General features: G+C 41.3%; 1 protein-coding gene and 1 non-coding gene across 2 annotated transcripts; both read left to right on the plus strand.

The window, feature by feature from the left end:
• The first annotated feature begins 225 nt into the window (after nucleotides 1-225).
• RP2 (RP2 activator of ARL3 GTPase) lies at nucleotides 226-48,678 on the plus strand. Its single transcript, XM_042974184.1, has 5 exons — nucleotides 226-540; nucleotides 22,057-22,722; nucleotides 28,208-28,322; nucleotides 44,695-44,780; nucleotides 46,965-48,678. The coding sequence occupies exons 1-5, from the start codon at nucleotides 439-441 to the stop codon at nucleotides 47,046-47,048; spliced, it is 1,053 nt and encodes a 350-aa protein (XP_042830118.1). The 5' UTR covers nucleotides 226-438; the 3' UTR covers nucleotides 47,049-48,678.
• A 500-nt stretch (nucleotides 48,679-49,178) lies between these two features.
• Nucleotides 49,179-49,282, plus strand: LOC122235630. Its single transcript, XR_006213670.1, has one exon. It is a non-coding gene; the product is annotated as a small nucleolar RNA U13 (small nucleolar RNA).
• The last annotated feature ends 7,114 nt before the right edge of the window (nucleotides 49,283-56,396 follow it).

Here is a 56,396-nt window from a genome sequence, read left to right on the forward strand (position 1 = left end):
CACTCCCAGCGGCTAGAGAGCCCCAGGGAGTCCTCGGAGGGGCGGGGCCGGGCTGGGGGCGGGGTCGGCTTTGCGTGCGCCAGAGCCGGCCAGGCCCGCCACTGGGGGCCGGAGCAGGAGCGGGGCGCGGATTGGTTGTATGGGTCCGTCGACCTCTCTTCATAGGCCGCGCAGGGCCGCTCGCGGGGCTTTGATTGGCTCACGGGGCGCCGAGTGGTCATTGGCTGCGATGGGTCGTCTGGGCGACTAGGAGGAAAAAGAGAAGGGGTGTTGGGCCTGGCGGGCTAACCCGGATTGGGGACAGCTGGCGGTTCGGCGGGGCGGTGTCCGGAGAGCTGCGGGGCCCGGGAGCCCGGGGTCCACGCCACACTCCCAGGAGGTGCCCGAACCAGCGGGCCGGCGAGGAGTAGCGGCCAGCGAGACCCGCAAGCCGGGACCATGGGCTGCTTCTTCTCGAAGAGGCGGAAGGCTGAGAAGGAGTCGCAGCCCGAGGGCGAGGAGGAGCGGCCGAAGCAGTACAGCTGGGACCAGCGCGAGAAGGTAACCGAAGTCCCTCGGCCATTGGTTTCGGCCGTCCCGAGCTGCTCAGCCGGGGTCCCTGGCGGCCCCGGAGGGCTGAGGGGGGCCGACCCAGCGGATGCAGTTCGCGCGCGCGCGTTCTCCTCTCTCTCACGCGAGTAGTTGGAAGTCGGGGGGGGGGATGACTTTTGGTGGGGGGGGGGAGCGGTGAAATAACAGCGCCGCGGAGGACTGTGAAAGCGCTGGAAGGCGCCTTCGAACTCATTGTCAGAGTCCTGGGGGCTTTCCCTCCGGTCCGAGGGCGGACTGTAGGGAAGGAAGCAGAGCCTCGAATGCTCCTAATCTCAGATCTGTTCATTTCACCCGCTGCGCGGAGCGGGGTTTTGTCCAGTCGTCGAGTTACACGTGGGACCGATTCTCATCTCTTTCGCCGCTCACGTTCGTTCTGTGGCTGTTTTCTCTTTTGTCTACCCCAGCGGGTAAATCTCTTTAGTGCCTAGTGGTATATTCTACTGCTGAATTTTCTGTTACCGAGTGGACTGTTGATTTTGCTTTCCCTCCTCCCTCTTCCAGTTCCCCTAAAGGAATCATGAAAAGCGGACCAGTCTTGGAATGTGTGTTAAGACTGTATGGTGAAAATAACCAGCATAAACCGGGCAGTACTTTACTATTGTTTTCAATGAATGAAAACGCCCTTCTTTTTACTTCGGTCTATAAGCCAGAAATGAGAAAGCTTTGAAATGTCCACTGGTGTTGCACAAAACACACTTAGTCATAAATTTCATAATGTTTCCTCTTTCTACATAGTTCTGCATTTGTGCTTAGTAAATTACTTTGATAGACTTCTCAATTATTTTTCTTTTCCAGAAAAAGATTTTTTAATAAGCGTTACGAACAGTTAACTCCTTGCTTAATGCAACTTATCTTTACCCGTGAATACTTTAAAGTTGGTATTCATGTTATGATTTCAGAGACCTTCCCACATGGTTTTCAATCGCCAGAATAATTTATTCATGTAAACTCAGTTCTCCAAGTGTCAGCTTTAAGAAACTGGAAGCTTTTTGCAGAATTTTGAGTCGCAGCTCTCTGTCCCATTTTTCACATCCTTCTTAGATTGCATGGTATATTTATTCTCTTATCTATACTTGATAGTATCATTTTATTGCCTAGGAATGGAAGGTGCTGTGATATCACACACAAATATTGCACCTATGATTTAGGGCACCTGGTTAAGTGTTAGGGTTTCCTGGTTTCTGAGTTGGAGCCCCACATCGGGCTCTGTGCTGACAGTTCAAAGCCTGGAGCCTGCTTCAGATCCTCTCTGTCTCTCTGCCCCTCCCCTGCTCGCATTCTGTCTCTCTCTCCCCAAAATAAATAAACACTAAAAAAATTAAAGTTATTTGCTGGACAGTTTTTTAAAAGATTCATTTCCTCAGTCTTACTATTTCTATAATTTTTTTTTAACGTTTATTTATTTTTGAGACAGAGAGAGACAGCATGAACGGGGGAGGGTCACAGAGAGAGGGAGACACAGAAGCTGAAACGGGCTCCAGGCTCTGAGCTGTCAGCTCAGAGCCCGACGCGGGGCTCGAACTCACGGAGTGTGAGATTGTGACCTGAGCCGAAGTCGGCTGCTCAACCGACTGAGCCACCCAGGCGCCCTTCAGTCTTACTATTTCTAACAATGCTCTTTAACCTTGAACTGTCTGCTATAGAGAAGCTTGTGTATTTGATTTTTATTTCAGCTTTTTGTTTTGAAGTCATAGGCTAAAACTAAAGTGCTTTTATTTTATTTAGAGTAGTCATGGTTGCCCTTTTGATTCATTCATTACTTCATAATAAATTGTCTTAAAGTTAACCTTTATTAATATAATGTTCAGGTTAGTTAGAATCTCATGTTAATTATTCTCCTTTTAGATACATGGATGTGTTCTGTGATTTTTTTTCTTTTGCTTTTTGGCTAAGTAAATGCATCGAAAAATACAGTAGTGGACCCCAACACCTAAGCTTTCTGCCCCATATGAGCATGTAATAAACTTTCAATTGTAGACACTATTTTGTGATCACAGGGAACATTTTGGGGGAACACTACTAGGTACTGTAGTTGTAGAGGTGGAAGACCTATTACTGGGTATGTAAAATAAGCTCATGCCTCTGGATATGTGCATAATAAAAGTTAAAATCTTGATCAAGTCATCTAATCAGAATTTTCTAACTAAATGAGCATTATATTATGAAAACAGTCCAGTTTTAAAATCTGTTGGGGGCACCTGGGTGACTCAGTCCATGAAGCTTCTGACTCGTGGTTTCAGCTCAGGTCATGATCTCATGGTTCATGGGTTCAAGCCCTGCATCAGGCTCTGCACTGATAATACAGAGCCTGCTTGAGATCTGTCTCTCTGCCCCTTCCCTGCTTGCTCGCTCTCTCTCTCCCTCTCTCTCTCTCTCTCAGAATAAATAAACATAAAAAAATTTGTTGGACTTGGGGTGCCTGAGTAGCTCAGTTGGTTGAGCGTCCAACTTCGACTCAGGTCATGATCTCACAGTTCGTGAGTTTGAGCCCTGCATTGGGTTCTCTGCTGTCAGGAGGAACCCACTTCAGATCCTCTGTCCCCCTCTCTCTCTGCACCTCCCCTGCTCATGCTTGCTGTCTCTCTCTCTCTCTCTCTCTCTCTCTCAAAAATAAATAAACATTAAAAAATCTGTTGGACTGTTCGAGAAAGAGAATTACCAGCTTACATTTTGAGACAGTGGAGGTACCACATTTCCCAACATTACTTTTTTCTTTTTGGGATTTTTCTTTTTCTTTTGGAATTATTAGGAGTTCACTCTACGGTGCCTCACTTATGGTAGCCTACTAAATTTTATATGATTTTAAAGATTTTTTTTCTAGTTCCTTATCTCTCGTGAGGCCAGTTTGGGCTAGTGTACAAATGTTCTGGATTAGTCCAATGATACTTTTACTGAGTTTAGCATGGTCTTGCTTGCTCCTAGAAGACTTTAATTGTACCTTATAAGGAACAGAATGCAAATACATCCCAGAGAACATAAGCGAGATAAGTTTTAAAGTTACATCAGACAATTACCATTCAATTATAGATGTAAAAACAAAATGCATTGCCTGAAAAATTTCCTTGCAACGTGGAAAAGTGGTGTCTAAATTTTTCCTTAGGTTGTGTAATCAGAGTATCTTTATTGAGAGGCGCCCTCTGGGTTTTGGGTTTTAACTTGTGTGATTGGGTTGGTCTTAGGGGACTGAAGCTAGGAGAAATTGTCTCAGGATGTTTGGAGACTAGGTGTTGTCATGGCAACTGATTTACTGTAATCAACAGTGTATGAAGCTTATTTTCTATTGCTGCTAACTTTGAAAAAGTAAAAAAGTTACTGTACAATTACTACATTGGCATGAGAAATATTTTCGGATTGTAACATCAGTTTTTTAAATCATTTGGAAAGAGGGGTGCCTGGGTGGCTCAGTCGGTTAGGCGGCCGACTTCGGCTCAGGTCATGATCTTGCGGTCCGTGAGTTCGAGCCCCGCATTGGGCTCTGTGCTGACAGCTCAGAGCCTAGAGCCTGTTTCAGATTCTGTGTCTCCCTCTCTCTGACCCTCCCCCGTTCATGCTCTGTCTCTGTCTCAAAAATAAATAAACGTTAAAAAAATTTTTTTTAATCATTTGGAAAGAAATGCTTTTACCCTTGTTATCTGTGTGCTGCCTCTCACAGTTAGACAAATTATTCTATATATATATATACACACACATATATATATCCATATATGTGTGTATACATGTGTGTGTATATATGTGTGTGTGTGTGTGTGTGTGTGTGTATATATATGCACTCCAACACCAAGGAAGACTCAAAATTCTAAGAATTATCCCTGCCCTTAATGAGCAGGCTGGCTTTATTGAGTTAAAATAGGAAATAATTTAAGTATAAACAAAGAAAAGAGGAGTGGTACAGAAAAGAAGTTTTCATTTTCTGGTTACTCATACCAATACTCTCCCTAGATGATAGAAATGAGGATTAGTCCTCTAAACAATGCTGGCCTAAGTATGAAATTTGTGAATTTGAGTATGAGCAACACATCTTGTATCCATTACACTTGTCTCATGTTTGGTAGAAATAAAACTAAACAAAAGCCTTCTACCAGGGATTCGAGTAACTGCGTTTTATTTGGTGTCTGTGTCGTGACCTATCCAATAAAGCAGTCAATTTGTGTATTTCAGGTTCTTTGGCTATAAAATGGGACAGTGATAAAGAATTTTTTACTATTTAATAAGGTAAAGCCCTGGCCTGAGGGGTTAGACAACAGTGGTCACCTCTGAGGATAGAACTCAGACCAGAGATTGCCAGGGAGGAGGGGGACAGTGGGGGGGGGGGAAGCAGAACTGGTCTTATTATAAAGCAGATCATAATTCCTAGGGTTGTTCATCAGCAGAAGGAATGGCTTTGTGAGGAACTGATGTGCATATTAATCAAAAGATTCAGACAGTGCCTGGATGGCCACCTACTAGAAAGAAGCGTCTGCATTGAGGAGGGGGCTAGATGCTGTTTTTAGCGTTTTAAGTATGAACAGTGCATATTCTAGGTATCCATTGCTGCATACCAAACCACTGTAAAACTTAAGGGCTTAGAACAATGGCAAGTACTTATTTTGTTCACAACTCTGCAATTTGTGTAGGGCTTAGCAAGGTTGACTCTCCCCTCTGTATGGCATCAGATGCAGCAGCTTGACTGAGGACTGGAAGATCTGCTTTCAAATATGGCTTAATAACAGAGCTGGCTGGCAAGTTGATCTGGCTTTCGGCTAGGAGCTCAGCTAGGGCTGAGGGCCAGGGGCCTCTTATAGTTGCGGCTTCCTTGCAGCGTGATGGCTGGGTTCTAAGGGCAAGTGTCCTAAGAGGGACTGGCAGAAGCTGCATGACGTTTTCTTTTCTCTTTTCTTTTCTTTTCTTTTCTTTTCTTTTCTTTTCTTTTCTTTCTTGACTCTGAATTCTCTTTATTTTTTTTAATTTGTATTTTCCTTTTTTTTTTTTAATATAATTGTCAAGCTGGCTAACATACAGCATGTACAGGGTGCTCTTGGTTTCGGGGGTTGATTCCCGTGATTCATCGCTTCCGTACGACACCCAGTGCTCATCCCAACAGGCACCCTCCTCAATGACCGTCACCCATTTCCCCTCTCTCCCCTGCTGCCCCATCCACCCTCAGTTTGTTCTCTGTATTTAAGAGTCTCTCATGATTTGTCTCCCTCTCTGTTGGAAACTATTTTTTCCCCCTTCCTTTCCCCCTGCATGGCGTTTTCTAACTAGCCTCTTAAGTGATGTAGCATTACTTCTGCCACATTCTGTTCATGTTCAAGGGGAGGGGACCTCTTGGTGGGAGGAGTGTTAAAGAATTTGTCTACGTGTTTTACAAGACCAGTGCTCTAATCCCTGAGCTATGGAGCCAACCATTGTCTATGTGTTTTAAATCTTTTTTTTTTTAATATTTATTTATATTTGACAGAAAGAGAGCACGCCCGTGAGCAGGCGAGGAGCAGAGGGAGAGGGAGACAGGATCGAAATGGGCTCTGCCTTGACAGCGGGGAGCTGGATTTGGGGCTCAAACTCATGAACTGTGAGATCATGACCTGAGCCAGAGTTGGATGCTTAACCGACTGAACCTCCCAGCCACCCCCACATGTTTTAAATCTTTTACATGAAGTTGTTGTTACTGCTTTTAAGCGATAACTAGCTTTTTGTTTATTTGTTTTCAAAATAGCTTTATCAGTAATCAGGAAAATTAAAATTAAAATCGCAGCGAGATACCACCTTACACCTGTCAGAATGGCTAAAAGCAGAAACTCCAGAAACACCCAAGTGTTGGTGCGGATGTGGAGAAAAAAGAATCCTCTTGCACTGTTGCTGTTGGTGGGAATGCAAACTGGTGTGGAATACAGTATGGAGGTTCCTCAAAAAGATAAAAAATAGAACTACCCTATGATCCAGTAACCACACCCAAAATATACAAAAACACTAATTTGAAGGGATATATATACCCCTGGGTTTATTGCAGCATTATTTACAATAGCCAAATTATGGAAGCAGCCCAAGTGTCCTTCAGTAGATGAATAGACAAGACGTGGTGTACATATATATCAGCATATTATTCAGCCATAAAAAGAATGAAATCTTGCCATTTGCAGCAACATGGATGGAGCTAGAAAGTATAAGCTAAGCGAAATAAGCCAGTCGAAGAAAGACAGATACCATATGATTTCACCCATGTGTGGAATTTGAGAAACAAATGAACAAAGGAAGAAAACAGAGAGAGACAAACCAAAAAACAGACTCTTAACTATAAAGAACAAACAGATGGTTATCAGAGGGGAGGGGAGTGGGGATATGGGTGAAATAGGTAAAGGGGATCAAGAGTACACTTATCTTGGGGCACCTGGGTGGCTCAGTCAGTTATACGTCTGACTTTGGCTCAGGTCACGATCTCATGGTTTGTGAGATCGAGCCCCGCATTGGGCTCTGTGCTGACAGCTCAGAGTCTAGAGCCTGCTTCGGTTCTGTGTCTCCCTCTCTCTCTCTCTGCCCCTCCCCTGCTCATGCTCTGTCCCTTTTTCTCTCAAAAATAAATAAACATTTAAAAAATTTTTTTAAAGTACACGTATCTTGATGAACACTGAGTAATATACGGAGCTGTTGAATCACTATATGTACTACTGAAATTAATATAACACTGTATGTTAACTACACTGGAATTAAAATTTTAAAAAAAAATTAAAAATGTGTTTAGTCCTGAAAAGGACTAGAAATAAATGTCTAAATTTTCTAAAGTTTGTATAATAAGCACACCTTATTTTTTTTTTTGAGGGAGAGAGAGAGAGAGAGCACGTGTGTGCGAGAGCACCCATGAGAGAGGGGCAGAGGGAAAGGGAGAAAGAGAATCCTAAGCAGGCTCCAAACCCAGTGCAAGCCCTACATGGAGCTCGATCACAAGACCATGAGATCATGATCCGAGCCAAAATCAAGAATTGGTCGCTTAACTGACTGAGCCACCCAGGCACCCCAGGCACACCTTATTTCTATAATCAGATATATATGCAATGTATATAAATAGAAATATTAATAAAAATGTGATCTCTGGGACCAAATATATAATTAATGGATACCTTAAAAAACTAATATAGATTTCTACTTGACTATTGATTATAATTCTGTTCAAATCCGTACAAACATAAAACTAGGCATAAATCCCTTACGGTTATACCATTCTAAAATGATAAAATAAAAAGAAAAATTTTAAGCACATGTAAGTATAAAGCTAATTAAATTAAAAAAACAACTTTAATATTAAAAAGTAACTTTAATGAGATAGAATTCATCTACCATACAACTTATTCGAATTGTACAGTTCAGTAGTTTTAATAACTTCACAGGGTTATGGTACCATCGCTATGATCTAATTCTAGAACACATTCATCTCCCACAAGATATCCATACCTATTAGTAGTTATTCCCACTTCTCCCTGCCCCCCCCCCACCGGAAACCACAATTTTACTTTCTATCTCTATAGATTTGTCAAATAACGCAGTATTTAGTCTTTTGTTACTGGCTTCTTTCATTTAGCATGTTTTTGAGATTCACCCATATTGTAGCATGTATCAGTACTTTATTCCTTTTTATTGGTGAATAATATTCCACACAATAGATATTCACTTATAAATTTTATTTGTCCAGGGATGCCTGGGTGGCTCAGTTGGTTGAGCATCCGACTGTGGCTCAGGTCATGATCTCACAGTTTGTGGGTTTGAGCCCCGCATCAGGCTCTGTGCTGACAGCTTGCTCAGAGCCTGCAGCCTGCTTCAGATTCTGTGTCTCCTTCTCTCTCTCTGCCCCTCCCCTGCTCATGCTCTGTCTCTCTGTCTCTCAAAAATAAATAAATGTTAAAAAATTTTAAATAAAATGAAATAAATTTTATTTGTCCAGTTTATGTATCCATTCATCAGCTGATGGACGTTTGGGTTGTTTTCACTTTTGGGCCATTACAAATAATGCCGCTGTGAATATTCATGTACAAATTTTTGTGTGGGCATATATTTTTATTTCTCTTGGGGTCATCCCTAGGAGTGGAATTCCTGAGTCATATAGTAACTTCTGTGTTTAACTTTTTGAAGCTCTGCCAAGCTTTTTAAAAGTGTACCATTTTATTTTATTTTTCATGTTTATTTTTGAGAGAGAGAGCACGAGTGAGGGAGGGGCAGAGAGAGAGGGAGACACAGAATCCGAAGCAGGCTCGAGGCTCTGAGCTGTCAGCACAGAGCCAGACGTGGGGCTCGAACCCACAAATCATGAGATTGTGACCTGAGCCGAAGTCCGACACTCAACCGACTGAGCTGCCCAGGCACCCCGCACCATTTTCTATTTCTACCAGCAGTATATGAGGGTTCTAATTTCTTCACTCACATAAAATTTTGATAAAGAAGAAAAGCGCAAAGAGTGAAAAATGCATGGGACTGGGTTTTTAATTTGCATTCTACACACCAATATACCTCCTTGGTAGAGGCATTTAGCTTTTCCAGCTCTCAATTTCCTAGGATCCCTTCCAGTTGTCTGATTCTTTGAGCATCTCGGGAGGGGAGAGGTAAGCATTGCTAGAAGCATTCAGGCAAATCTGGGTGAACAAAACCAATGTGATAGGCTGTAAGATTAGATTAGGTGATATGGAAAATCCTTTTCTTTTTTTAATTTTTTTTACTTACTTTGAAAGAGCGCTGAGAGTATGAATGGGCAAGGGGCAGAGAGAGAGGGAGAGAATCCCAAGCAGGCTCTGCACTGTCAGCGCAGAGCCTGATGCAGGGCTCAATCTCACGACCATGAGACCATCACCTGAGCCGTAATCAAGAGTTGGACGCTCAACCAATGGAGCCACCCAGGTGCCCCTTCTCTTTTTCCTTAAAGTTTTTTTTATTTATTTCATAATCTCTACACCCCACGTGGGGCTTGAACTTGTGACCCTGAGATCAAGAGCCACATGCTTTTCCAACTGAGCCAGCCAGGCACCCCAGAAAATCCTTTTCAATCCTAAAATTTCATAATTCTATTTTGTGGTTATATGTTTAGCAACATGGTGAGCTAATATAAATATAATGCTTCACCTTTGTCTTCATTGTACTTAAGATCAAAGTACTGGTATTTGTTATTTCTATAATTACATGGCACTACCATTTTCATTTAGGAAATAACCTTTCAGCTGTATAGCTATGTAGTCCTGAAATTGATTTAACAATGTTTAAATTTTAAGTAATTTTAGTTTAATTAAAGTATAATTTACATACAGTAAAATTTACCCTTTTGAAGTGTACAGTTCTGAGTTTTGGCAAATGAATACAGTCACATAACTGATCACTACAATGGAGATATAGTACAGTTACATCAACCCCCCAAATTTCCTCATGTTCCTTTGCAGTCAAGTCTGCCCCTAGCCTCTGATCAGTTTTTTATCCCTGTAGTTTTGTCTTTTTGAGAATGTCGTATAAATAGAATCCGACAGTAACCTTTTGAGTCTGCCTTCTTTCACTTAGCATGATACATCTATTTATTTATTTTTTATTAAATTTTTTTTAACGTTTATTTATTTTTGAGACAGAAACAGAGCATGAACGGGGGAGGGGCAGGAGAGAGGGAATTACAGAATCCGAAGCAGGCTCCAAGCTCTGAGCTGTCAGCACAGAGCCCAACGCGGGGCTCGAACTCACGGACCGCGTGATCATGACCTGAGCCGAAGTCGGACACTTAACCGACAGAGCCACCCAGGCGCCCCAGCACGATACGTTTAAAATTCATCCATGTTGTTGCGTGTATCAGGAGTTCCTTTTTATTGTTGAGTAGTATTCCGTTATTTGGGTGTACCATGTTAGTTTATCCATTCCCCAGTCGAGGAACATTTGGGTTGTTTTCAGTTTGGGTAATTATGAATAAATCTATTATAAACATTTGCAGACAGGTTTTTGAGTGAACGTAATTTTTCATTTCCTTTGGGTGAATATTTAGGAGTGGGATTACTGACTCATATGGAAATTGTATATTAAACTTCATAAGAAACTGCCAAACTGTTTTTCCAAAGTGGCTGTCCCAGTTTGCATTCTTACGGGCAATGTATGAGAGATCCAGTTGCTATGCCACCAGCACTTGTTATGTTCAGTTTTTCTTTTTTTTTAAATCTAATTTTAGCCATTCTAATAGGCATGCATTGGTGTTTCATTGTGGTTTAATTTGCATATCCTTGATGAGTAATGATGTTGAGCATTTTTCCATGTACTTATTTGCTGTCCATGTATTTTTGCTGAAGCGTTTATTAAAATCTTTTGCCCATTTTTTAAAATGTTTGTTTGTTTATTTATTTATTTAGAGGCAGCAAGCATGAGCGGGGGAAGGGCAGAGAGAGAGGGAGACAGAGAATCCCAGCCCATCTCCTCACTGTCAGCACGGACCCCAACTCGGGACTCTATCTCACGAACCGTGAGATCGTGACCTGAGCCGAAATCAAGAGTTGGATGACCGACCAACTGAGCCACTCAAGCACCCCTTTGGCCCATTTTTTACAGGATTGTTTTCTTAATTGTGTTTTAAGACTTTTTTTTATATAACTTGGATACAAGTCCCTTGTCATATGGTGTGTTTTACAGATTTTTTTTCCCGCAATTAATGATTTGTCTGCTCTTAACGGTGTCTTTTGAAGAACAGAAATTTTCTATTTTGATAAAAGTCCCAATTTTTAATTTTTTCTTTTACGGATTTGTGTTTTTGGTTTCACATCTAGAAAATGTTTGCCTAACCAGGATTACAAAGATTTTTTTTCCCTCCGTTTTATTCTAGAAGTTGTAGGGATTTTGGTGTTATAGTTAGGTTCTATGATCTATTTTGAGTTGTTTTATATGGTGCAAGATAAGGGAATTCTTTTACTTTTTTTACATATAGATTTCCAATTGTTCTGGCACCATTTGTTGAAAAGACTATGCTTTATTGAATTGCCTTTGCACCTTTGTCAATGTATACACAAGTCTATTTTTGAACTCTCTATTCTGTTCCATTGGTTTATGCACCTAGTAAACATTGGTTTCTGTTTGAATCTGGTTAACTATGAAGAAGCAGCCAAGAGAATGTTTTAGGAGCCAGATTGCCTGGGTCTCAGACTCAGCTCAAGCACTTACTAACTGTGTGAATTTGGGTAAGTTATTTAGACTCTCGGTGCCTAAATTTTCTCATCTGTAAAACAGAGATAATAGTACACAACCCTCATAGGGGTTTTTACGAGTTTTGAGTGAATGACCGTAAAGCACTGAGCATGGTGACTTGTTCCTGTACATAGCTTCTTATACTCCTGAGCCTTATTTTGGACTTCTGTGCAGATGGGCTTTCCACTAAAATTAACAGATTCCGGGGCGCCGGGGGGACTGAGTTGGTTGAGCGTCTGACTCTTGGTGTTGGCTCAGGTCGTGATCTCACAGTTCATGGTTTGGAGCCCCGTGTCAGGCTCCATAATGACAGCATGGGGCCCCCTTGGGATTCTCTCTCCCTCTCTCTGCCCCTCCCCTGCTCATGCTCACTTGCTTGTGCTCTCTCTCTAAATAAATAAATAAACTTAAATAAAACTTAAATTAACACATTCCATTATTTCATCTCAGATTATCATTATGGAAATTTAACTGCAGAGATGAATTTTAATGGAAAATTTCATTGCTTTCATTTTTTCATTTTTTCATTTCAGTAAGAAAAAATAAGATGTTCACTTTTGTTTTCTGTTAGGAAAATAATGCTTAACTTAGTTTAGTAGCTGTATCGGGTGAACTCCAACTGTTGAAATAGTTTCTTTGATTTCAAAAGTATATCCACTACCTTTTGTGGATTGTAGTAAGAAATACAGCCCAAACTACGCTCACTTCATAAGTGGCTCTTGTGAACAGGTAGCTTGAAATATGACGTTTCCATGTTTGTTTTTTTAGGCACTTTATTTGAAAACTAGTAACTTGCAAAATTCCTGTGGTACTAAGCTTCAGGTTATTTATGATTACTTTTTGTTTTGAAGAACTTCCAAGATTTGTTGAGGAAGTATCCTAAGTTTCTCCTTCGTGGACCATATTGACAATCTGAATAATTTTATACTATACAACTCTTTAGCTAGAGGGTTAGTTTCTCCCCGTAACTATGAGAACTGAGGTATCCAGATAAAGTACTTAGACAAATAGTAAATTACATTTAACTCCTCAGCATTAACGTTTGTTATGGACTAAATATCCGTGTCCCTTCAAAATTCGTGTGTTGAAGCCCTAACTCCCATTGTGGCTGTGTTTGGAGATGGGGCCTCAAAGGAAGTAATTAAAGGTTAAACGGGATCATAAAGGTAGGGCCCTGATCTGATAGGATTAGGTTCCTTATAAGAAGAGACCTCAGAGAACTTGTTGCGTACTCACTCGGGAAGGCCATGTGAGGATATAGTGAGAAGGCAGACGTTGTCTGCAAGCCAGGGAGAGAGGTCTCACCAGAAACCAACCAACTGTGATGGCACCTTAATCTTGGACTTCCCAGCCTCCAGAACTGTGAGACATAAATTTCTGCTGTTTAAAAGCCACCTGATCTGTTATTTTGTTATGGCAACCAGTCTCAGTCTCCTCAGGCTGCCATCACAAAATAGCATGGGCTAGGTAGCTTTAAAGAGAAATTTATGTCTTAGATGGTTCTGGAGACTGGAAGTCCCAAGATCAAGGTGCCGGCAGATCAAGTGTCTGGTGTCACAGGTCAGTATTGCTGGACATGAGTTAAAGCGTCAAAACCAGATTTTATTCAGTAACTACTGGCAGTGGGGGACAGAGCTGAGCTCCTTTCCAATTTGTGCGGAAGTGATTTCAGCGATTTTATCGAGAAAATGAGGGAGCAGGGAGAGCAGGGGCTTCGTAGAGTCAGAGAAGTGAAAATTGCAAAGTTGGTCAGTGTGAATGTGATTAGACGAGCTGTGTTCATTAACTCAGTTATCAAAGTGTGGATTCTATCCTCCCACAGAGACTGGTAGACAGAGGCCCTATCCTTTCTGACATTTATATTTCAAAGGAGTGGCTGTCAGGTCCTTGAGAAAGAGATTTCTGAATTTTCAGACTTACATACTCACAGCGGTGAGTTCTTTTTAGTAAATGCTGTAAGAAAGGGAGGTCAGGGGCCCATTATCAGGTATTGGCTAGAACAAACAGTAAATTTTCCTGGCAGAAACATTTTCCAGGCAGGAATTATAATGGGGGGGAGGGGGGTTGAAGGGTCCTTCTAGAGACAGGGCTTTGTGCTGCTAGAAGCCATGCTTGAATTTGGTCAAGTCTGTTACTCCAGGGATTGGGCCAGAGTTGTAGTGTGCCAGAAGTTTCCCGGTTCTCACTGGTGAGGGCCTGCGTCCTGGCTCCTATTCAGTTACCTTCTTGCTATGTACTCATGGCCTTTCCTCTAGTGTGTACACAAGGAGAGAGGGAGAGAGAGGGAAGATCTTTTCTTTTCCCTTCTTCCTTCCTTCTTTCCTTCTAAGAGCACTAATCCCATCATGAGGCCCTGCCCTCAGGACCTCCTCTAAACCTAAAGAGCCCAACTCCAAATACCATCACCTTGGGGGTTAGGGCTTCAACAGATGAGTTTTGAGATGACACAGGTATTCAGTCCTCAGTCCATATGGCTTCCTGCGCAGACTACCATAGCAGCTCAATCATTTCAAAGTTAAGAGTGGATGTTGTTTGTGCATTTGCAACAAGTCTTAACTACAACTACTGATATTGTACTAATTATAACTAACGTAGTTGAAATTTCTCCGTTAAATATCGTGCATCTTATGTATCACTTGCATGCAAAACACATTAGCTAAATTCCTTTAAGTCATAGGTATTAACTGTTCTGTTTTGTTATTTTTATCCAAACACTGGTTTGTTACATACTTAATTCTTAGATAAACGTGCTTGCAAATGTTTGAACTTGCTATCCATATCTCAGACAAAGATAACTTGGCCAGAACCTTGAACCCCAAATTAATTCCCCAGGAAAATACACGCAGAGTGTCACATCAAAGTTTTAAGGAGTTTCTGGTACAGTGAGATAAACCATAAACCGATAAACTGAAGCTTGAAGATTCCACTTGCCCATTGAACTTGAGGCCTTGGTAGAGCCAGGCCAACTCCTGGGCTCCTTTTCCCATACTCATGGCTTTCTTGCTCTTCTCACTCCCCACTGTGGGAGGTGGATCAGTGCCAAGGTGACAGGCTGAAGAAGACCAGAGAATTGTTTTGTACCCTCCTTAAAGCCTAAAGCAGAACTGGCTGAAACCACTCTTGCATGTTCCTTTTTTCCACTTTAAGGCCTGGACTAGATCCAGATCCTGGTAGCCTGCGCCATGACCACATTCCCATTCCCATTCCCATCTTCCAAGTGGAAGGTAGCCTCACCTTCCTTTTACCCCAGGTATGGGAGGGAAGAGAATGTAAAAAGGAGAAACCCAGGACTGATATTAGGAGTGCCTCTGCCTGGCTTTGTGTATAATTATCTTCCTACTCAAGTTGGCCAACTCGAACGGTGACCTAACTAAATGCCCCTAAGAACATCATTTTTGTTCTTGATCCTTATCAGGGTCTCTCTTCTTTGGAGATAGACTGGAGAATGGGGTGTGAAGTGTATGATTACCAAACTTAGTTACCCTTCACGTTTGTTTATTAAAGAGAAACCGAGGGGCTGCCTCCCTCAGGTTACACTCCGAGGTAACAAAGATTAAGTAGTTTAAATGGATTCAGCAAGGATGTGTGGAGCGCCTCTGTGGTGCCAGGCACTGTGCTAGGTACGGGGGGAAAACAAGGGGGAGCAAAACAGATAATCCCTTCCCTCATGGAGCTTATGTCGTAATAGAGGACCAGTAGAATACAGATAATAAATATAATTCACACATAGTGCCTTAAAAGGAAGCTAAGTGCTTCGGAGAAAAATAAAGAAGGGTAAAGAGGTAGTACTGGAGGTGGTGTTTCAGTTTTAAATAGATTGGTTTAAATAAATAGATTGGATTCCAGCCCAAAGATCACTGCACAGGAAGGGACAGAGACTGGTATTTAATGTAATGTAGATACTCCGAAAAGGGAGAGCAGGCTTCCGGTTGAGGAAACTGGAAAGCTTCACAGAAAAAGTTTGACAGGTGGACAAGCAGACCTAGGAGAAGGCTGTCTGGGCAAAGGAGAATCAGAGGACATAGACAAGTCACAGAAAGTGACTTCAGATCTACTGAGGAAGAAAGGTCCCATACGAGAGCAATAAGAATTAGGAGTAAAATGTAAGTTGTTATTACATAGTAGTGACTTACATTGAAAGATCTTCCAATATTGAACCATTTTCACGCAACTCGGGATGAATCCAGCTTGGTTGTGGTGCTTCCTCTTTTTATGGGATTGATTTAATTGGTAGTTGTTGTCCCCACCTCCACCCCCCGCCCCCCCGCCCCCCCGCCCCGATCTATAGGCATGAGTGAAATGAACCTAAATTTTCTTCTTTTGCTGTGTCTTTGTTTTTCTTCTTAGGATCTCACTGGGAAGGCTAGTAGCACGAGTTAGGACTATTCCTTTGTTTTATATTGTCTTTTAAGGTTTGCATAAACCTGGGATAAATAAAATCTGAATCTGCTTATAAAACCATCAGGGCCTGGTGTTTTCTTTGTGGGAACACTTAGCTAGCCCACTGCTTCTATTTCTGTAGTAGTAATAGCATTTTATTTAGGCTTTTAACTTCTTCTGGAGTCAGTTGTGATAAGTTATTTTTCAAGAGATGTGTTCATTTCATAGACAAAATTTCTTAAAGCTTGTTGGTATACAGTTGTTGATGCTGTTCTCTTTTTAACCTCTACTTTATTTAGGGTGATATCCCCCTTTTCATTCATACTATTTGTGTTTTGTTTTTATTTCCTTGATCATTCTTTCCAGAAGTTTGCCTATTTTTTCCCTTTTTTTTCCGCCCACCCCCCCCCCCCAGCAAAACATATTTTTGGTTTTGCTGATGTTTTCTATTACATATTTAATACCTCAATCATTAACCTCTGATATTATTTTTTATCTTTTTTCTCCTACTTTCTGTAAGTTTATTGTGTATTATCTAATTTCTTAAGAAGGGCATTTAACTCCTTAATTTTGAGTATTTTTATTACAGCTATTTAAGGTTATAGCTTTCTGTCAAAGCACCATTTTTGCTGCATCCCAAATGTGGTGTCTTAACATTTAATTCTGAGTATTTTTAGATTTGATTATGATTTCTTCTTTAACCCATGGTTTATTTAGCAGTATGCTTTTTAAATTTTCAAGTAGGCGTCTATTCATGTTTTCTGCCCAAAGCATGAATAGACACTTCTCTAAAGAAGACATCCAGATGGCCAACAGGCACATGAAAAGATGCTCAACGTCGCTCCTCATCAGGGAATTACAAATCAAAACCACACTCAGATATCACCTCACGCCAGTCAGAGTGGCCAAAATGAACAAATCAGGAGACTATAGGTGCTGGAGAGGATGTGGAGAAACGGGAACCCTCTTGCACTGTTGGTGGGAATGCAAACTGGTGCAGCCACTCTGGAAAACAGTGTGGCGGTTCCTCAAAAAATTAAAAATAGACCTACCCTATGACCCAGCAGTAGCACTGCTAGGAATTTACCCAAGGGATACAGGAGTACTGATGCATTGGGGCACTTGTACCCCAATGTTTATAGCAGCACTCTCAACAATAGCCAGATTATGGAAAGAGCCTAAATGTCCATCAACTGATGAATGGATAAAGAAATTGTGGTTTATATACACAATGGAATACTACTCGGCAATGAGAAAGAATGAAATATGGCCTTTTGTAGCAACATGGATGGAACTGGAGAGTGTGATGCTAAGTGAAATAAGTCACACAGAGAAAGACAGATACCATATGGTTTCACTCTTATGTGGATCCTGAGAAACGTAACAGAAGACCATGGGGGAGGGGAAGGGGAAAAAAAAAGAGAGGGAGGGAGCCAAACCATAAGGGACTCTTAAAAACAGAATAAACTGAGGGTTGATGGGGTGGTGGGAGGGAAGAGAGGGTGGGTGATGGGCATTGAGGAGGGCACCTTTTGGGATGAGCACTGGGTGTTGTATGGAACCAATTTGACAATAAATTTCATATAAAAAAATAAATTTTCAAGTAGGCAAGAATTTTTTTTTAATTGTTTTATGTTTATTTCTGAGAGAGAGAGAGAGAGAGACAGAGCATGAGTGGGGGAGGGGCAGAGAGAGAGGGAGACTCAGAATCAGAAGCAGGCTCCAGGCTCTGAGCTGTCAGCACAAGAGCCTGACACGGGGCTCGAACTCACAAACCGTGAGGTCATGACCTGAGCTGAAGTCGGTCGCTCAACTGACTGAGCCACCCAGGCGCCCCAGTAGGCAAGAATTTTTAAAATTATCTTTTGTTACTAACTTTTTAAGTTTATTTATTTATTTTGAGAGAGCAGGGGAGGGACAGAGAGAGAGGGAGAGGGAGAGAATCCCAAGCAAGCTCCTCACTGTAAGCACAGAGCCCAATGTGGGGCTTGAACCCAGGACTGTGGGATCATGACCTGAGCTGAAGTCAAGAGTCAGATGCTCAACCGACTGAGCCACCCAGGCACCCCTTGTTATTAACTTTTAACTTAATTACATGTTGGTCCCATGTCATAGTCTGTAAGTTATCTATTATTTAAAATTTATTTAGGCTTTATGATCTAGTACATGATTTATTTAAAAAGCGTTCATATGTCCTTAAGAAAACTGTGAGTGTACTGTATTTATTGGATGCAGAACTCAGGCTTATTCTCATGGTATGGTTCAGATCTTATATATTATTGTTGATTTCATTTTTTTGGTCTGCTTGACTAATCAGTAGTTGAGAGAAGCAGCATTATTGAGGAGGGCACTTGGAATGAGCACTGGGTTGTTGTATGTAAGCAATGAATCATGGGAATCTACTCCCAGAGCCAAGAGCACACTGTATACACTGTATGTTTTACATATAAATTTTATTTTATTTTATTTTATTTTAATTTTAATGTTTTTATTTATTTTTGAGACAGAGAGAGAGCATGAGCAGGGGAGGGGCAGAGAGAGAGGGAGACGCAGAATCAGAAGCAGGCTTCAGGCTCTGAGCTGTCAGCACAGAGCCTGACATGGGGCTCGAACTCACAGACTGTGAGATCATGACCTGAGCTTAAGTCAGACGCTTAACCGACTAAGCCACCCAGGCACCCCAATAAATTATATTTTTAAAAAATAAATAAAAGCCAGGAAACTGAAGGGGAAAAAAGACACTCCTTAGATTTTAATCTGCCAATTATGAGGGTTTGGAGAAGTCCTGGGCAATTGTCATAGTTAGTCCCTACCTATTTTTTTATTATTTATTTTGAGAAGGGAAGAGAGAGGGAGAGAGAGAGAGAGAGCGCGTGAGCGAGAGCGAGTGCCAGCATGCATGAGCCAGGGAGGGGCAGAGGGAGAGGGAGAATCCCAAGCAGGCTCCACACTGTCAGCACAGAGCCTGACTCGCTCAAACCCATGAACTGTGAGATCATGACCTGAGCCAAAATCAAGAGTCAGATGCTTAACTGAGTGAGCCACCCAGGTGCCCCCCACCCCCACCTATTTTTTCCCAGCTCTTCACCAGCACAGGGTTTCTGCCCTGCCCTAAATTCACTCTGCCCTGCTCTGAAGTCTTGACCAGAGATCTGAGTCCCAGCAAGTGTGGGAGAAATACTGTTGTCTCAAGATTTAGGGGAGGAAGAAGCAAGAGCAGAAACCCTAGAGGTTCCTTTTCTATTTTATCCTCCCACACTGTACCACAGGGATTTCTCATAGTTTCCCCTTTCCTTGGTGTTTTCCTTACTCAGTCCCTTTGGGGTTGCCCAAAGGGCCCCTTTTAGGCAATAGGGGAGCCAGAAGCTATGCTAGTTGAGTTTCTTGGTAGAGACCAAACTGGAGTATTGCACCTTGATATACGTGCGTCACCTGTAACGTCCTAGAAATAGAACTGCTTGAACACTTCTTTCCACATTAAACCTGTGTTGCCTCTATATTTTTTCTTTTCTTTCTCTCTCTCTCTCTGTTTTTTGTTTGTTTGTTTGTTTGTTTTGTGTGTGTATGACACTACCAACATCTAAGAACATAAACCAGAGCAGTGTTTTTTCAAACCTAGAGGTGGGATAATAGAAAATATTCGGGGTTTACCACAAAATTAGGGTAAATATTATTTGTGACGCTTTTACTTCCTCGGTATGTGTACATGCACAAACACTCACAAGTATGTGTGCTGGGCTGTGCTGGAGAATCTACTAATGTGGATTATAGTCAGAAAAGTCAAAAATCACCGACTAGAGAACTAGGCATCATTTTGGACCCGTCCCTCTGCCTTCCCTCCTACAGATATTGAATTACCAACTCGGTCGATTATACTTCCTCAATAGTTCTCAAATGTATCCCGTCTTCCTCTTCCCTCCCAACTACCACTCTGCTTCCAGCACTTTCTGGATGACTGCAACAATCTTCAGATCCATGCTCCACCTCCTTATTCCGATCAGAGTCATCTTTCCGAAATGTACATTTTCCTTACGTAAATCCTCCTGTGGCACCCTGTTGCCCACGGATGACTTCCAGGCTTTATAACATGGCCCCTGCCTACCTCTCTAGCTTCATCGGCTAGCCTTCTAGTATCACAGCTAAACACCAAACCGCTTTCGGTTTTCCTCACGTTCTCGGATGAGTTTTATTTTGTTCATTCTTTCACTTTTGCCTGGTGTGGGAAGGGAGGGTCCTTTACTCCCACCCCTTTTGTGGGGGTGAACTCCAGCTCGTGTACTCTGACTTCGTATGTGAAGTCTTACACCCCTACCTCCCCCACCCCTGGAGTCCCTCCTCTATGTTTCCAGAATATTCTAGGCATCATGCATTGCACAGCCAAGTTGTTTTTAAATCATCTGTTTAGGTGAGTGTTTACTTTTTTTTATGGGAAGTAACTAAACATCATACTCATGTTAGTGCCTAAAAGAATATCTAGCTCATTTTGGGTGTTGGTCAGATGTTGGCTGAATGACTGAAGATCTGGAAAGTTCAAGCACCTTTTCCAAATCATGTTGCTTATAGGTGACAGAATTAAGACTCGGAAACAAAGGGCCTCTTTTATTGTTTCATGCTACAGACGAGTACTCCTTCTAGTACGTAATGTAAAACTGAAAAAGTACATTGATTGTGCAATACCGAATAAATCACTTTAAGCTAGTTTGGTAACAATCAAGATGATTAAGTTAACCTTTGTGAATAATCCAATTTTTGCCTACTGTAAGGGAGTCTATTTCTGGCACATGAACAGTTTTGGCGTGAAATCTAATATTTGCAAAGAGGTAAAATAGTGCAAGTAGACTCAAAAGTAATTTGGAAAAATCAAAGTGACCTTTTTGTGACTCTATTTTGAGTGGTCAGTTAGAACTTTAAAATATGTAATGTGATGGATTCCAGGCATACTGTTTAAAACGTGATGTGAGCTTTAGTTTAGAATATGTAAAAGATGGGAATGGTGGCATTTGAAGAATTACACTGTAGGAAAAGCTCAAGATATGTTTGAATCACATTTACAGATGCAAGTTATGACATAGAATGATTCTTGTGCCTTCAGGTTCTTCCAGTTTCTGTAGCGTATGCAGAAATCAGTCGGGGTTTAGAAACTAAGACCCATCCATCAGTTTATTGAAGGATAGAGAAACACATTTCAATCTGGGCCTATCTCCAATTTCAGAAGTTTTTAGAGAAGCAGAAGCTGTTTCAAATTTCCACTTGTGGAATTTGAGAAGCAAAAACAAATGAATAAAGAAAAAAAAAGAGACCAACAAAAACCCAGCCTCTTAAATATGGAGAACAAACTGGAAGCTGCCGGGGGCGGGGGGTGATGGGTGAAATAGATAAAGGGGATGAAGAGCACATTTATCCTGATATAATGTATAGAATTGTTGAATCATATTGTACACCTGAAACTAATATGATGCTATGTGTTAACTATACTTGAATTAAAAAAATAAAAACCAAAAAAGCGAAGCATCAGAAACAGAAAAAGGGTCAGAGCTGAAATATCCCTTAATAACATCCAAAGTGCTGTGTGTATGAGGATTTCCCCAATCGTTTCCAAAAGGTATTGTTACAGTTAGTATGTTGAAACAGGATCCAAACAGTGTCCCCACATTGGTTGGCTGATGTGTCCTTGAATCTTCCTTTATCATGGTCTCCTCTCCCTTCTGCCCCCTCCCATTCCTTTTATTTATTGAAAAAAAATAATTTGCGCTCTTCATTTTCTTACTATGTTGCAAAGTCGAGGAGAGTAGGAACTTAAGATTTTAGCACTTAAGAATTGTGCCTGGGATCCAGTAGACACTTGACTATCGGACTATAGTCTATCGGACTATTATTTGTCCGATGCTGTTGATAATACTCAAGGCCTGTGTTTTGTCCCGGCAGGTTGATCCAAAAGACTACATGTTCAGCGGACTGAAGGATGAAACAGTAGGTCGCTTGCCTGGCCAAGTGGCAGGACAACAGTTCCTCATTCAAGACTGTGAGAACTGTAACATCTATATTTTTGATCACTCGGCTACAATCACTATCGATGACTGTGCTAACTGCGTGATTTTCCTGGGACCTGTGAAAGGCAGCGTGTTTTTCCGGAATTGCAGAGATTGCAAATGCACGTTAGCCTGCCAGCAGTTCCGTGTGAGGGACTGTAGGAAGCTGGAAGTCTTTCTGTGCTGTGCCACTCAGCCCATCATTGAGTCTTCCACAAACATCAGGTTTGGCTGTTTCCAGTGGTACTACCCTGAGCTAGCGTTGCAGTTCAAAGACGCAGGGCTAAGTATCTTCAACAACACCTGGAGCAACATTCATGACTTCACGCCTGTGTCAGGAGAACTCAACTGGAGCCTTCTTCCAGAAGGTGCCGTGGTTCAAGACCATGTTCCTCTCCCTGCCACCGAAGAGCTCAAAGCTGTCCGCATTTCCACAGAAGCCAACAGAAGTATCGTTCCAGTGTCTCGGGGTCAGAGGCCGAAGAACAGTGATGAATCCTGCTTGGTGGTATTATTTGCTGGCGATTATACAATCGCAAATGCCAGAAAACTAATTGATGAGGTAAGGAGAGAGACCAGAGAAACAGACACACACCTAGGTAGAAGCACACCACTTTCTGGAGAACTTTCTTTTCAAATTGGCTGGTAGAAATACAGGCAGTCCTTGGGGCCCCTGAGTGGCTCAGTCAGTTGGGTGTCTGACTTCAGCTCAGGAACTCGAACTTCGGGAGTTGGAGCCCCACAGTGCAGCGCAGAGCCCACTTCGGATCCTCTCTCTCCCTCTCTCTGCCCTGCCTCCACTTACTTGCCCTCAAAAATAGATAAAACGTTTAAAAAAAGAAAAATACAGGCAGCTCTTAAGTTATAGTCCTCTGGGCCTCAAAATACTTTCCCAAAGAAACTTTTAAAAATACAGTCCAATTCAGTAAGCATTTATTAAGCACTTACTGTGTGAAGAGTTACTCTGTTACCGTATTTCATTGATTATAGGATGCACATTTGTTTTCCACGTTTTTGCTTATCTGAAATGCATCTTGCAATCGACGGCAACTTAAAGCTGATGAAATATGGCATGTGCCGGAGATGGAGATACATAGGCGAAATTCTCTGCCCCCAGAGAACTTCCATTCTTTATAATAAATGATTGCCGTGGAAGCTTACAAAGGTAGTACTGCAGAGTAAAGCCTGGCCTCATTTATTAGGAGTTTGGCTAGGGAAGGTGGGAAAGACATTTCAGAGTACAGCTTTTGGCCCCTGACGGGACTGTGGGAACGAGCCCCACACCACTCGCCTTTTCCCTGTTGCTATGTGAAGGGGCAGCTGGTGTGTCAGAATGAGGGTGGGGGCTGGGATAGCAGCTTGTGGGCTCAGGATCAGGGACTTGGTGAATTTGGGACTAGAGAGGAGTTCTATCGGGAGCAGCTCCCACTTGCAGAATACCTGGGGACGGAGAGATGAGGGGCTCCAGGAAGCAGCAGTTCCTGCGTTGGCGGGTACTCCAGTGGGGAGACAGCAGAAGGCTGTATTAATTATCCAGTAATCAGGTATCCTTCAGAAGGAGTCTTTGAATTTAAAAATCAGACTTCCAGAAATGAAGCAGCGGATGGAAAACTTACCAAGTCTCTTTTTGATTGGATTTTTAAAAATATTTATTTATTTTTGGGAGAGTGTAAGTGGGGGAGGGGCAGAGAGAGGGGGACAGGGAATCCGAAGCGGGGTCTGCACTGACAGGCTGACAGCAGTGAGCCCGATGTGGGGCTCGAACCCACGAACCGCGAGATGATGACGTGAGCCGAAGTCGGATGCTCAACTGACTGAGCTACCCGGGCGCCCCATGGATTTTCTAGAAATTGTAACAGTTCTGTCGAAAGGAAGATTATAAGGGAAAAAAGCCCACCAAAGATGACCTCCTCTCTGTGGCTACACATCCTACAGTCTAGAAAACCCGTGTCTGAAATCCATAAAGCATATCTGAAATCTAGTTTTCAAAACAACAGAAGCCAAAGTGCACATTTAAGACTGTGGTATTTTCTTTTTTGTTCATGCCAATCTGATAAAAACTTGCTGTGAATCTGGTAAGATATAGAAAAGTACTTCTGGCCTTCGAGCTATCTAGTCACATATGTTAATCCAACATCTGAGAAGTCAGTATTTGCTTTATCCTGTATGGTGATTTTTTTTTTTAAATCTACATACAGTTTGCAGAAGATATCATTATTCAGGTTAAACTCCTTTTTGGTGGGTAACAAGGAGTGGATAGCACACTTATTTTTTAAAAAGCCATCAGAACAAACACCATCTTTCCTCATGAGTCATCATATGTTCTTTACCTTTTCACTTGCGGTATCTGATGTGTGAAATGACAGTGTCGTGTGCACTTGAAAACAACACGACCAGGAAGAATGATGTTCTTTAGATGTCCTTCTGGATTACAGAAGAGTTTGAAACAAAAGCACAACGGCAGCAATAATAATGGCTAACACTTAGGTAGTGTTCACCATATGCCAGGCATCGTTATAAGGGGTTCAAATGAAGTAACTCACTTGACTTAGAGTAACCTATGAAATAGGTGCCGTTTATTTCCCTTTTTGCAGATAAGGAAAATGAGCCACAGAGAGGGTAAGTACCTGGCAAAAGGCCCCTCAGCCAGGAAACGGCAGAGCCATGATTTAAATCCAGGCAGCCTGGCTTTGTAGACCACAGTCTCAGCCCTTAAGTCCGATGCTACTCTGCTGCCTCAGCAGTAGAGGAGAGTTGACAGGTGCCTGGTGGAGCAGGAATGTGAGGGAAGTACGGGGAGTCAAGGCAGATACCACCCTTCAGCCTAGAAGGAAAATCCCTGGGACTTTCGGGTTGGACTTACCCTCTCTAGTTCTGAAAGCACAGAATTAGGGACTAAAAAGAACAAAACGAAGAAGACACCGAGTACGTGTGAAGAGGGTATCAAAACATGCTAAAAGATCACCAATTTACATGTTAAGAGAGAGATTACATATTTTTTTTAATTTTTTAATGTTTATTATTTTTGGGAGAGACAGAGACAGACAGGGAAGGGGCAGGGAGAGAGGGAGACACAGAATCGGAAGCAGGCTTCAGGCTCTGAGCCGTCAGCACAGAGCCCGACACGGGGCTTGAACTCACAGACCACGAGATCATGACCTGAGCTGAAGCTGGCCACCCAACCGACTGAAACACCCAGGCACCCCCTTTTTTAAAAAAAAAATTCTTTTCAATTTCTATTTTTGAGAGAGCGAGAGAGAGGCAGAACATGAGCAGGGGAGGGGCAGAGAGAGGGAAAGGGAGAGGGAGACACAGAATCTGAAGCAGATTCCAGGCTCCAAGCTGCCAGCCCAGAGCCTGACGTGGGGCTGGAACCTGAGAACTGTGAGATCATGACCTGAACAGAAGTCGGATGCTCAACCGACTGAGCCACCCAGGCCCCCTGAGAGATTACATTTTTTTTTTCAATGAAGCTCGAGTTCCCAGGAAAATATGTGTAGGAGCTACTTAATTCTGAGATGGAAAAAACAAGCAAACAACCCTTGAGTCTTTCTCATACCATAACCTAAATACCTTAAGACAGCCTCAACTGGAACTGTGATTGCTGACTCTGGTTGGTTATGTTCAACCCTAGGACCAGCACAGAATTTTGATTCACATTATTTTTATAAATTGAATGTATCCTAAGAGGTTTTTTAATCTAGGAAGTCCAGAGAAGCTGGATAAAGCAGAAAACACATTCCAGAGTGAATCAAGAGAAGTTACTGGGCCTCAATTTTCTCACCTAAAAAGTCAGATTTCTTGCTTCCTCTTGGCTACATCACAGATACGCACAGGACAAACTAATGTAAAAGTGGTCTGAAATGTTGGGAAGTAACGTATTGCGTAATTTAAAGTTGGGTAGTTAAGCACTATTTTCAAGTCTTTAAGAGTAGAAGAGTTTCCATGAAAAAGGAGTCTCCGGATATCTGCAGTGAGATATCGAAATAGATCAAGTTTCATAATCTGTTATTTGTTTTTAGGTAACAGTATTTTGAGTTAATCATCTTTTGTCAGTTTATGTGTCTGAGTATGAAATGAGAGGTAGTGAGCTCTCTAGAAAATTAGAAACAGAGGTAGGATTATTCCTGCGATTTTAAGTAACTTTGCAGTCATCACCTGGCAGTGATGCCCATGCACATTTCTGCTACTTTTTTTATGTATGTTTTTTTTTTCTGAGGCAGCATTGAAGGCTCTGAAAAAGGATTTGAGTTTGAATCCAATTTGATGGAATAGTGTGGAATAACGTAGCCATAGGGTGAAATATGATGAGCCATTAAAACTGACTTTATAGTGGAATAGCTGGGAAGTATTCACAGTCAAGTAAGGGAAGATTTGTAGAATATCATATAAGTATCTGAATTATTATTATTATTATTATTTTTAGAGATCTCAGTCTGCGAAGTTATATATACTAAAATGTTAGCAGTTGTGGTTATTCTTAGGAAGTGGATTCAGAACAGGACTTTCTTCTCTTTTTTGCAGTTATATGGGTTTTGCAATGAACAGGTGTTATTTCTGTAATGGGGGGAAAACGAACACTGGGAGGATAAAAGGAAGTATACCTATATGGCAGGGGCATCTTTGAGTGATAGCACCTTGGTTCATATTTGTTTCTATTTTTTATTTTTCAAGTGTTCTGTATTGAGCATACATGTTACTTAAAATTTTTTTTAATGTTTATTTTTGAGAGAGGGGGAGGGGCAGAGACAGAGGGAGACACAGAACCCGAAGCAGCTCCAGGCTCCGAGCTGTCAGCACAGAGCCTGACGCGGGGCTCGAACCCATGAACCGCGAGATCATGACCTGAGCTGAAGTCAGACGCTTAACTGACTGAGCCACCCAGGCGCCCCCATGCATGCTACTTTTATACTTAAAAATCCAAGAGGCGGGGCCCCTGGGTGGCTCAGTCGGTTAAGCGTCTGACTTCGGCTCAGGTCATGATCTCATGGTCTGTGAGTTCAAGCCCCGTGTCGGGCTCTGTGCTGACAGCTCAGAGCCTGGAGCCTGCTTCAGATTCTGTGTCTCCCTCTCTCTCTCTGCTCCTCCCCCGTTCATGCTCTGTCTCTCTCTGTCTCGAAAATAAATAAACATTTAAAAAAAAAATCCAAGAGGCTTTGCTAAAAAAACTAAGTGGTTGAATTCTGTGCAAGTTTTAAAAACTTTCATAGTTATTTCAAAAATCAACGTGTACTTATGGCTTCAGATCCTGTGTCTCCCTCCCTCTCCTTCCCTGCTCACGCTCTCTGTCTCTCAAAAATGAATAAACGTTAAAAAAAATCAATGTGTACTCACTGTACAGTATTGTAGCAATGAAGAAGAGTAGAAATAAACTTAAAAACCATCCATAATGTACTCTATCTTGAATAGTTTTTTTGGGAATAATCTTTAATTTATTTAGTCTATAAGCAGATTAACTGGGTTCGAATCACAGTTCTCTTACTTTATAGCTGTGTGACCTTGGGTAAATTTCTTGGCCACTCTGTGCCTTAGTTTCCTCACCTGTAGAATGAGGGTAATAATAGCACCTACCACACGAGAGGATTAAATGTGTTACACATACATAAAGTGCATAAAATTGCCTGGCACACAGTAAGTGCTCCATAAATGTAGTCTATTATTACTGTGTTATACCGTATACATCTGTATCATGCTTTTCAAAATTATTACTTAAGCTCTTCCCCCTTTTGTCGTATATTTCATGAACTGTGCTATTTCATCATGTGACGAATGCACCCTAGTTTACTTAACCATTCTCACTGGACGTTTGCATGTGTCACCAAACTCCTTACGCACCACACACTAATTCTTAACCAGAAGCACCCATCTGGAAAAATCTTGCGTATGTGAAAACTTGTTAGAGCAAACACCCTGAATCAGAGTGCTGATTCAAACAAACATCAGCCTGCTGTGTCACGGTTTTATGTCGAAAAATGCTAGAATAGGAAAATACTGTTTTAATCTCAGAAGTTCATTTTAAAATCCAAACGAAACTTTATTTTCCACAGATGGTTGGTAAAGGATTCTTCCTAGTTCAAACCAAGGAAGTGTCAATGAAAGCTGAAGATGCTCAGAGAGTTTTTGGGGAGAAAGCACCTGACTTCCTTCCTCTGCTGAGTAAAGGTACCTTCTGGATGATTGGTGTACTTGTGTGGTTATCCTCCTGATGCATGATTAGAACTACTCTTGCCCTTAGCATTTCTCTTACATTGCCTTCTTTTTCTTGTTTATGTTTTTTTTCCTGTTACTGTTCACAACTGGCAAAAATTTGGGGGCACCTGGGTGACCCAGTCGGTTAAGCGTCCGACTTCAGCTCACGTCATGATCTCGTAGTCCTTGGGTTCAAGCCCCACGTTGGGCTCTGTGCTGACAGCTCAGAACTTGGAGCCTGCTTCGGATTCTGTGTCTCCCCCCACTCTCTCTCTCTGCCCCTCCCCTGCTCTCACTGCGTGTGTGTCTCTCTCTCAAACATAAACATTAAAAAAAAAAAGTCAGAATTTCACATCATTCAAAAATCCCTGTATAACTAACTAGAAATTAGGCAGTAGGTCTTTCCCCCCTATTCTGTCATGTTAGTACTTGAATGTCACATTTCATTATTATATATTTTGTTATTTCTAATTCTTATTGTATTGTACTACAGTGAGTGACTGTTTTGTTCTCCCTGCCCAGAGTTACAAAGCACTTTATAAGGATTCTTTCTGCTTTAGTGTGCTTTGACCCTACTGGAAAGGAAATAAGAAATATAAACAAAATGGTATATTATTTTATGTGTTTAATATGATTAACTTTCCATGTATAATTAGGATTGTTTTCCCCAGTGGACAAATGCCACCAATAAATTTCAGATACTGAAAACATGTCTGCAGACAGAGGAACTGGAATTTGTGTGCCCTCCTGAAGGGTTATATCTGCCTACATGTATTTGAAGGTATACCGATTCTAAAGGACAGAGTTCTGTTTGTCCGTCAGAGCAGGGACATGGTTTGCTCAAGATTCATCAGGCTTTTCTTGACTGGCTGGAGCCAATATGTGTAGTAATATGCCGTGCTGATGGAATATACCCTAAAAAGATGGCATGTCTGCATTTACATGCTTTTTATGTGTAAATTGTAATAACCGTGAAACCTATATGAAAATGTTGGAGGATTGTTGGGAGAATTTTAATAACTAATGCTGGGTATGACTCAGCCATTAATACAGTACTTCATACACCTTTGTGGTTATTGTAGCAATATGAAGGATTTGCTCTAACCCAGTGCCTGCATCTACTAAAGAGTATATATATCAGAAATTATGACCTGGCTCCTTTTTTTTTTTTTTTAAGTATAATTAACATACAGTGTTATGTTAGTTTCAAGTGTACAGCATAACGATTCAACAATTCTGTTTATTTCTCAGTGCTCATCATGATAAGTGTACTCTTAATCTCCTTTATCTATATCACTCCTTTTCCCACTCCCCCTCCCCTTTGGCAACCACCAGTGTTCTGTATTTAAGAGGCCGGGTTTTTTTTTTTGTCTTTTTTCTTTTTGTTTTCTTAAATGCCACATATAAGTAAAATCATAGGGTAGTTATCTTTCTCTGGCTGACTTATTTCACTTAGTATTATACCCTCTAGCTCCATCCATGTTGCAAATGGCAAGATTTCATTCTTTTTATGGTTGAGTAATATTCCATGTTATATGTGCGTATGTATGCATACACACACACACACACACACACACACACACACACCCCACATCTCCTTTATTCATGCATCTATTGATGGACACTTGGGCCGCTTCCATAATTTGGCTATCATAAATAATGTTGCTATAAATAATGTATACATAGAGGTGTATGTATGAATTATAGGGTTTTTGTGTTTTTCGGGTAAACACGCAGAAGTGCAGTTACGGGATCATAGGGAAGTTCTATTTTTAACTTTTTGAGGAACCTCCACATGGTCTTCCACAGTGGCTATACCAGTTTGCTTTCCACCAACAGTGCCTGAGGGTTCCTTTTTCCCCACATCCTCACCAATGCTTATTTCTTGTGCTTTCGATTTTAGCCATTCTGACAGGTGTAAGGTGATATCTCATTGTGGTTTTAATTTGCGTTTTCCTGATGATCAGTGATATTGAGCATCTTTTCATGTGTCTGTTGGTCATCTGTATGTCCTCTTTGGAAAAATGTCTGTTCAGGTCCTCTGTACATTTTTAATTGGGTTATTTCACTTTTTGCTGTTGAGTTGCATAGGAACTTTATATATTTTGGATATTAGCCCCTTATCAGATATTCATCTGCAAACATCTCCTCTCATTCAGTAGGCTGTCTTTTTACTTTGTTGCTTTTGTTTTTCTTGCCTGAGGAAACACACCTAGAAAAATGTTTCTATGGCTGATGTCAAAGAAATGACTGCCTATGTCTTCTACTAGTTTTATAGTTTCAGGTCTCACATTTAGGTCTTTAATCCACTTTGAGTTTATTTTTGTGTATGGTGTAAGAAAGTGGTCCAGTTTCTGGGGCGCCTGGGTGGCTCAGTCGGTTAAGCATCCAACTTCGGCTCAGGTCATGATCTCACGGTTTGTGAGTTGGAGCCCCGCATCTGGTTCTGTGCTGACAGCTTAGAGCCTGGAGCCTGCTTCGAATTCTGTGTCTCCCTCTCTCTCTCTCTGCCTCCCCTGCTCATGCTCTGTCTCTCTCTCTCTCTCCTTCAAAAATAAATAAAACATTTCAAAAAAATTAAAAAAAAAGAAAGTGGTCCAGTTTCATTCTTTTGCATGTAGCTGTCCGCTTTTCCCAACACTATTTGAAGAGACTGTCTTTTCCCCATTGTATATTCTTGCTTTCTTTGTCATAGATTAATTGACTATATAAGCATGGGTTTATTTCTGGACTCTATTCCATTGATCTGTGTGTCTATTTTTGTGCCAGTACCATACTGTTTTGATTATCTATAGCTTTGTAGTATATCTTGAAATCTGAGATTGAGATACCTCCAGCTGTATTCACCTTTTTCTTTTTTTTAAGTTTTATTTATTTAAGTCATCTCTACATCCCACATGGGGCTTGAACTCATGACCCCGAGATCAAGAGTCGCATGCTCCTCTGACTGAACCAGCTAGGTGCCACTCTTCTTCTTTTTCAGGATTGCTTTGGCCATTCAGGGTCTTTTGTGGTTTCATACACATTTTAAGATTAATCTAGTTTCTGTGAAAAATGTTGTTAGTGTTTAATAGGGATTGTATTAAATCTGTAGATTTCTTTGAGTAGTATGGACATTTTAACAATATTATATTGGTTATTCCAGTTCATGAGCATGGCATATTTCTCCATTTCTTTGTTTCATCTTCAATTTCTTTCATCAGTGTTTTATAGCTTTCAGAGTACAGATGTCCTAGTTCCTTTGATGCAACTATTTTGACATGGGAGCATTCTGATGGAACCTTGAAAACAAGCCTTTAAACTCTCAGCAGGTTTCAGAAATTGAATCAGCAGGGGCACCTGGGTGGCTCAGTCGGTTGAGCATCTGACTTCGGCTTAGGTCATGATCTCATGGTTCGTGAGCTCGAGCCCCACATCAGGCCTGCTGCTGTCAATGCAGAGCCTGCTTCGGATCCTGTCTCCTTCTCTCTCTGCCCGTCCCCTGCTCATGTTCACTCGCTCTCTGTCAAAAATAAATAAACATTAAAAAAGAAATTGAGCCAATAATTGTAATGGACATCCTAAAGTGTGAGATTAGGGATGAAGTGAGTATATGGGCAGGTCTACATTAACGATTTATGTGCTCATGAGATGTTAGTGGAGTGATTTAATAGAAATGCTCCAACCCCGAGTGTAATATTTGTGCTTAAGTAACACAACATTCCACATGGAAGAAATAAAAGGACTAAACAAAAGAACTAAAACCAATGGGCAGATGTTACAGGAATTTCAGCAAATAAACATCATATAAATAACTTTTAAAACCAGAGATACCCATAGGAAGTACTCACAGACTAACGAGGTCATGCCAGGTCACGGGAGCCAACTTAAATCCCTTTCCACTGGCCAAACTTGGTATAATTTGGGCATCACAAAGGATAATGAACGGAATTGATTTAACAACAGAAATCCATGTATCCTGGGGCGCCTGGGTGGCTCAGTCGGTTGAGCATCCAACTTTGGCTCAGGTCATGATCTCGCGGTTTGTGAGTTCGAGCCCGCATCGGGCTCTGTGCGGACAGCTCAGAGCCTGGAGCCTGCTTCGGATTCTGTGTCTCCTCTCTCTTTTCTTCCCCTGCTCATGCTCTATCTCTCCATCGCTCAATAATAAATAAACATTAAAAAAAAAAAGAAATCCATGTATCCATAGTGATGATGAAAAAGGGGGGAGGAGGAAATAAAAGGAAACCTCTTCTCCACTTTACAGAATACTATGAACTAATAAATGTAGAAGGAGTGATAAACTTTCAAAATCACCATCATCCAATCCCCAAGGTAATAATTAATTCAGATAAAGATTATCAGTGGGTGCTAAAACTGTTGGGGTAAAAGTTGCTAATAAATAGGATATTTATACATTCTCATTCAAAAGGGAAATGTACTATTACAGCAGAGATTTGGTAATCACTCCCATCAAACTTAGCATCACTGAGGGCAGGACAGCCTGACATTGTGTTTCTTCTGATGCGATGCAATAAGAAAGTCACAGCATCACCTGTGATGAGCTCATCCCAAAAATAACTTCAACCCAATCAAGACTTAATTGCTAGTTTATCTGAAAGGACGGAAATCTAGGGACATGTTAAATGACACTATGAGAAAATAATGATTCAAATCTTAAAAAGAAGACATTCTACAGGACGACTGGTTAGCGCTCTTCAGATAATGTCCTGGGAAACAAAAATGATGGGGGACCATTGTGGATTAAAAGGAACATAACAACTAAATACAATGAATAAAACTTAATTGGAACTTGGATTGGGATGGGGTGAACTATAAAGCTATAAAAGACATCTTGGGGAAACCTCAGGAAGTTTGGAGATAATATTATGGAATTACTGTTAGTATTCTTAAGTATGGTAATGATATTGTAGTCATGTGGGAGATTTGTGCTGAAGTGTCATGACGTCCTGTCATCATGTCCACTCTTCAAATGGCTGCAAAACAAAAACAGCGTGGGTGTAGCGTGTGAGAAAGCAAATGGGGCCAAATGTTAACATTTGATGGGTGTTAACATTTGAAGAGCAAATGGATGTTTTATATTATTCTTCCAACTTTTCTATATTGTTTGGAATTTTTCAAAATAAAATACTGGGGGAAAATTTTTGGCTGCCCAATATTGCATTGACTGATATGGAACAGGGAGCAGGCTTGTCAGTGGAAATATTCCAGCAGGACTTGGGTGGATTGGGTCCTTATCTAAAAGTGACCATCAATCATCCTAAGGAGGGTTTCTCAACCTCAGCATTACTGACATTTTAGGACGGATAACTGGGTGGGGGGCTGTCCTGTGCATTATGCGGTGTTTAACAGCACCCCAGGCCTCTACCCCCCAGATGCCAGGAGCACACACCCCCAGTTGTGGCAACCAAAAATGTTTCTAGATATCACCAAATGCCCCTTGGGGGGTAAAATCTCTCCCAGTTGCAAACCACTCTTCTGAGCCAAGGGCAAACTTTTTTTTTTCCCAGAAAATTCACTTTTATTTCAAGTACCTTGCACCTCAGAGTCTCTAAATCTTCCTCTCCAGTTAAAGCAGTTACTCACTTTCTTTCTTTTTTTTTTTTTAATGTTTATTTATTTTGAGAGAGACAGTGAGCAAGCAAGCAGAGGAGGGGCAGGGAGAGAGAGAATCCCAAGCAGGCTCTGCACTGTCAGCGCAGAGCCCAACACTGGTCTCGAACTCATGAACCTGAGATCATGCCCTGAGCCGAAATCAAGAGTCGGACGCCTAACCGATTGAGCCAGCCAGGTGCCCCACAAATTATTTACTTTCAATCAATAAAGCTTTTTGACTGCTAATTGAGAAAATTCATTGTGTTTTCCATCTTGAAAATCTAAACCTGCCGAATCCTCAGAACCATCTAGGGTGCTTTTAAAAACATAAGAAAGACTGATTCGAAAATTTCTGAGACATAGTCTTAGAATCTGCATTTTAAAAAGTGTCCCCGATGGCTCTAATGATTAGTCAGACTTGGGTTCCTTTGTTTGAGAGGGTCATTCGTTCATTCATTTATTCAATAAACACAAGATGAAGTCTGAGAAGTAGTAAAAGAGTCCGATGATAGAGGGCCTTCTAGGCCATTGTAGGGACTTTGGCTCCTAGTCTGAGCTGAGAAACTTCGAGCTGTGTTTTTGAAGTATAGTTCACATATAACGCATTAGTTTCAGATGTACAACAATGATTCAGTATTTGTGTATATTGTGAAAGTATCATCACGATAAGTCTAGTTAACGTCTGTCACCGTATGCAGTTCCAAATTTTCTTTCTCATGACGAGGACTTTGATGGTCTACTCTCTTAGCAACTTTCCGATATGCAATACAGTATTATTAACTCTAGTCACCATGCTTGGCATTATATCCCCCATGACTTACATGTTTTATAAGTGGAAGTTTGTACCTTTTGAGCTCCTCACCCATTTGGCCCTCCCCTCGCCCTACATCTCTCTGGCAACCACCACTCTGTTCTGTGTATCTATAAGTTCAGGGTTTTTTGTTTTTGTTTTTTTCAGATTCCACATATAAATGAGATCATACGGAGTTTGTCTTTCTCTGACTTATTTCACGTGGCATTATGCTTTCAATGTCCATCTGTATTGTTGCAAATGGCAAGGCTTCCTTTTTTATGGTTGAGTAATATTCCACTGTGTATGTGTGTCTGTGTAAACATGCCACATTTTCTTTCTTCATTCATGGACATTAATGGTTGTTTCCATATCTTGGCTGTTGTAAATAATGCTGCAGTGATCACGAGAGTGCATGTATCTTTTCAGGTCGGTGTTTCCATTTTCTTCAGGCAAGTACCCAGAAGTAGAATTGCTGAATCACATGGTAGTTCTAGTTTTAATTTTTTGAGGAGCCTCCATACTCCTTTACATAGTGGATGCACCAATTTACATCCCTACCAAGAATGTCCAAGGGTTCCCTTTGCTCCATATCCTCACTCACATTTGGTTTTTTTTTTTTTTTAATGTTTATTCTTGAGACAGAGACAGAGTGTGAACAGGGGTGGGGCAGAGAGAGAGAGGGAGACACAGAATCCGAAACAGGCTCTAGGCTCTGCACTGTCAGCACAGAGCCCAATGCAGGGCTCGAACCCACGAGCTGTGAGATCATGACCTGAGCTGAAGTCGGACACTTAACTGACTGAGCCACCCAGGCGCCCCTGTTGTTTCTTTTTGATGATAGCCATTCTAACAGGTGTGAGGTGATAAATCTCATCATGGTTTTGATTTTTCATTTCCCTAATGATTAGTGGTGTGGAGCACCCTTTAATGTTCTTGTTGTCCATCTGTATGTCTTCTTTGGAAAAATGTCTATTCAAATCCTCTGCCCATTTTTTAATGATTGGGTTTTTTTTCCTATTGAGTTACATGAGTTCTTTATGTACTTTGAATATTAACCCCCTATCAGATACAAGATTTACAAATATGTTCTCCCATTCAGCTTTTTTTTTTTTTTTTAAGTAAGCTCTAGGCCCGACATGGGGCTTGATCTCACAACGCCAAGATCAATACTTGAATGCTCGGGGCGCATGGGTGGCTCAGTCGGTTGAGCATCCGACTTTGGCTCAGGTCATGATCTCACAGTTCACGAGTTCGAGCCCCACATCGGGCTCTGTGCTGACAGCTCAGAGCCTGGAGACTGCTTCAGATTCTGTGTTTCCGTCTCTCTCTCTCTCTCTGCCCCTCCCCTGCTCACACTCTGTCTCTCTCTTTGTCAAAAATAAATTTAAAAAACATTTAAAAAAATTTTTTTTTAAATACTTGAATGCTCTACTGACTGAGCCAGCCATGCGCCCCTCAGCTGTGTTTTTAATAAACTGTTTATGTTGGAATAATTTAGTTTTACAGAAAAATTGCAAAGGTAGTACAGAGAGCTTCCATATACCCTTTATCCAGATCCCCTAATGTTAGCATAACCGTGGTACATTTATCAAAACTAAGTAATTTACATTGGTAAAATACTATGAACTTAAACTGTAGTCTTTATTCAAATCTTACCAATTTTTTTCCAGTCATGTCCTTTTTCTCTTCCAGAATCCAGTCTAAGATCCCACATTGCATTTAGTTGTCATGTCTCCTTAGTCTCCTCTAATCTGTGGCAGTTTCTTTTAGTCTTCTTTGTGTTTCATGACCTTGAAATATTTTGACAGTACTGGTAAGTTGTTTTATAGAATGTGCCTCCATTTGGGTGTGACTGATGTTTCCTCTGCTTAGATTGAGGTTTGGGGGGAAGAGGTGAAGTGCCCTTCTCATCGCATCACATCAGGGGGTACAGGATATCAACGTGATTTATCACTGGGGCATTGGCTGGCCTTAGTTCAGCCTTGGTTCTGCCAGGTTTCCCAAACACTGCAAAGTTCCTGCTTTTTCCTTTTCATACTTTGTTCTTTGGAAGTTGAGTCACTAAGACCAGCTTACGCCCAAGGTGAGGAGAATTAAACTACACCTCCTGGAGGTGATGGTATCTGCCTACATTGTTTGGAATTCTTCTCTAAGAAATATTTGTCCCTTCTCCCCCATTTATTTATTCAATCATCTATTTCTATCAGTAGGGAACATGAATATGTACTTTATTCTTTGGGTTATAATCCAGTACTATCAAATTATTCCAGTTTCAGCCATTGAAAGTTCTCTTAGGTTGGTTCCTCTGTCCTTTTGACATGCTATTGATTAGTTTATTGATTTATACCTTATTATGCCAGATAAGACTTCCACTATCATGTTGTATAAAGTAGTGAGGAGAAGACATTCTTGTTCTGTTACTGGTCTCAGAGTCAAAGTGTTCAATCTCACCATGAAGAATGATGTTGGTTGTAGGATTCTCATCTATACCTTTTATTAGGCTAAGGGAGTTTCATTCTGTCCCTAGTTTGTTGAATTTTTATCAGGCACGGATGTTGAATTTCGTTGAATGGTTTTTTTTTTCTGTATTTATTGAGATAATATGTTTTTTTTTATTATTTAGTCATTTAATCTGGTGAATGACTTTTGTTGATTTTGAATGTTGAGCCAGCCTTGTATTCTTGAGATGAACTCCCTTGATCATGATAGATTGATTGTCTCTTTAATAAATTGCCAGTTTCAGTTTGCTAATATTTTATTGAAGATTTTTGCATCTTTGTTCATGAGGGACATTGGTCTGTAGTTTTCTTGTAATATCTTTGTCTGACTTTGATATTAGGGTAATGCTGGCGTCATAAAATGAGTTGGGATGTGTCCTTTCTCTTCTATGATCTTGAATAAATTTTGGAGAATTGGTATAATTTCTTATTCTTTTTTAAGTTTATTTATTTTGAGAGACAGAGCAGAGGAGGGGCAGAGAGAGAGAGGGAGAGAGAAAATCCCAGGCAGGCTCCATGCTGTCAGTGTAGAGCCCGATGTGGGGCTTGAACTCACGAACCGTGAGATCATGACCTGAGCCGAAACCAAGAGTCGGACGCTTAAACTTGCTGAGCCACCCAGGCGCCCCGGTATCATTTCTTCTTTAAATGTGTGATAGAATTCACCAGTGGAACCATCTGGGCCTGGAGATTTGGGGAGAAAGATTTTTAGAAAGTTTAATTTACTTATTAAATTATTTACTTATTAGTTTACTTACAGGGTACTTAGGGCTATATTTTTCTTTGTGAATGAATTTTGATAGTTTTTGTCCTTCAGGGAACTGTTTCATTTCAGAAATCTAAGTTATCAAATTTATGGACATAGAGTTGTTTATAGTATTTCTTTATTCTTATTAACATCTGTGGGATCAGTAGTGATGTCCCACTTATATTCCTGCTATTAGTAATTTGAGAAGAAACGGTTCTTTGTTTCACTGATTTTTTTTTCTATTGCTCTTCTCTTTTCAATTTTATTGTTCTCTGCTCCACTAAGTATTATTTCCTTCCTTCACTTGTTTTATATTTGATTTGCTTTTCTTTCTCTAGTTTCTTAAGGTTTAAGCTTAGGTTATTGATTGTAGATAATTTCTTCTTTTCTAATACAGTTGATTCTCATTATTCACAGTAGTTATGTTGAGTCACTGTGAGCACTGAGGTAGTGAGTACTGTTCCTAGGAGAAATATGGGGTTAAGTTTCTATAAATCTCTGGTCACAACATTTTTGTCAGTCAACCCATACATAATCTTGTCATAAGTTTGTTTCTATCCAAAGACATCTTACTCAGTATATGTTACTGATTCGTTCACATCGAGCCAACAGCACTATATAACTCTTACCAAATGAAGCTTATCCAACAGGTATTTTCTCTGAAAGGCACATCACAGCCTTCCTAAGCTTAGGGACATTAGACAGCACTTTTGCACTACATCTGGGGGCCATTTTAACCAGCAGGATCCCCAACAAGGCCCACAAAATGTGGGGCACCTGGGTGGCTCAGTCGGTTAAGTGTCCACTCTTGATTTCGGCTCAGGTCATGATCTCATGGTTCCTGGGATGGAGCCCCGCATTGGGATCTGCTCTGACAGCGTGGAGCCTGCTTGGGATTCTCTCTCTCCCTCTCCCTTTGCCCGTACCCCGCTCACATGCACACGTGCACACTCTCTCTCTCTCTCAAAAATAAATTTAAAAAACTTTTAAAAATCTTATTAACCCCCCCCCCCACACACACACACACACAAAATGTGGAAAACATGGCACTGAAACTGTGAAAAGGACACTTGGTTACGGCGTGAGAGCTGAAACAAGGCAGGGGATCGCTTTGTTCAGCTTCACCTGGGAGCGTGGGTGTCAGGCAGCTCAAAGCTCTTGCTGCTCTGTGTTTGTCTATGAATGACCATGAGAACACCACAAGTATTCATTTGGGGGTTACAGATAAATTTTACCAAGTTGGCAAATGTGCACATAAGGAATCTGTGAATAGTGAGGATCAACTGTGTACGCATTCAGTGTTAAAAAGTTTCCTTTAAGCACTGCTTTAACTGCATCCTACAAATTTTGACATGTAGTTTTATGTAAGTCACGGCATACTCACTGTGTTTTATAAATCTGAGAATCTCTGTCTTTTTTAAGTTTATTTCTTTATTTTGAGAGAGAGAGAGAGAGAGAGAGAGCGAGCAGGGAAGGGGCAGAGAGAGAATGGGGGAGAGAGAATACCAAGCAGGCTTTGCGCGATGCCCGATGCAGGGCTTGAACTCACAGTGAGCCCGCTGCAATCAGCCTGAGACTGTCAGCGCAGAGCCCGCTTCACATCCTTTGTCCTCCTCTCTCTGTCTCTCTGCCCCTTCCCTGCTTGTTCTCTCTCTCAAAAAAAAATAAATAAATAAAACTTAAAAAAAACGTTAAATTGGACACTTTAAATTCTTTGTGTTTTGCTGCTTTGTGCTATAATGGCAGAGTTGATTAGTTGTGATGGACACAGTATGGCCCACAAAGCCTAAAATATTTCCTGTCTGGTCCTTTACAGAAAAAGTGTGTTGACCCCTGTTGTAGTTCAGACTATTTTCAGTTTCCCTTGAGACTTTTTACTTGATCCATTGATTTAGACGTATATCGTTTAATTTCTAAACATTTGGACATTGTCCAGATGTGTTTGTTATTTCTAGATTAAAGCTATTACGGTCCAAAAACACACATTATATGATTTCTGTTTTCTTATAGCCTGTCTTGGTGACTATTCTGTGTGCATGCAGGAAGAATATATACTCTGCTTTTATTTGGTGGAATATTCTATAAATGTCCACTAAGTCAGTTTGGTTGATGGTGCTATTCAGTTCCTCTATATCCTTCCTGATTTTCTGCCTACTTGTTCCGTGAATTACTGAAGGAGGGAATGTTGAAGTTTCCAACAATAACTGAATTTGTCTATTTCTGTTGTCGGTTCCTATCACATTCTGCCTCATGAATTTTGAAACTCTATTGTTAGATGCATATACATTTAAGATTGTTACGTCTTCTCGTTATTATGCAGTGTCCCTCTGTCTCTGATAATCTTCCTTGTTCTGAAATCTACTTTGTCTGAAATATAGCTACTCCAGCTTTCATTTGGTTCTTTAGTGTCTCATCATATATCTTTACCCCTTTTCTTTTAATTTATTGAATTCTGTAGATCTAAAGTGAGTTTTTATAGACAGCATATACTTGGTTCTTGCTTTTCAATCCAATCTGATTTCACGGTTCGTGGGTTCGAGGCCTGCATTGGGCTCTGTGCTGACAACTCAGAGCCTGAAGCCTGCTTCATATTCGGTGTCTCTTTCTCTCTCTGCCCCTCCCCCCCTCACGCTCTGCCTCTCTCTCTGTCTCAAAAATAAACGTCAAAACAATTAAAAATGGGCACCTGGGTGGCTCAGTCGGTTAAGCTTCCGACTTCAGCTCAGGTCATGATCTCACAGTTTATGAGTTCGAGCCCCGCATCGGGCTCTGTGCTGACAGCTCCAGAGCCTGGAGCCTGCTTCAGATTCTGTGTCTCCTCTCTCTGCTCGCTCTCTCTCTCTCGAAGATAAATAAACATTTAAAATTAATTAATTAATTAATTTTAAAAAATAAGACAAATATAGATCATATTTTACTGGGGGTTTCAGAGCAGAGGAATGTCACAATCCCTTTAAAATGTAACTTTTACCACTGTGGTTGCTCTAAGGGGGAAGCAGAGAGACCACCTGGAAGGCCATTGCTGTAATCTGAGACATGATAGTGATTCATTCCAAGGTCATGTTAGATAACATAGAAGACGGTGTTAGATAGGACATCCAGGCATCTTTTTTGCTTACTTCAAAATCTCAGTTTTTCATGACAGCTCAACTATTTAGATTTAAAGCTACTGCCAACTATTTGATAACATGTTCACACTAAAATACTTTTTTAAAAAGGTAACTGGTGATCTTTATTGACCTCCTAGTTCAGTTTGAAATAATCACAGTAATTGTAGTCACCATCCTTAGACAAGTAGGACTGCTTAAAAAGTGCGTTGTCAGGGGCGGAGGCGGGGATGGGCCAGATGGGGGATGGGCACTAAGGAGGCACTTGTTGGGATGAGCACTGGGTGTCACATGTAAGAGATGAATCACTGGGTTCTATTCCTGAAACCAGTACTACACTGTATGTTAACTTGAATTGAAATAAAAATTTTTAAAAAGTACACTGGCAGTATTGTAGGTTTCTTGTTTAATTTCGGATTATCCACACACGTTAATCAAAACTGCTGCACCCGTCCACCTTTTTGGTTGGTGTTTCTTTGTTGGCAAATTATTTGGTCACTTACTGGAAGTTCATCATAATTTATTTAAAGAGTATCAACTGGGGCACTTGGGTGGCTCCGTTGGTTGAACGTCCGACTTCAGCTCAGGTTGTAATCTTGCAGTTTGTGGGTTTGAGCCCCCCATTGGGCTCGCTGCTATCAGCTTGAGACTGTCAGCGTAGAGCCCACTTTGGATCCTTTGTCCTCCTCTCTCTGCCCCTCTCCTGCTTGTGCACTCGCTCGCTCTCTCTCTCTCAAAAAATAAATAAAACTTAAAAAAAAAAAAACATTGACCTGCACACTTTAAATGCATGGACTTTTAAAAAAATAAAGAATATCAACCAAGTTGGGGCGCCTGGCTGGCTCAGTCGGTAGAGCACGTGACTCTTTATCTCAGGGTCCTGACTGAGTTCAAGCCCCACATTCAGTGTAGAGCTTACTTTAAAAAAAAAAATCAACCAAGTTACATGCCTGGGTAATTCCAGCAAAACTGTGTTCCTGAATTCTAGATTATGTTCTCTTTACAGAATACAGGAACTTTCAGTAATAAATGTCTGACTTTAAAGAATGTATCTACTGTATTTTCTTGTAGTGATCCTGAATAAAAGCATAATCTGTTCTACCTTAACTCAAACTTTCCACTCTCTGAAAAACTGAAAACCCTACTTTTATCATCAGCTTTTTCTTTGTTGCATGCCTTTGACTTGTGGGGGGAAAAAAAAAAACCTGGTAAGTTGTCCTGTAGTATGCATGGGTTTGTTTCATTTGTTCCTCTCGAGTTCTTATAGATCAGAAGTCAGAGAAAAGCCTTCTTAAACTCAGGTTTAGTTCCATTTTTGGCAAGACTATTTCACAGATGGTACTATTTCCTGTAGCATTCAATGAGAAGGCATATCATGTCTGGTTGTTGAACTTGTAGCTGATCGATCAATAGGTTCAGGTGGTGATGGCCTTAGCTTGTCATCATAGAGTTTCCTGTCCGTTTTCCCTGTGGGATGCTAAAACCACTGATGATTATCACCTGGATCCAGTTTTTATTAGGAGTTATGAAATGATCATTTTCTTTTAAAAAAAATTTTTTTAATGTTTGTTTATTTTTGAGAGAGAGAGAGAGAGACAGAGTGTGGGTGGGGGAGGGGCAGAGAGAGAGGGAGACACCGAATCGGAAGCAGGCTCCCGGTTCTGAGCGGTCATCACAGAGCTCGACGCGGGGCTCGAACTCATGAACTGTGAGATCATGACCTGAGCTGAAGTCAGGCGCTCAACCAACTGAGCCCCCCAGGCACCCCCAAAATGATCATTTTCTAACCATGTCACTTCCTCTGCATATATTAATGGATGTTAGCAGACCTTCTCGTACGCCGTAGCTGTTTGGTTAACTTGAAATACACTTCGTATCAGAAAAGCAGAATAAAGGGAAAATAATTAAGCATCCACTTTCAGAGCAGTGAATTGGTGCCCTAGCAAGCTACCGTGACGTCCAGTGAAGTTTCTCTCTTTTCTCAATATCATTTTGAGCTCCTGTTTCTATATTCAGTATGTTTTAATACAAATTGCAGTCGTTATTCCTTCTGTGACAGTGTCCCATCTTTGGCAACTGGGAGCCCCTTCAGGCTGGCTCCGGTGTCCTTTTGGTACAACCGTATTGACCTTTGATAGTCTCCTTGCTTTTCGGTTCAACAAGATATTCCAGGTTAATCGTCTCCATTTCTTGCCCCTGACAGAGAACCATGCATTTTTCTGAGCAGACGTTCCCCACTTAACCTTCTTTTCTGTATGTAGCACCTATCTTGATCTATACACTGTGATGCCGAAAAACCCATACTTTGTCCTCTGTATCTAATCGTGCGGTTTACATTTAGACGTTGTGCCGTTTCTGTGTCCGTTGTTTGTATTCAGTCACAAGCCAGGGCGCTGTGATCTTTCTCCTTGTTCCTGTGTCTTGTCTTATGGCACATGCCTACATTCAGCTCAGTATTTCATGGCTTAGTACTTCATTGGTCTCCTTTGCCCCATATTTGTTTAATGGGTGTATGTCCTTTTTTTAAGAAACTTTCAATTTTCTGGAGGTTAGGACATATACAGTACTTAGGAGGTGAAAAGCCACTCTACCAGGGAACATAGTGATAAGTGAATAAATACGAATTGAATCAGAGGACACATTTTGCTTGGCTAACTCATGGCCACCTTGGCCAATAATTTGATACCAGCAGTTCCAGTGCTACATTTAAATCCAAGCCAAACTGAATCATAAATCTTGACGCTAGAACTTAAAGTGCAGGTGATTTCAAAGTATTCAAATGAACGCAAGGGCAAGGAGGCACAACTGCTCTATTCACGGAATGAAAACTGGGAGTCTTTGGTTCTAGAAAAGCACTTTCAGGTGGTCATTCCTTTTGGTGCCTGGCCTCAATTCCTACTTGGCCTAGAGTCATTTATTGGTGGCCCACGACGTGGCCGGTAAGTAGGAGCGTTGGAAGCCAGGCCGGCTGCCTGGCAAAGCCGACTTGTGGGGACTTGGATTGCTTTTGATCATATTTGTCATCAACCCTTTTGTGTGCTGCTAAAAGAGTGGGCTTTTTTTGTGGTTTTCATAGAAGAATGAAAACCAGAAAAGCCAGACTACCTACAGCACTTAAAAATGTGACCCTGGTCCTGTACGAGCACTGAAGCTACCCATCGTGTGATGAGACCCTGTCAGTCTGCCTTATGATTACAGTTGGAAGTAGTAGCTGAAGTGATATGGCCCATCTGTCTACTTCCTTCTTCCTCTTCTCTTACTCCCAAGGAAGAGGCTGGGGAGTCTTCAGAATATAAAGAAGAAAAAGATTCATTTTAGGGGTGCCCGGGTGGCTCAGTCGGTTAAGCATCTGACTCTTGGTTTCGGCTCAGGTCATGATCTCACATGTTTGTGAGATTGAGCCCCACCTCGGGCTCCCGCTGAGCACTGAGCGTAGAGTCTGCTTGGGATTCTCTCTCTCCCTCTTTGTCTGCCCCTCCCGTTTGCAGGTGTGTGTGTGTGTGTGTGTGTGCGCGTGCGTTCTCTCTCCCTCAAATAAATAAACTTAAAAAAATAAATAGATTTGTATTCCTGTTCAGACAACACGTCTTGGGTTTTCTTCTAGGTCCTGTTATTGCCTTGGAGTTCAGTGGAGATGGTGCTGTAGAAGGGTGTCACCTTATTGTCAACGAGATATTCAACGGGACCAAGGTACAAGATTTTATTGACTGTTTCTTTTTTTTTTTTACCTTTATTTATTTTTGAGAGAGAGACAGAGTGTGAGCAGGGGAGGAGCAGAGACAGAGAGGGAGACACAGAATCCGAAGGAAGTTCCAGGCCCCAAGCTGTCAGCACAGAGCCCGACATGGGGCTCAAACTCAAAAACCGCGAGATCATGACCTGAGCCGAAGTCGGACGCTCAACCGACTGAGCCACCCAGGCGCCCCTTTATTGACTGTTTCTATTTCAGTCACACCTTTCATTTCACTTCCTTTTCCTCATGGTCAAATAGTGCTTTTTTTTTTTTTTTAATGCCTGTTGTTGCTTGGAATTAAAAAAAAAAACAAAAACGGCAGATCATGATTTTTTAGACTCTGTGGTGAATAATTGGGAGCCAAGCTTTGGCTGTTCCTTGCCAAATTAAAATTGTAATAGCTTAAAAGTTTACAAAATAAGAATCTACTAATTTCAAGACCTTCAATAATACATGAGTTTCTAATGTAAAAAAATCTCATTAAATGTCTAAGTCCTTCCTTTTTGGAAAACTCATGATATGCTGAAAAATGTTCCGTTTCTAAGATTATATATACTTTGGACAGATGAGCCTGTTGCTTACTGTTCATTTTGATTTGCTTCAGTAATTCTCCATCAAACATTGAATCTCAGCTATATCTAGAAATCATTACGGGTAGGTAGTTTCTAGATATGTTGATGAGGTTGCTGCAGCTAAGGATTTCAGACTTAGTAACTTAATAGAACTCAAAGACCAAACATATAAGAATATTAAATGAGTGCTGATATAATTATTTTTTAAGAAATATCTGAGGTGAAATTTTTGGCTTTGTTGTCTGATTTGGCTTATAGTTTCTTTTTTAAAAAAAATTTTTAGCAGTTTTTTTTTAACATTTATTTATTATTGAGAGACAGTGTGAGCAGGGGAGGGACAGAGAGAGAGGGAGACACAGAATCCGAAGCAGGCTCCAGGCTCTGAGCTGTCAGCACAGAGCCCAACACGGGGCTCAAACTCACAAACTGTGAGATCGTGACCTGAGCCGAAGTCGGATGCTTGACCGACTGAGCCACCCAGGCGCCCCCATGGCATATAGTTTCTTGAACTTGCATAATTTAACGAACATTGTCTTTTGTCTCATTTTATCACCACGACAGTCCAAAGGGGAAGGGTAGATGTAATTAGGTTGAATAGAAGAAAATGGAGAAAATGGTTATATGATTTGGAGGTTTTAGATCTGAATGAGTCAGAGATAATCTAATCCAACGTTCCCATTTTACAGGTGTAGAACATGAGCGCAGAGAGGTTTATTGAATTGTCAGCCTCATACAGCTAGTCTATGAGGAAGCTAGACTAGAACCCAGGTCTCCTCTAATTCCTGGCTGACATTTGTAAAAACGAGTTTTGAAGGGTTCTACTGAGTACTGCTCTACTGATGTTTAAAAAATATGTTATTCAAAATTAGTAATATATTTTTAGCAGCTTTCAGAAAGATAATCTCAAGTTTTGCTCTTTAGCGTGTTGAATTTGTTCTCAGGAAAGAGAAGAAACTAAGAGTTCTTTAAATAGGGGCGCCTGGGCGGCTCAGTTGGTTGACCGACCAGCTCTCGATTTCAGCTCAGATCATGGTCTCACGGTTCGTGGGGTCAAGCCCTGCATCGGGCTCTGTGCTGACAGCATGGAGCCTGCTCGGGACTCTCTCCCTCTATCTCTCTGCCCCTCCCTTGGTCATGCACATGAGGATGTGTGCACGCACACCGTCTCTCTCTCTCTCTCTCTTTCTCGATGCTCCTCCCCCGCTCCCGCTCTTTCAAAATAAATGAACATTTTTTAAAAAAAGTTCTTTAAGCCTCTTTAGTCAGTGGCTTTCATAACATTGACTGTTGGATATTTACAAAACAGTAACATCCCAAGTGTGATAAAGTACAACTGAAGTATTATGAAAGCAAAGACCTTAATTATACCGTAAAATGCTTTTAAAAGAGTTCAGTGTGCATTATAGCTACTGAAACTATGTTCTATGGATTCTACAGAATACTGGTTAAATATTATAGATGATGTACTTGAATTTCTTTTAATCGCAAGCTTGTTCTGCAGATGACGTGGGCTTTGGAATTTGGTGATTACTGGTATTTATTTTTTTGCTTCTTTTGTATTTAAAATAGATGTTTGTATCCGAAAGCAAGGAGACAGCGTCTGGAGATGTAGACAGCTTCTACAACTTTGCTGACATACAAATGGGAATATGAAGTGCAACATGGAACCAAGGACTTGATATTAAGCCCTTTTTAAATTGTGTGTTAGCGGTTTTTACTAATGTTAAAACTGTCAAAGCGTATTTTTAAATAAACTGTTGAATACTGCATTATTTACTTCAGGTTCGAAAACAGTTCGTTTTGGGGGCGCCTGGCTGGCTCAGTCGGTAGAGCATGGGGGTCTTGATCTCAGGGTCATGAGTTCAAACCCCGCACTGGGCGTGGAGCCTACTAAAAATAACAGAACAACAACAACAAGTTCATTTTAAGTTAAGTAGTTTTCATCAGCTTAAAAACTACTTGGCCCACTTCAGTAAGCTTGCAGTTTTGTTTCTCTGCTGAGGATACTGTCATTAGGACATAGAAGTGGCTAGCAGTTCATCATTTTAATCCTAATTAGATATTCTTTCAAATCCCTAAGAATTTAAACTTTCCTCAGTGCTCCATACTATCGTTTGAGAATACATTCCATTGCCTCTTCTTTAATTTAGAGAGATTTGTTACTAACTGATCGATTAGAATGAACCTCTGCACATTTGTTTTCACATATTCATATTCGGTTAAATAATTGCTTCCTAGTTGCATAATACGGCAAATGAGATTCTGTACGCGGAATTGAGATAATGCTTTGTAAATTGAATTTTTTTTAACAAATAGGTATTTGATGACCAGCTTTGCAATTAACTCTACTAACTGATGTCGGTATAGCTGTTGAAAGACTACTTCGTGAGTAGTATGATTATCTGAATAAATTCCACGCCGTGTGGTTTTTTTACTACAACTGCTAGATACCCTCTTCTGCTTCTTGGCGAGAAAAGGTATATGCAGCAGTAAAAGCATAGGAGCCCCGTCACCGGCAGTTTTCAGAAAGGTGAAATCACCTGCTTGTGTGGGTTATCAGAAGGATGAGAACGAAACCTTGTGACATTTAGGTACGAAATGCTTGGTCACGATGAAAAGCTATGCAGGTTATTAAAAAACTAGATCAATTTGATGGCCAGTAGATACACCGCTCACCAAGTTCTGTTCACGTATGATGAAATTCCTTCGACTGCTTTAAAGCATTATTTTCCAAATCAACCTGACCGTAATAATTTCCCAGGAGGTAGGGGAGAGCTACGGGTTTAAAAACCCACGTTCCTGGGCCCAGTCCTCAGATACACCGATTCAGTCTCCGGGGGAAACCTGGCGGTGAGGAGTTTGCCGTAATCTGAAGTGATCAGTTCACGTGAAGTGAACTTCAGAAGTGAAGTGAAGTGAACTTCAGAAGTGAAGGGGCTGAGCCTGCCATGCACACCACATTTATTTAGCAGCTAATAGGAAATTAGCTTTCATAGCTCTATTTTTAAAAGGAACCTTAAATTTAAATCTATTTTGGTAAACCAAGACTGAACATAGCCACTTATTAAAAATCCCTCTTATGATTGTTACTAAAAATGTACTTTCGTGTGTTAACTGCTTTTGGATACTTGCAGATTAATTTGTAACTACTACATTGAACTGTGTGTGGATGTTCAGAAATAACGCAAAGACTTTTCACTTTAATAATATTGAGGAGCGCCTGGGTGGCTCAGTCAGTTGAGCGACCGACTTCGGCTCGGGTCACGATCTCCCGGTTTGTGAGTTCGAGCCCCGCGTTGGGCTCTGTGCTGACGGCTAGGAGTCTGGAGCCTGCTTCGGATTCTGTGTCTCCCTCGCTCTCTGCCCCTCCCCCACTCATGCTCTGTCTCTCTCTGTCTCAGAAATAACTAAACATTAACAAATTTTTTTTAATTAATAATATTGACCACCTCCCCTATGTCTGGCCTCGTGGTAGCCATAGCATTGTGTCATTTTGGTCTTTTGTAAGAGCATTCTATACTACCTACTCAACGTCTCCTTAAATCAGAATGATTTCATAAGATGCAAATAAGAATTGGTGACAGGTTTAACATCATTTCGCTCATAATTCACAAATAAGCTTTGCAATTAGTGGTCAGAGGGCATTAACTTTTCCCATAGTTAGGCTAAATTAATCGTATTCCTTCTGATCAGTAATTAAATGGCGATCGTTATTCAACCCCATTATTCACACTTTAAAATTATTGCAGTACTTTTTGTTTTTCAAAAATATAATCCAGAAAGATTCTTTTGTAGTCCATAAGCGTGATGATTAGGTATTCATGCCGCTGTGTGACATGTGCCTCCCTCCAGTCCTGCTATGACCTCGGCACATTACCCATGTGATGTGAAAAAAAAATCACACAATGTTACACAAAGCTGTAAGCTGATTTCTTTATTTTATCTATGGCATTTTGGCAAAAAAAAAAAAAACCCTCAGGAATATAACATGTAAGGGAGATGTGAATTTTAAAATATCCACTAAATTTAGGATCTATTAACCAAAGCCTAAAATTTTATATTCTTCAGTTGGATGAGAGCTTTTACCTAAATAAGCTTCATTTGTCTTTAAGGACAGTCATTTGACTTCTGAATGTTTGAAAAGGTTTTTAAAAATAAGTCGTGCTGTGGTTGTTCTTTCTATAATTCTAAACTCTGATAATAATTATCCTACATTTAATTTGTGAATAGGTTTTGAATTCATGAACATTTATTAGCAATGAAAAATTAGTAATTTTATTAAGTTATACATGTTTAAACGTTACATTAGCTCATTTCTCTTGTGTTATCAGTACTGCTGTTTTGGCTTCTGTATATTTCTGCCTAGCTTTTGTATGTAATTTATGCCTAGTGTTTATAAAATGTGATTTGTAATAAATGTTGTTAAAATGAAAATGGCTGGGGTGCCTGGCTGGCTCAGTCGGTAGAGTGTGCGACTCTTGATCTCAGGGTCGTGAGTACAAGCCCCACGTTGGGCGGGTAGCGTTTACTTTTTTTAAAAATTATAAAATGAAAATGCCTTAACACTAATTTTTCAAGTGCACTTCTAAAACATACATTTACTTGTATGTGTGCCAAGATGTGACCATGGCACATATTTTTTAGTGATAAAGGTGAAATAGACTAGTCTAATCTCCGTCTCATGCTAATGAGAAACAAGCTGTGTGCTCTGTGTGTGTGTGTGTGTGTGTGTGTGTGTGTACACACAAAGCACTCTAGAGAAATGCAAAGGAAGCAGAAAACTTGTTTTAATCTCAGGAATTCCCAATATAATGTTTCCTTTGTTAAAAGATACATTTTCTTATGATTCAATATCTACTAAGATTAGGCATTTCTCTCATATTTAAGAAAATAATGAATTGTTTGTGATATAATTTCTTTCAGGTTTATACAAATGGACCTTATTTTTAAATTACTACCAGATTGGGGTGCCTGGGTGGTTCAGTCGGTTAAGCATCCGACTTCGGCTCAGGTCATGACCTCATGGCTCATGAGTTCGAGCCCCGCGTCAGGCTCTGTGCTGATGCCTCGGAGCCTGGAGCCTGTTTCGGATTCTGTGTCTCCTTCTCTCTCTGCCCCTCCCCTACTCATGCTCTGTCTCTCTCTGTCTCTCAAAAATAAATAAACATTAAAAAAAATTACTACCAGATTTACTAGCTTTTGTACTCAACCTCTCCCCCCTCCCCCTGCCCCCGAGCCCATAAAGTACTGAAACTGTAGATTGGTTAGTTTTTAAAATAACATTTTTTTCTATGTATGAAGCTTCTCCATGTACATTTAAAACATGGCCGGGGGGGGGGTGGGGGAGACAGAAATGTACAAGACAATAGAAAAATTCCTTCCTGTTTATTGGATAATTCTCGCTGCGTGGAGTTTAAATCTTATTTTTCTCATTTAAAAGGGACATATTTAGGGGCGCCTGAGTGGCTCAGTTGGTTAAGCGTCTGACTTCAGCTCGGGTCATGATGGCACTGTTGGTGAGTTCAAGCCCCACATCAGGCTCTGTGCTGACAGCTCAGAGGCTGGAGCCTGCTTCGGATTCTGTGTGTGTGTGTCTCTCTCTCTGCCCCTCCCCCACTCATGCTCTATCTCTCTCTCTCAAAAGTAAGCATTAAAAAATTTTTTTTTTAAAAAAGGGACATATTTAACTGTTCCCTATAGGAAGAAACGATACTGTCATTAGGGTATGATTACTCCTTCAAAATCCATTCTAGAAACTAATTTATCCTTTAAAAGCATAACACTAAAAAATTTGAATTTTAGTAATGAAAACCTTTTTGTTCTAAAAATGGAGTCATTCACTGTTGACTTGGGTTTTCTTCTCTGGTAGATCGTGTTGGAGGGGTTGGCAATCAGTCTTACACAGTAAGCCTTTAAACTATGTACTTCTCTCTTGACATTTTGGCTTTTAGTGGCAAACTCCAGCAAGATGATCAGAAAAGCAATCTCTTCCTTTTCTAGTGTTTGGGGGCTTTCCTGGTGAGGGCAGGTGCTCACGTGTAAGTAGGTGGCGAGGGGAGCAGGAGCACAGGTCGACGAAGTCCCAGCCTTGGCACTTGGGTTCTGATCCCCCCGCCCCCGCCCAGTGGGGTCCTGCCTTCCCCACTGTAGTTTAATGTGGTGCACTTGTAATCATACTACTGAGAGGTAGCCGGCAAGTGGTATGACAAGTAATTAAATGATGTTCATAAAGTGTACCTGGGAAAGAAGACCTACTTTATGAATGGTAAGTATTCATAAAGCGAGAATGGTGTTCTTTTCAAGTAGTTCAGCTGGGTAGCCATACACCCACCTACAAATGAGCGACTGAATAGGAGAAAATGTGTATAAGAGGCTGTTAAGTCTTAAGTGCTGTTTTGTTTTTTCCTTTGCTTTTTTCTCTGTAATTTGTAATTTTTTTTTTAATTTTTGAGAGAGAGAGAGCATGAGCTGGGAAGGGTCAGAGAGAGAGGGAGACACTGGATCTGAAGCAGGCTCCAGGCTCCGAGCTGTCAGCACAGAGCCTGACATGGGGCTCGAACCCACCGACCACGAGATCATGACCTGAGCTGAAGTCTGACACCCAACTGACTGAGCCACCCAGGCCCCCCTCTTTTTTTTTTTTTTTAACATTTATTTATTGTTGAGAGAGAGAGACAGAGTTCGAGCAGGGGAGGGGCAGAGAGAGAGGGAGACACAGAATCCAAATCAGGCTCCAGGCTCTGAGCTGTCAGCACAGAGCCCGATGTGCCAGGCTCGAAACCACAAACCGCGAGATCATGATCCAGAGTTGGATGCGCAACAGACTGAGCCACCCAGGCAACCCCTAAGTGCTGTTTTCTTATGGTTGACCTACTTACATTTGTCAAATGTAGGTCAATTTGTCAGGCTCATTAATAAAACCTTTTGGGGCGCCTGGGTGACTCAGTTAAGCAGCCAACTCTTGATTTTGGCTCAGGTCATGATCTCACGGTTGCGAGATCGAGCCCCGTGTCGGGCTCCTCACTGACAGCGTGGAGCCTTTTCAGTATTCTCTCTCCCTCTCTCTCTACCCCTCCCCTGCTCATGCTCTCTCTCAAGATAAATAACCAAAAAAAAAAAAAAAAGCCACACAAAAAACAAAAAACCTTTTATAGGTGTCCCTATGTATGTACACCTAACCCCAGCTGGTCCGCCCGCCTGAGACCCCCTGAACACCAACCCTAGTCCCCTTCACAGCCCTCGTTCCACTCCATCGAGATGAAAGAAACCATCAAGAACCAGGAGAAACTCGCCTAACTCCAGGCACAGTGCGCATTGGTGGGAAAGCAACCTCTCGCCCAAAGAAGATGGTTCATACAACAGCTACAACAGGGCCACCTGGGTGGCTCAGTCAGTTAAGCGTCTGACTCTAGATTTCCTGATCTCGCAGTGGTGACATCGAACCCAGCCTCGGGCTCCACGCTGATCACGGAGCCTGCCTGAGATTCTCTGTTTCTCCTTCTGCCCCTCCCCCTGCTCTCTAAAATAAATAAACAGGGCCACCTGGGTGGCTCAGTCGGTTAAGCGTCCGACTTCGGCTCAGGCCATGATCTCACGGTTCATGGGTTCAAGCCCCCGCGTCAGGCTCTGTGCTGACAGCTCAGAGCCTGGAGCTTCCTTCGGATTCTATGTCTCCCTCTCTCTCTGCTCCATCCATCCCCACTCATGCTCTGTCTCTCGAAAATAAATAAACATTAAAAAAAATTAAAATAAAAAGAACAGCTAAAAGCAGATGATAAAAAAAAAAAAAACCTTCAGCTCTCCTTAAAGGAGTCAGGGGTAAACAATACCATATTGAAGAGGTGAATATATTCACAAGCCAAGTTAAAGGTAAAGATTCCCCAAGATCAAGTTGTGGGGAATTGTGATGAGGCTTCTGAGAACGAAGCACCCTGAATGGAGTCAACTGCTGAAGAAGATACGACTTGAGCAAGTTACTGGGAGTTGCTATTTTCTATGATGGCTGCTTATTAACATTTTGTTCATAGATGTGATCAACCCTGTATCTCTCCTATTTTTAAGCCCAAGCCCCTTGAACACTTCCGCTCTTTTCAGTCTGGGCTTGTACTGCATTCATTCTTTGCTGCTAGTTAAGCTGAATAAACCTGGAAATAAAGTTTGAAACAGGGTTAATAAAGCCCCTTGCCTTGGGGCCCCCCGGGTGGCTCAGTTGGTTAGGCGCCGACTCTTGCTTTCGGCTCAGATTGTGATCTCATGGTTCGAGGGTTCGGGCCCTGCATCAGGCTCTGTGCCGTCAGCACAGAGCCTGCTTGGGATTCTGTCTCTCTCTCAAAAATAAACATTAAAAAAAGAATATTTTAAAAATAATAAAGTTTTTGCCTTTATTAAATAAATAAGTAAATAATCAAACCTTTTATACTATTTCACCCTAACTTCCAAACAGATCCTGTGTTGGGCGATTTTAAAGTTTATCTCATTAGAGTCATCTGGTTTTAGTCCTTTGAAGGATCTGGACATTTTCAGTCCCTTATCTTGCAGATGAGAAAGTCGAGGGTCAGAAAGTACAATCACTGGGGGCGCCTGGGTGGCTCAGTCGGTTGAGCGTCTGACTTCAGCTCAGGTCATGATCTCACGGTTTGTGAGTTCAAGCCCCGCGTCTGGCTCTGTGCTGACAGCTCGAAGCCTGGAGCCTGCTTCGGATTCTGGGTCTCCCTCTCTCTCTTTCTCTGCCCCTCCCCTGCTTGCACTCTGTCTCTCAACAAAAACTCAACAAAAACTAAATGCTAAAAAATATTTAGAAAGTTTAATCACTGGGGCACCTGGGTGGCTCAGTGGTTGAGCCCGCTACTCTCGATCTCAGCTCAGGTCATGATCTCTGGGTTCGTGGGTTCCAGCCACGCATCGGGCTCTGTGTTGACAGCACGGAGCCTGCTTGGGATTCTGTACCTCCTTCTCTCTGCCCCTCCCCTGCTGTGCTCTCTCTCTCTCTCAAAATAAACTAAAAAAAAATTAAAAAAAAAAAGTTTAATCGCTGAGCTACAGCGACTAAATCCCTCGACTTTCCCCACAGATCACCGGGAAAACGAGTCTCAACTCACCTGTCTTCTATATGATGCCTCTTTGAACTCTCATTTCCTCCTCAGTGCTCACGCAGTACTCTAAATAGATTTCCGAGTACCTGTAACACTTTATTCTATTTCCTTACCCACTTTTCCCTCGCATTCAAAGTGCGATCTGTGGACCAGCCTCACCTGCATCGCCTAGCGCTGGTCAGAATCTCAGGCCCCGCTGCAGATCCGTCGAATAAGTTTCTACGATTTAACAATGTTCCGGGGATTCATACGCACATTCAGGTTTGAGAAGCTCTGTCCTAGACCACTAGTTCGTCAAGCACTGGAATCAAGGCTTAGAAATCTTTGCGTTCCTAGAGAGCAGCGTAGGGGCCAGTAATATGATCTATAATTCAATAAATGTTTTTAATTGAATGACACAATCCAGTGGTTTGCTCTCCTCTCCTCGATTGCTTTTGGAACAAACACCATTTTTTTCTATATCTACACCCCCCCCTCCCCACCGCCGCTCTGTGTTATAATAGTAAACCCCGGTGTCTGCCCACTTCAGGCTCCACGGAAGCTTCGAGAGCTTCAGGGGAATTTGCTGGAAACAGAGATAAGAGCGCATCAGTTTCTGACTGAAAATTTCTTCTGCTGTGTATTCATATTCCAATTTGTTTTATTCAATTAGGAAATAAGTTGCAAAAAAAAAAAAGCCTAAGTAGTGATTTGTAGATGTTGGGGCTGAGTTGAGAAAAAAAAAAAAAAAGCTGCTTGCTTTGGGTTTATGGAGGAAAGCTAGTCAGTCTCAGATCTGTTACCCTCCCTCTTTATTTCTTGACATCTTCCCACTTCTTGTGTTCAGGGATGAGCTTGTGGCCACCATCAATAAAACACGGGCAGGACTGTCCAGGGAAGTGTTCAGTGTTGCTATAAATCTGGGGGTGGGGGGGCGCGAAATATGGCGGTGAAAACGACTTTTACTTCTTTCCTGGAACAAAGGCTTATAGATGTAAAATTTGAAAGAAAAGTAAAACCCTAAGCGCCCACGCTTTATTTACTTTAAGTGGTTTTTCTTTCTGTTTCCTCAGTAGAAAATAATGATGTCTTCATATGAGACTTCGCTGTCATTTCCTAGGGAGAAAGTGTTTCTTTGCATTTAGTCGGTGTAGACCAGGATTCAGATGGCATATGATCACTCCCTTCCTGTTACTGTTGTCAAGGTGATAAAAGAGAAAACAGAACGCGTGCATAAATGCGAGGCTCAGGTTGGAAAAGTCAGAGGTTTTGTAGCTTGAACCAGGGCTCAGCTTGAGATGAAAAAAAAAAAAATGCGCTGACCGCCTTTATACATCTTTGCTCAAGTGTATTTTATTCTAAATCTTTTGGTGTGGACATGTAAAGCGAAATAAATGATTGAAGGCTATATGGCAATGGGGCAGCATTTTTGAGGCATATACGGCATTCCTCATAGTGAATCTGACAGGACTACGTATAGGTGCTGTCCTGATTATTGTTATAATGAACGTTAAATACAGGTGACCCTTCAACAACATGGCTTTGCACTGTGCAGATCCACTCCTCCGCAGATTTTTTTTTTTTTTGATAAATACAGTACGGTACTGTACATGTATTTTCTCTCCCTTAAAATGTTCTTTTCTCTAGCTTCCTTTGTTGTAAGAATATAGTATATAATACACAGAACATACAAAATGTGCTGATCGGCTATTTGTTACCACAGTAAGGCTTCCGGTCAACAGGAAAGCTATTGGCAGTTAAGGTTGGGGCGGGGGGAGTCAAAAGTTATACTGGATGGGGGGGCCGGCACCCTTGACCCCTACATTGTTCAAGGGTCAGCTGTATAAGGAAAATTGTAAACTGTGGGATATATAGTAAATAGATGCTCAGAATGTTCTAGTGCCCTTCCTTCACCCTTATAAAACTCATT

The sequence above is a fragment of the Panthera tigris genome, chromosome X (genome assembly GCF_018350195.1).
Source record: "Panthera tigris isolate Pti1 chromosome X, P.tigris_Pti1_mat1.1, whole genome shotgun sequence".
Classification (NCBI taxonomy): domain Eukaryota; kingdom Metazoa; phylum Chordata; class Mammalia; order Carnivora; family Felidae; genus Panthera; species Panthera tigris.

What these genes read in the sequence shown, in the direction of transcription:
- RP2 (XM_042974184.1), top strand. Translation starts at nt 439, where the DNA reads ATGGGCTGCTTCTTCTCGAAGAGGCGGAAGGCTGAGAAGGAGTCGCAG. An exon ending in CCAGAAAACTAATTGATGAG is followed by an intron (nt 22,723 to 28,207) that starts GTAAGGAGAGAG and finishes TATTTTCCACAG; the next exon opens with ATGGTTGGTAAAGGATTCTT. An exon ending in CCTTCCTCTGCTGAGTAAAG is followed by an intron (nt 28,323 to 44,694) that starts GTACCTTCTGGA and finishes GTTTTCTTCTAG; the next exon opens with GTCCTGTTATTGCCTTGGAG.